Source organism: Apodemus sylvaticus, chromosome 2, assembly GCF_947179515.1.
Source record: "Apodemus sylvaticus chromosome 2, mApoSyl1.1, whole genome shotgun sequence".
Taxonomy (NCBI): Eukaryota; Metazoa; Chordata; class Mammalia; order Rodentia; family Muridae; genus Apodemus; species Apodemus sylvaticus.
Genome location: NC_067473.1, coordinates 27,488,216 through 27,560,304, shown reverse-complemented (window position 1 = coordinate 27,560,304; position 72,089 = coordinate 27,488,216). Strand labels below are relative to the sequence as shown.

General features: G+C 36.7%; 1 protein-coding gene across 1 annotated transcript; it reads left to right on the top strand.

The window, feature by feature from the left end:
* The first annotated feature begins 36,043 nt into the window (after nt 1–36,043).
* On the top strand, nt 36,044–68,390 carry Calcr (calcitonin receptor). Its single transcript, XM_052172418.1, has 13 exons — nt 36,044–36,115; nt 40,250–40,403; nt 41,834–41,944; nt 44,201–44,313; nt 45,609–45,700; nt 48,285–48,411; nt 49,320–49,430; nt 58,819–58,972; nt 61,733–61,793; nt 61,877–61,943; nt 62,888–63,106; nt 64,028–64,069; nt 68,133–68,390. Exons 1-13 carry the CDS (start codon nt 36,065–36,067, stop codon nt 68,388–68,390), a joined length of 1,560 nt encoding a protein of 519 aa, XP_052028378.1. The 5' UTR covers nt 36,044–36,064.
* The last annotated feature ends 3,699 nt before the right edge of the window (nt 68,391–72,089 follow it).

Here is a 72,089-nt window from a genome sequence, read left to right as displayed (position 1 = left end):
TTAATCTAATAGTATATTGTATACTATTTAATCTATAGTATATTGTATGTAAATCAGAAAAAGAAGGATGATCCTTTGATGACTATGAACACCTTTGTGGTTGAAAATGACTCTGAGTAAGCCTATCTACACCAGGTTATTTGTTGAAATTGCTGGGGAACTGAAGAAAAAAAATGTTTAAAATAAGCTATAGGTTGACCATGTAGGTCCTGAAACCAATATTAAATAGTCGTGTCTCCAAGTTTCACTGTCAGAAGTAATCATAGAAGACAAATATTTTATACAGTCAAGCCGCCGACTTGCTGTTAAGGGCAAAGTGGCAATGCCTTTAATGCTATGATTTTATTAAGTATAATTTATAATTGCCTATTGTCGGCCTTACGTAATTTCAGTAGTTGGTCCTTAGATGAGCATGAATGAGCATCTTTATGGTTGAAATGACTCTGAATGAGCCTGCCTATTCACGGATATTTGGTGAAATTGTTGGACAACTGAGGGAAAAAATGTGTAAAATAAACTATAGATTGACCATATAGGTCCTAAAACCAATATTAAATGGCTGAATCTCCAAATTTCCCTGTCTGAACTAATGATAGAAGACAAATATTTTATATAGTCAAGCCGGCTGACTTACTGTTAAGGACAAAATGGGAATGCTTTCATTATTTTTTATTAGATATTTTCTTTATTTGCATTTCAAATGTTGTCCCTTTTCCTGGTTTCCTCTCCCAAAACCCCTATTTCATTCCCCCTCCCCCTGCTCACCAACCCACCAGCTATGGCTTCCCTGTCCTGGCACTCCCCTACATTGGGGCATCAAGCCTTCACAGGACCAAGTGCCTCTCCTCCCATTGATGTCCAACAAGGCCATCCTCTGCTACATATGCAGCTGGAGCCATGAGTTTCTCCATGAGTACTCTTTGGTTGGTGATTTAGTCCCTGGGGGCTCTGGGGGTACAGGCTGATTCATATTGTTGTTCCTCCTATGGAGCTACAAACCCCTTTAGCTCCTTCAGTCCTTTCTCTAGCTCCTCCATTGTGGACCCTGTACTCAGTTCAATGGTTGGCTGAGAGCGTCCCCCTCTGTATTTGTCAGGCACTGACAGAGCCATCATTAGATGACCACTACTACCTTTGTGGTTGAAATGACTCTGAATGAGCCTGCTTATTCATGATATTTGGTGAAATTGTTGGACCACTAAGAGAAAAAAATGTTTAAAATAAAGTATAAATTGACCACGTAGGTCCTGAAACCAATATTAAATAGCAGAGTCTCCAAGTTTCATTGTCTGAAATGGTGATAGAAGGCAAATATTTTATGTAGTCAAGCCGGCTGACTTGCTGTTTAGGATAAGTGGGAATGCTTTTAATGTTATGATATTTATTAAGCATAATTTATAATTGCTTGTTGTTTGCCTTACGTACTTTGAGTAGTTAAATAATTCAGCTTTAAACATTTAGAAATGTTGGTTTTGTATGCTTTCGTATAAGGCAAATTAATAGGGCTGGGTTTGCAAAGCCCTCCATTTTGTCAATGTTCACAGTCATTTCTATTCTGTTGGTAGCAGCCCAAAAAAAAAAAAACCCTTGACTAGAATTTGTTTTGGCTCAACAATGACTCTAATCTACAGCTAATTTTAATAACTAAAGCCTTAAGTGTAATATTTGTCATATCGTAAAAATGTTTATTGCTTATTGACCACGCCAACACATTGAATACTCTAATCTATATGTAATGAAGAATTAACTATAATTGAGCCACAGGACATACAACTAAATCTGTTGTATTGTTTAATGATATTTATTTTAAATTTAATTTATATTTGCTGTGGCATCTATTTCCCAGGAAGTCTTAATTTTAGAAGATTTCAGGTAAATAAAGATAGTCTTTATTTCAAGCAATTAAAAGAAACGAAGCTAAAATATCATATAGTCATGCCGTGGTATCTCTGTTTTACATGAGTCTCCATGAATCACCATAAAACCTCACACACTTCTTTCAATGGTGATTTGAATGAAAACAATATATTTTGTTGGTGTTTATTAAAGTAAAGGTGAGGTGAAAATTGGAGGGTCAGTGATGATTTACTAATAAATTGAACTGACGTTCCCAACTTGAGCCACAAATAAGAATCTCTGAGAGAATTTCTATTTAATGAAAAAAAGCAAAAGGAAACAAATGAAAGCATACCAGACCCCACCCAACCTAATCACATCACAATATCTGGGGGGAAAGGACTGTATATTGATGAATATTTTTAGGTGATTGTAACATGCAACCATGACTGATAAGAATCAGTTGATACAGTTTTCTATGATTTGATTGACCCTATTCATGAAGAAAGGTCTTGGTGAACACAAATGCTACTTATTACATTGCTGGCCTGATCTTTGGATTCCTTTGAGCCCATTTGAGTTGAAGGATCTTGGTGAAAATAAATGTCATTTGTCATATTTCCAGTCAACTCCTTGTTTCCATGTATGTGATGCAGATAAACTGATTCTCTAATGAGAAGAAAGATTGTATTCTTTATGTTAGATAGTTAAATCATAGCAGATTACAACATTCTCCCCAGAAAAGAAGCTATCTGGCCATCCAGAAAATGCCTTACTACATGAACTCTAACTTAGGAAATATTTAAAAAATGCTTTATGAAGCAGAGAATTTTATTTTCATTTACTAAGACCAATATTATATACAATTTGCAAATGTGCATTTTGAAAGGGGAGAAGGAAAACCTAGAGCGCTTCTCCTTGGCATACCAATAACATATTCTGGGTGCCAACTGTGTTCTAATATTTTCATACAAATTGATTTTGTAAAACCTCATCATGAACATTTGAGGTAAAAATCTACTGCCCTGATTTTATACATAAGCAAGCTGATGTTCCATTACGTAATACACTTGCTTAATATCACAAACCAAGTAAAATAAAGATGTACTCAAACCCATAGCTTCTTATTCTGAGTTTAACTGCATCATAAAACATATATTAAGTGAATATTTATATTCTTAAGTTTTTAAAGACAGCATCTATTTGAAAGTGGTATAAGGTAAGTGCAAAGATTATGACATAGCTGTGCTCAGAGAGGACTCCCAGCTCCATCACTGCTTGGCTGCATTGAATCAGGCAAGTATTTCAACCTTTCCAGGTTATAAAGGCTACGTCTATTTAAAATATATTTTATTTAATGGGGATTAAGTGAATTAATATTTGTAAAGCACTTTGGTGTTTATGCATAGTAGGTTCTATGTAAGTATTTTAAATGTCTATTTTTAAAATGCTACTTATTCATAGACATTTTTATTATTTATTAAATGCCGAACATTAATTTAAGTCTTCCAGTACATAAAAAGTCATATTCTTGTCCTCAAGATGTTGCATCTATTAAAAATATAAGCATAAATAAATAGACGATTATTTCAGGCAGACATTGGCATTTTCTCCATCTTGAGTATAATGAGAAGCATGGATTGCTATATGACAGCGATGTTTCTTTCAGTGTCAATGTGATCTTCCTAAGCTCCAACTGATAAAAAAAAACAAATGTTTGTTAAAATAATTGTTTAAATTTAATCAAAACACAGAAAGTCATATGCTTCTGGCTTTAATGTGTAAGATTAGAAAACAGACCTATGGTGAGGTTAACAGAGCTTGAAACTTTGTTTTTTATTCAAGTAAATCACAGGTTGGAACTCTGAGGAAGAATCTGTAGAAAGTTCCATTGCTCTATGTTCATTAATACTATTAAGTACAATTTTCTCAAATCATTTTCTCAAGAGCAATATGTGTGGTGGTCAGGTGTGTGTGTATGTGTGTGTGAAAGAGAGTTTAGAATGTGGTTTCACTTTTACCCCTGAAAAAAAATGAGTTTGGAAGAGAAAAAGCTCATCAAAGAACATATATTAAAAGTCCTGACACCAAGCTGGCTTGGAAGATAAATGTGGGAGACCTCTGTTCTCCCTAGATGGTGCCTGTAGCTGCGCTCAGCTGCCAACACCTGTGGGCACCTGTGGACACTTGACGTTGCTCTGTTCTGATGCAAGTTTCTATTTAAACAAAGCATGCACATTCGTGTCCAGCGTATGAGACTAGTTTGGATTCTTTAACTATAAGGATTTAGTTCTCAAAGAAATAAAGTACCTGGTTCAGTGCAATGCAATCAATATTTCTGTAACCAATATTTAACTGTATTGTTGCACTGACATTTTTTTGACAGTGTCTTCTTTTCTCTCCAATTATCAAATATTGGGGTACTTCCAACTTCTGACAGATGCTAAGCTTTTTCAACAGCCCTTCACCCCTTTTATTACCATTATCAAAATATTTAAATATTCTCCCAATATTCAGCCACGTTTCATTCCCTGTGTCTTGAATTTACAACACAGCAAGAATGATTTTCAAGCTCGGGGCTTGTCATTCCCTGTTCAAAATTGTTCAGTTAATGTCTAAGGATGTAGCCCTCTTTTAAGAATACTATTTAATACACTTCATGTTAAAACATCATTTAATTTTTCCCCATCAATGGTATGGAGAAAATCTCAGCAGTTCCTTAATTTCGGCTCAGGGGCTACAATTACACTAGAAAAATTGACTCCAGATTTAGAGTCCATCCTTTCCTTTCAACCTTATACCCTTGCTTCTCAACCTCAGTTTACATTCTATTGCCTCAAAACTGGTGTGTGTGTGTGTGTGTGTGTGTGTGTTCTCACACATATAATATGTGTATATATGCGTATATTTACTTCTATGCAACATTTTCTCTTTAGCATATTCACTTCACTAGCCCTCTATGGAGTCTAATATTTCAGCATATTACAAACTATTCTCAGAATGGCTATGTCCTTAGAAGTTGCATATACGTTTTTAGAACAAATGTGCCAATTTTTGGAAAAGAGATATTTTCTAGCTGTTTTATGAGATGTACCTTTTGTTATGAATATGTGTTAACTTCTCTTCTTTCGATTCAGGATTACAAATGACAGTCGTCTGTTTTCCAATCTTCTCAGCAAATCCAGACAGCTTCCTGTGCTCATATGAGAATGAGTTAAAATTTACTTAAATTTAACCATAAAGATGCTAATATTTTTTTCCTGAAGTGATTTTAGTCACAGTGAAGCCTGAAGTTTTCTTTTAAAGTAAATTCAACTTGCAATTGTCTCAAAACTTTGACATATTGCTCCCTAACATTTCCTCCAAATCAATAATCCATTTTCATTTTGAAGCATATTACACCCCTTCTCCTGCTTCAGGCTGGAGTCCATGTCAGCCTATGGAGCCAATCGTGTTTTCTTCTGTAAACATGGAAAGCATCACTTACAGCTCTGCACCCATCAATTGCAGCCGAACGTGCAGAACTGTTTCCAGTGCTCCCTCCCACCCGGCTGAAGCGTAAAGTAACTGCCCATTGTCCGTGGGGGTCTCAGCCACGGATTTCTGTCTTTTGAAAAATTAAATCTGTGCTGAATGAGGGCACGCTGTTTTTTTTTTCTCCCCCTGTAACTATTCCCTAAACACGGGAAGCCGAGCAAACATTTAAATAGCACCTATAGTAGCTGGAGAGATGGCTCACGGGTTAAGAACACATGAAGCTCTTGCAGAGGAAGGAGTTCAATCCCCAGCACACATGTCAGATGGCTCACACATGCCTGTAACTCCAGCTCTAGCCAGGGGAATTGGAAACCAGGGGCCTCCACAGGCACCTGAATTCACATGTACACACCACCGACATATGCACCTACACATAATTAAAGCTTAAAGCAATTCCTTAAACAGCATTTACATTATAGCAGTTATTACATGCAGTCCGGGTATGATTAAAAGGATGACAGGAGGGCGTGCTTTGGATTACAATCAAGCACTGCGCTATTTTACATAAAGGAATCATATGCAAATTACATATGTCCAGTTTTTAATTGTGGATCCTTAAGGACATTTCTACTTCTGCTTCTTGCATGGAGACAAAGCTACTTGAGTGCTGTTTATACTTTTGTGCTCAAGGCGGGAAACAAGAGTATCTTATTTTCCCAGTATAGAGCATAACCAGAAGCGAGCCTCGCTAAACAGAAACTCTATCTTCTATAATAATCTAGGGCTTCCTAATTTAGGATATAAAACAAAATAGCAACAAAGGCAGTGACAATTCATAGGGGCCCACTATGTGCCGCACACAGCACTTTTCAGTCACTTCTCGGGATGCTATTATAGTATCCTGTGTCCTTATAAGGTACTATCAAACCCAATCCATCAATGAGAAAGCAGGATTAGAAACGTGAGAAAATTCATGGCTTTCTGAATGTGGCAGAGTGACAATTCAAACCTAAGATTGATTAATCTCCTTCTCTCTGCTACTCCAATTAATGGCAGTTGGTGATGACTTGAAGACCTTTTAAAAGTCCTATAATTAGAATATTAATCATCGTGGATGGTCAAGCCTCTGTAACAGATGAAGTAAGGAGCCCTCTCCACAAGCACGACAGACCACCGCATGACAGACCACTGGTCCCCCTGGAGACTGTTAGCCTGGCGTCTCACCACTGGGCCTACAGGAGCTGTGACTGCACTTATCCCCAAAGCCCAACTTGCCACAGCTTGGAATAGCACAAGCCCCACCCAACGGAATGTTCTAGATGCCTAAATATATAAGCAAACATTTCTTCACAACAACCAAATGTGAAACGTAATACTGATTTAGGATTTTAAGTTATTGTTATTTGACCAACTCCTCTTTTAAAGAGTCATCAAATAAATTTATTAATTTGATGTGGCCTGGCAATTGTGATAGCCACAAAACATAAAAGCTCCATTTATCCTTCCCTGGAGCTCAAAGATAATTAGTGGTTCTCCTATGGATAGAATGAAGAAAATACCCATTTAATAATACATAATGGTGATTCTTAAAGTAAAGCTATTTAAGGAGATCTTTCTCTCTAGAGTGCTCCTTTAATAAAATCATTTCAGGCAACAAAGATAAAGGAAAGACAAATTTATTGCTGCCAAATTTAATTTTAAACTGACTCAACTCACATATTAATTAACACAACTTTCAGTGTAATGATTTTCCATCCTTATGTGGGACAGGTAGAATTCTAGGCAAGTGTAAGGGTGTCTTGCAGAACATATTGATGTTTATGGGCATTTGGACAGAATCTCTTTAGTCCAAGATTCAGAGAAGTTCTTGGCACGGAGCACACAGTAATGCAAACTGCTTCAGCACCTTCTTGCCTGGGCCCTAATACAAGGCTAAAAGGTCAGGACAATATTAGAACACTTTTTCATTCCTAACATCACATAGACTGCAAAGATGGCATTAAGGCAAAAACCCCAACAAAGCAAATGATCATAGCTCGGGGGCCAATTCAGGAAAAAAAATAAGAATTTACTAGGTTGCGTCTTTTCCCGTTGAAAATGAAAATGATTTTACTGTATCCCATGAGGAAAATATATATTGTTACAAATTGGAAATGTTATCTTAGTGACTAGAAGGTCAGGGAGAAACTTGGCTTTTCTTTTTAGCTACTGAAATATTAATATCTAGGCACATTTGAGGCCCGGCAGCTTGATGTCCAATTTGAATGTTATGATCTCGTTGAGCTGCATTTTTAATTTGTTAAAACAGCACTTCTGCCGTTAAGGTAATGCCATATGTTTTCCTGTTAATTAATATTTTACCTTTGTTAAGATCAGGAACCCAATGCTTTCATTAAGAAGAAAACCACAGCAGGAGTGTCACAGTTCCACCCAGCAGAAGGTTACCACCTCTGCCAGGGCAACCCCATCCTTCTGACTTCCTGCCCAGTGCTCTCTCCAAAGAACAGACAAGGTCACCGGGACCCATGAGAAGGTGCAGAAAGCCTCGTGCACCACTGTACTCGTGGATGATAAGAAAATGAGACACATGACAGGAGTAGCCTCTCTCGGCTGTTCCATTGATAATGCTAGTATGCCCAGTACTGAAAATGCACACAGTAACGCCATGTAGTCCAGATATCCACCTTCTTAAGAAAAAGTCCCTCTGCTTGAGCCCCCCCCAGAGTCTCTCTGTCTCTCATCATACTCCTGCAAGCTCAAATCAAGTGCTTTTTTGCTCCAAACCCACAAATCTTGCTTTCTATATGTAGGATAAACTGCACTTAACTCTCTTCAGGAAAAAAAATAATCAGCAATAATGATTATTTAAAAATCATTAACGCTACCATGCTTTTTCTCAGGCTTATAGTATTCCACTGTGCACTGTGCTTTACCAGAAGGAGAAATTGTGCTTTTCCAAGTTGACAATTTCATTTATTTAAAGAAAATCAAGATCAACTGCAGACAAGTTGATTTATTATTTCAAAACTTCTATCAAAATATTAATAATAATTAATAATCAGCAGTAATGTTAATTCCAAAATGTTAATCTTTGTGCTGCAGCTAAAGATATTAAAGACTAATATTCAGTGTAAAACTAACTGAAGGAAGGTATTATATCATAACTAACCTGTAAATGGTAGGTTTTCAAAACTTAAGAATGATCTGATGTTAATGAAGACATATCGGTAAAAATAATCATGAAAAGCACATCTACCACTTACATAGAACTTACTATGAGCCACTAATGCTGTGTGCTTTGCACTGATTTTAATACATTTGACATTTGCAGCATCCACCTCAGGTAAGTTCTCTTAGAGCGGCTTCAGGACGAGGAGAATCCGAGGGAGCACGGCTACTGCGCAGCGGATTTGAAAATGATCCCCCGGAGAATCCGAGTGTAAGTAGATCAGAAAAGAGACATGTACTCACAATTAAATTTCTCATAGCCAAAGTTCATTCTCCTAATGTAAAATTTCTTTCACTTTTGCATTTTGCATGACTTGAAGCAGCAGATCCATGGATTTCTGCCTTAGAAAAAATATATAAATAATAAAAAGTTTTCCTTATTCTAAATGTTTTTCTCTGAAGTTATCATGCTTTTTCCCAGGCTTATAGTATTCCACTGTGCACTGTGCTTTACCAGAAGGAGAAATTGTGCTTTTCCAAGTTGACAATTTCATTTATTTAAAGAAAATCAAGATCAGCTGCATACAAGTTGATTTATTATTTCAAATTTTCCATCAAAAATATTAAACATGACTCTTAACTGGACCTTAAAAAGAATCTCAAAACTTTTTGCCTCTTTCCATGAGAGCTAGTCAGAAACCCATGGTATCTGTGGTTTTAATGGTGTGAAGGGAAAAATAAATGTATGAGCCCAAAATGGCAAATGAAAACACATTGAATTTTAATTAGTCTAAAAATGGTCAATTTTCCTATTCACTCAGAGATGATAAACTTTCCAAGCTATATTGTGGAACATGACAGCTCATTTCCATGTTCCCTGGGCAGTCTCATTTCCCTATCTGATGACTACCTTAGTACTCTGTGTACTTGGGCAAACAGGGGTGAGGGGCCAACTGGAGTGGACTGTCCATTCCGAAACCCAAAGGAAACTGTGTAAGTCCTTCAAGCATGTTCGGGCTACTCAGTCTTCTGTAAGTGGTTTTTATTGATTTTGTCTGTTTTTTGCTTATTTGCTATATGTGCATTTATGTTAATTTCACCTCTTCCATTGGCTTGTCTTACACATGTCTTACATTCTAGTGTATATCATGTTTAATATAAAGCTATTTGTTTCTCTAGTGGTACAGATGAATTTTAGAACAGTAAGAGAAAAACCATTGAGGTAGAACTTAGTTTATGCCAAATTATCTAGCTTCCTCAGGAGTTTGAAGATTATTATGTCGTTATTAAGAAGTCAAGCTCACAATAATACAGGAGAATTTCCCTCTCTGTCTTATTCCATCACTATCCAGAAACTTCTAGCTTGCAAGATATAATCTTAATAAGAAAAAGGTGTGGCTTCAGCCTTATCCACAGTGGTGAAAGATAGGGAAGAGGTGGGGGAGACAAAGGAACATTGGGGAGGCTGAACGGGCACCTGAAATGCAAACCTGTGTGGAGGAGAAGATGGGATTTGTATTTCATATTAATGTATTCATTAATAGTTTTATTTCTGTTATGTCTAAGCAGAGGTCCAAAACAAAGCATACTATTATTCAATTTCAGATTTATATTTGCCGAATGGAATATGCTCGCACATTATCTCATTTAGATTATACAATAGCCCAAGAATGAGATATCTTTGTCTCTAGTTCATAGTGATAAGGGCTGAAAACCACAGAAGGGAAAGAAGTCAATAAGAAGAAATTAGAATTAAGATGCTAATTCTGATCATCCTCAATACGCCAGTGCAATCATTTTTCTGTGACACAAAGGCTTACTCTGACAGTTCTTGAAAGAATTACTCCCATTTACTTCACACAGTTGTCACAGATGTTTTGATTATTACCAATGAATTTCAGAAGGTGGTAAAACTTAGAAATAAAGGTCCTATACCTAGATGCAGAGGCAGATTTGAACACCCGCAGTATGGTCTCAATCACTGTCCTATATTCCTACTGAACATATAACTTCTATCACATCTGTTTGGTGCTGAGTTTGTGGCTTTTCAGAAGCCTGTGTGGATTTTAATCGAAAAGAGTTGTTTACAAGCCCATGGTGGAGTTTCACTGTCTAGTAGCAAAATGAAAAGCTCAAAGACAATGCTAAATGTTTCCCTAACTACTAACGTCTTTTTCTATAAAGTCCTGAGCTTTGTTCTGGGAACATAGTCTTCCATTTGTAGAGCAATAATACCTCTTTCAAGTCCAATGACACTCAAAATGGCTGATAATTATTTTTAAAATAACCACTAAAAAATTCTTCACTCCTGTGCCCTCTGTCTCATACTTGGGACAATGGGAGAAAATAGCATTAATTCATAAACTGTAAGATTTTTCACTTCTAGAAAAAAGCTATATATATATATATATATATATATATATATATATATATATATATATATATATATATATATAGTTTTTCCCAAGACTTGAGCTTTATGCTTAAAGTGTCACTTTCTAGTTTTTAAAGACATGTAAGGGAAGCAGAATATACTCAAAGAAGACTGCAGCCATCCTTGTCTAACATACTTTCGTAGAACAACCCTCTCCATATACGAAACTCCTGAACGCCAGCTGGGCACCATACTCACACAACCAAGCAGTGTCTCTACCCTCTTGTTTTATAGACGTTTATTATGGCAAAAAGCAACACTACTCTAGCAGCTAGAATACACAAAAGCATACATTACGTGCCAGTAGTACATGGTTGGCTTTTCTTATGCACATATTTTTGTAGGAAAAATATGTTTTTCCAAAGTGAACCCTTTCATTACTTTTATATAATACAAGGAAAAATTATTAAACATGCAAGAATCATGCAGAAGTGAGTTTAATCTCTCTCTCTCTCTCTCTCTCTCTCTCTCTCTCTCTCTCTCTCTCTCTCTTCTGTTGTGGTAGGTTAGCCAAATATACGTCAGAATCATACTCTGCCACTGAATTACACCTTATATATTCTTTATTATTAGTTTGGTTCTCATCTAGAATGGGGGAAGTACAGCTCAGATTCCAACATAAGCTCAAACAGTTCATCTACTTAGGGGATGGTGTTAAGGATTGACCCTTACTCTTCCTCTATTGCAGTCTTTTAATTATCCTGCACAGTGACCGGCACGTCAAGATTACAGCATAACTTCGTTTGTAGAATATTAGAAATAATTGCACACACTGATTCCTTAGTCACTTTGTTTTCGCCCTAATGCTAAAGAACAAAAGATTTCTGCCTTTTAAAAGAGAAGTAGGCTGCAGTTCAGTCCTCAGAAGAAACAAATGAGGAAGGAAGCCAATTCCTTTTCCTTTTCCTTTCTTCCACGGGGCTTGTTTTTTCTTTAAATGCAGCATTCCATTTCTCGCTTAGAGTTCATCAGACATCTGGAATTTAAACAGCTGTTCCTAATATATTTAGAGCAAGGTCCTGTGAATATACCCTGTGTTGCGAGAATGAGTAACCTGAACATAGAATCGTAACAGTTAGCCATTACATTTCACGTCTTCTGATTTGGGGGTGCAAAGTTGCAGCAGAGAAATTGTCACATAGGATGTCAACCACCAGATAGGGTCAGTCCAAGACTGAGTCTACAAAGAAAAGTCGGTATTATCCAAGACAAAGCCACCAGGGAGAAGTGTGAGCAAGCCAGTGGGAGATAATTCTGACATTTTCAGGTGCTAGACCAATTTATGAAAATGGCTATAAAGTATTTATGCGTAATGACAAAATATTTCTTCAAAGATTAACTTTGTCCCATTAGAAGTTGTGAGTGGAAGTATTCAAATGCTTTTTCAATTGCCTTGGTACTTTGCCCACACCTCCCCACCATCTATTTTTGGAACTTCGGGTCCACTGCAGGTAGTAGAAATAATTTGGGTCAGATAATAATCTTGATTTTTAATATAAATCTTTTTACTGAGCCACAAAAGGGCAAAGGCCTTAGGAGGTATCCCAAAAGACTGTGGAAGATAGTTCCCGATAGATTATCTATTAAAAAAAAAAACAATCAACCTAATTTAGCTAGCAGATAGGGGAGGGAATAGAAAAGTTTGTCTCACCAGCCTCCAATTAAGGAAGTCATGGGGTTTAGTGTGCAACAATATTGGCATATGAAACCAAATAATAGACAAGTATCAAAGAAAGATACAAAAAAAGAAACACATAGAAGGTACACCATAGATATCACAAAAGAATATCATTGCCTAGGAGAAATATAAGGGAATTTTTTTTTATAAACTGAAACCTTAGCACCATAAACAAAACATAAAATGATGACTGTATCCTAATGATGATTACTTGTTAAAGAGTATTTCCTGTAAATAAAGCAGAGGTTGCATTAAAATGACACTCTGTGTGCACACACATACACACATATAGACACACACAAACATACAATTCTAAAAACTTACAGTCGTCATGTTAATTTTAGCATATAAGGGAAAAATAAAACTTTTTTCTTTCTACATTTTCATTAGCTTAATTTAGCCATTCTGTGATATATGCATGATTCAAAATTCTACTTTGCAAAACATAGGCATATATGTCTTACTTGCCAGCATTAATTTTTTAAAGATACTAGAAAATATGTGCTTTTTATTATCAATTGTATATAAATGATCTGATGATTAGCAACTTCAGGAAACCCCAACTAAATTCATTGTCAAAAAAGAGGCAAAACTGAATTTGAACTCAGATCTCCTTGAATTATAGATAAATTATCAAACACAGGAGTAAGAAACATTTCTGCAATCACTAAAGAATAGGAACAAATGTTTTAAATGAAAAGGTTATAAACAGGGAGTTGTAAAAGATCAGAAAATTAGCTGAACTTATTAGAAATAAAGGTCTTGACCTCTTTAGTTATTAAGGAGAAGCCAAAAATATTGTTACTTGCCCAATATTTTTACTTATTGTCTACTTAACAAAATTGTAAACCTTTTGTCCCCATTTTTTGGTATCTCTAGAATGTTCTTTTTATTATTATCTGTAACTCTTTTAAAGTGGGTGCTGCTTAAACACAAAGAGAGGACCCTTAAATGTGTTGTAGCTAACACAGAGCAGCCCTAGAAAGCCCTTCAAAAGAGGGAGGTAGGTCTCCATGCACTGACCTGGAAAGATGACATCATCCAGGAAGAAAAGAGATTCCCAGAAGAATCTATCTAAATGGATAAATTGATTGTTTACAGTATTACACATCCTATACACCAAAAACACAAGGAATGCTAAAGTTGTTAATTAATTTTTGGTTCTGAGTTTTATTTAAGAACTGGTGTCTTCTTAATCTATTAAGATTACAAAGGAAAAAGGAAAAAGTTCTTTCAACTTACATTTAAAATGTTAATTTTTTGAAATTTATTAAGGGAATTATAAAACACTTAGATATTTTAAAATGAAACTTACTTTTATAATGATGAGCACATACGTGGGTCCCAGGAAGTTAAGACAGTCCTTCCTATCTCTCAGCTGGGGCATCCATGCCCTGCAGATCTAAGTGTACTTCCATACTAAGTGCAAAGCTCTGAGAGTAAAACCCCATTCCTGTTTTCTTCATCCATGCCTTCTTTGCTATTTTAAAGTAGTCTTGCTCTAGGCAAAGAAATTCAAATATCCTTAAATATATGGTTAACTTACAACTAGTGGATCCAGGAAGCCTTCCTTGCTACATGCAACCCCTCCTCTCTATATGCTTCCTCTCCATTAAAGGTAAAATTTATCCTTTTCACACTGTTGAAAAAGACCACCGTGGATACAGGATGTGTTAATTGAAATTAAAAGAGAGCAAAACTACAATAACTCCATCTATTTACCAGGCCGCTCAAGGCAAAGTTTCTCGCCATCAAATTCTTGCTTGTCAAGACCCATTTTTAAAAAAGATACGATTTCAGATTATATTTCATTGTTGTTTCTACCTGTTTTAATCAACTTGATAAGCACCGGGATGTGCTTCATCAGTGCTGTTTTTATATAGTTACTTGCCTACATCAATAAACTATTTACAAAGTTTGGCATTCAATATCTTCCCGTTGACAATTGTTTAAAAGGATTTGCAAACAACTTGAAGGCAGGCATTCAAACTGTTGCTTTTAGCTTCCATTCCATAAGTGACTTTTGCACAAAAATCCTATCAAATTTATGCTGAGCTATGAGCCCTATTCTATCCCCGCTATTTGCAGGGATCCCAGGAATGTGAGGCCCGTTCCCTCCTCACAGGCAGTTCAGGGATAAGGAGTTAGCCTTCCAGTAGCTTCTTCACACCCCCTCAGAGGCTTAGAAAGACTTGTATATCCAGAGTGTGTCTAAATCTACAAAATAAGAAGCATTCAGGCCTCCTGAAAAGTGTTGAAAACATCTGCCAGTTGTTTTTAAGATGTGTGAGTCCATGATCAATAGATTGTTGAGTAAATAGAACTTCAAATACAAAGAATATTTCTAATTAAAGTACAATTGTCCCTAGTTGAAGCAAAGCACTTTTTGCACACCAACTTATATGACAGCTTACTAAAAGGTATCTTTTTATATACCAACCAACACAAAGCGTTGAAACACACTCTCATGGGACTTGGTCAAACCCACATGAAAAATTCACAGTATGCAAAAAAATAAATTACAATATAAACTTGACCTTGGCAAGGTCAAAGTTGGTACTAAGGTCCAAATTTCCTGAACAATCTAACATAGCTAGCATGACAAACACAAAAATGGTCAGTTCATTTCTTCCTTCCTTCCTTCCTTTCTTTCTGTCTTTTCTCCTTCTCTCCCTCTATCCCTCCCTCCTCCTCCTCTTTCTCCATTTTCTTTTCGATAATTTTTGGTAATTTTCTAAGCTACAGCTTTGTTTTGAGTAGGACACTGAAACCACCTCTAGGCACAGTAAGAATAAGCACACATAGGAAGACCGGACTGTGTGTGCTCTGTATCCTTTTTAATACTGACTTTCTTTTATTAGTATAAATATTTAAATTCAGTGGGCCTTTTTTTATTAGTAATGATAAATATTTTACTTGCTTACTGACATTTGAATGTTTTGTCATTTGTGTTCTCTGTGTACATAGAGGGTGTGTAATTTTCTATTCCCTCTGTACAGGAGACATAACACCCTCCCAATAAAACAACCCATGACCCCGCCCCCAAACAACCATAATGGTTCTAAGACATGTTTTCCCAAAGTATCAAGTGACAGTAGCTGAAATATTCCTACAGCATTCTGTTAACTCCTCCTCACATTAGCCCCAGTGCTTAAAAATCCATCTGCTATAGTGGCTGGAGAATCAATCTAAAGCACCAGACAAAGGAAAACGCCATGAATGAAGTTGTATTGTTAGTGTTTCTGTTGGAACATTTTTAGTATTGATTCTGAATACATGAATATCGTTAGTCACAATTTTGGCCTTCAATAGTAAAAAGGAACAGAACTTGTTATCAAAGAGTCCAGAGAGTTTTGATCATGTGGTTTACCTCTGCTGAAGCTTTGTGGGTAAAATACACATTTCCAAGCTGTCAGTGTGTTTCTTAGGAGCTGACGGGCTGTCCAGTAGGTGGCACAATGTTAACACTCAGTGGCCTTTGTGTTCAAAGAAATATACCCTTAAACTTGGCTCAGGGACTCAGGATAGAGATGCTTTAGATCTAGAGAGTTTACATATATACTCAGGGTATTTACTTTATTCTTGAAAATAGTTTTTAGGAACAAGTAATTTTGAATTCATGCATTTTCTCTTTGGGGTCTACATGTTAATTTGAGACCCACTTATGCCTTTTTGCTTCAAAGATTTATACCACGTGTGCCTATTTTTTTTTTCCTTGCTCAGATATAAGAAAAGGTAAATAAAAATTGAAAATGGGTCTTCAAGTAATTACAGACATTTTAGTAAACTTCTTGGAAATTTTCAAAACCAAGATTGGTGCTGTAGAATTGGTTGTCACCAGCGCCACTGTTATCGTCCCTGTATCTGAACTACAGTCATAGCTAAGCAGACATTAGAAAGCTCAGATCCGTCAGTCATTTGGACAAATCAGATTAAAGCTGCAGTACCTTGTAGCTATTTCAATATGTCTTCTAGGTACTTTGTCATCTCCCCTACCTATGTGTGTATATGTGTGTGTGTGTGTGTGTGTGTGTGTGTGTGTGTGTGTGAGAGAGAGAGAGAGAGAGAGAGAGAGAGAGAAATTAAGCCAAATGGAAATGCTTGTTTGCAATATAATTCAAGAGTATTCTATCAACATTGATTGCATTGATAGCTTTGTCTGCTAATTGATCTCTAGAAGGAGAATAGTATCATATAGTAATCAACTGTAAACAACAGTTGAATGCCCTATACTGAGAAAATCAAAAGGATCTTGCCTTACATTTTGGCCTTTGTGTTATTTACTAAAAACAGGGACAAGTTCTGCCCCTGTTCAGGAGTAAATTTCTGCATTTACCTGTATTGTTGACTGCTTCAGCGGATCGGACATTGAGGGACTGGGACTGAAAGTCACTAAGTTTAAAGACCTTCGAATATTCTTGCCCAAACACTGCTTACTGCCTACACATCACAGGTAGTTACACACACAACGCTGAGGTGCCTTTGCTTTCCATGATCTCTGCTTTGTCAGGACTTCATCGAGTCCTTGAGCTACACTTGACTTGTATATCCAGGTAGACTGGGTGGATTCTGAGATCAGAATGAGGCAAGGGCCTCATTCGTAGCACAAGAGTACCTTTAGGTTTACCAGGGCCATCCTCTGAAACTGGTAATTTGAATAAGTTTACAAATTAAGAGTACACAAAAGTCCTATATCCCTTATCTCTCTATTTCCCTAGTGGAAGGAGGCACAGAATTGATAATCATGAGAATGATCTGAAAAGTGAGATACTTCCCATAGCTATCAAAAAAGCAGGGCCTGGGTAAATGGCTCACTAGAGCAGCACAAGTTGAGGACCTGGGCTCAGATCCCCAGCACCTATGTAGAAGTGTGGCTCGGTATGATTCATCCGCAACCCCAGAATATTGGGAGAGGAAACAGGGGGACTTAGAGCTCTCCGGCTAGCCAGTTTAGGCAGAATGGCAAGCATCGGGTTCAGTGGGAGACACTGTCTCGAGAGAGAAAGTCAAGAATACTAAAGGGAGATAGCCACAATGATAGTTGGATTTTTGTCCCTGAAAAGTTCTGAAGTGACAAATACTCAGGAAAAAACACAGAAGTCAATACCTGCTCTCAGCTAACTCTCAGGCAAAATTATTCATAAACACTCCCCGCTACATAGCATTTGCCGAGTTTGGGGCTATGTGTGGAGTCATTTGAAGAAAACAGGGTTGGGGACCTCCAGAGACAGGAACATCTTCAACCCTGGGGAATGGGCACTTGAATAGACTAAATATTTGTTTACGGACTCAGCCATCAGGACAGTTCTACAAATTGTTTTCTTGAAACAACAGTCCCTCATTCACATGCTGAGTTCTTTAATTAGATGGCATGTCTGAAAACATCTCGTAGAAACAAGTCAAAATGTCCAGAAATAGCTGGCTCTGTCACATTATTTTGCTAGGACCAACTGTTTGCTGTGGGTGTGAAGAATGATTTCCCAAGTATAAATCCTTACTGGGACTAGGTCCTGATGGGGGCAGCTCTGTTCTTATTCGAACACTACCTAGACAACCTGAGTGAATCTAGGAACTCTCCTAACTCCTCTACCTCACTGCCTGAAATCTTACCTTTCTTTAAGTTCTTTATTGAAGGACAGTTGATATCATGTTTTATGAAGGAAAAAGATAACATAAAAACATCCACATACAATATTTTGCTTCTAAAAAAAACCAAAAAAATCCAATATTTTTCTTCTGGATTTTGGGATTTTTAAGGACCAAAAAAACCATAAAATTATTAGCATATAATGAGTGATAATTAAAATATCTCTTATGTAATACTTTCCATTTATTTTTTTTCAAATAGCCATAAGGCCTTTCTTTGTCCAGCAGTTGGCACACAATAAGTTGAAATCCTATGTAGGACATGAGGAACACCATGGTTTTGAAGACAAGTGAACTCTATTAAATGATGATCTAATGTCTTCTAGCTAGATGCTACTAGCTAGGCTATGCAGGCTGAAGTTCTCATTCCACTCTGCCTACATATACCTAAATAATGTCTCTAGAAGTTTCTAGAAGCTCTACCACTATTTCTGAATAGGCAGTCCGAACCAGAAAATTAAGATCAAAGTGTGTTTATCTACCATAAACATGTGAGGAGATGTTTAACAAACTTTGTTAAAGTTTGTGAGCTAATGATATCCTGAGACTACAATGGCATATGTTTCTGAACATATTTGTGCAAAAGTCTCTGAGAACATGATATTTGCTTCAGTGCTTACACTCTCATGTATGCATTTACAGCATCGTAATTAAACCAATTAAATCAAACATGTATGTTTGGTAGTGTGTGTTGCCATTTTACATACATTAGCTGACGAGGGAACACTCACTTTGGGTCTCTAAAAGAAGCCCAAACTCAGAGTGTAGCAAGAAGGGTGTTTGCTGTTTTCACTCCAGCCCACAACCTTGTGGGACATCGAATGAGGGGTGAGATGAGGTCACTGTTAGAGCAGCAGCAAACTCCAGTGTGACTTCAGGAAGTAGACAGTTATTTTTGTTTAGATTTTTGTTTTAAAGTTAAAAACACTGCGTCAAAAAAAAAATCCAGCAAAAATAATCGGTAATAAAAGCAAAGAAATTCTAGACTCAGAAGTCCCATGAAGTCATCTCTACCCCTTTTGCCAGCAGAGGGTCTTTTTTAAAACATGTTCTCAGGATCCTTGCCAGCCTAAGCATCAGCTGCCCCAACAATGGGGCGTCCGTCATCTCACTGGCAAGCGCAACCCAAATCCAGCAAGCTGGTGCTCTTTGACCTGAATTTCTCAATAAATAGACCCCAGCACTAGGATATGCCATATTTAATTTCTGCTAAATCCAGTAACTTAGCAAATTTACTTCGTTGGATCTTTTGCATCTGTTTTTACAGTCGGTTTAAATTCTTTTAATACATACCATTTAAATCATCTTTCCCTCCTAAATCTTAATTTAACAAAACCAGTCCTCTCCAGCGAGCAGGAGGCTGGAAATGCTCCCAAAGGGGAGGGGCATGCAAGAGGGTCATGTTTTATTAAAGAACCAAATAGGTTCTTTCAGTCCTGATAAAACTATCAACTGGGATGCCCTGTGCACAGGGTCCTGGGGTTACAAAATACACCATAATCTCCTGAGTGGTTTTATTTTTTTTTCCATTCTACCAGTTTAACACATAGTAGATCCAACTGTGCCCAGTGCAGCATCATAAGGGAAAAAGTGCAGGCGGTTGGTCATACTCTGCTGCTGCCTGGTTTCCGCCCCTCTTGTAGTCAGTGGGACAGCTTGCAGGAAAGATGAGCTCATATTCAGCCTGGGAAAGCTGCTTCAGCGCCCTTCCTCCTGCTCCGCATGAAATGAGCCCTGAGCGGCGTGAAATCCTTGACCGCAGGTGTGGAGACGCGCTGTGACATAAATATCTTTGCTGCTTAGCAGTTGGAGGACGGCTGTGGGAAGATTTGTCACAAACTCCCACAGCCAAGTCTGACTCTAAGGAAATGGTCATTAGGCTCCATGACTGCACAGGCTCGAATCCCACTCCAACTTCCAAATAAAGGACTCATCTAGCAGAGTTGGAGGAAGATGTTGGTGAGGGCTTTGACCATCCCCAGAGATGAAAAAGAAGGGGGGAAATTGATGCACCAGACTGGCATGGTTGACAACGAACACATAAACTCTTCTGTTAAATCACAGACATATCCATCAAATGCATAAACAAAATCTAAATTATATGAATAGGACAAACTTTTGCCCACACTACTACATAAGAGATCCATAAATGTTTTCCAAAAATGACCAAATTTAATAAGAATATATGCACGCACACACACACCAATGGAGGAAAATCTGCATTCAATTTTCCAACTCCCCTCACAATGAATGGGACATATAAATCAATACAATAAATATACCTTAATTGCTTATTTGTCCAGATGACTTACTATATTTCAATTTATTGTTTTTCTTTCATTGTAACAACTAACCTTACTTCAACGTGGAGATGTCATCTAATTTCAAAGTTTTAAACTTTTCTTTTTTTGATGTCACATAAATTTTCTTACTTCGTATCATTTTTGTATCATTTTTGTTTATTTTCTTATCAATATAAGCAGGATATTAAGTTTTAATAAAATGAAAAGGTTACTCTGTGTTAAGAGGAGAATATATTCCAAATGTGTCTACTATTATAGCCAACATTTTGGTCTTAAGTTTCATTATAAATTTTCTGTTTTCCATTTGCTCTCCTATTTGTTTATATTTGTAACATATCCCATGTGTTCTTTAATTTTAATTTTCCCAAAATATTAAAGGAAGACATCCTCTGACTGTTATTACTAATTGCTATGAGTATAAATACATCTTTAACAAGAAAAGATACAAATAAAATACAAATGTAGGGATGACTTGTGCCCCTCCAGCTTCAAGACCTTAATTTCAATTCTCATGCTCTCTGATCTAAAAAAAAATTATTCAGTGCTTAGTTTAGTATTTCATTCACAAAGCTATAATTTGATTTTGTTGCTCTGGAGCTTATAAATACAATTTGTATCTATTGTTCAGCCCAGTGGAGTGGTTTTGCATGGCAGTCGTGTGTTACACTGAAAACACAGCTGATGTACGTCAATGTTTATAAGATGACAATGAGTGTTAATGTCACAACACTGGTCATTTTTCTTAGTGAAAATGAACTTTCAATACCAATATTGAAAAGTTTTTCCATTGAATCTTTCCTGATCAATGGTAAATAAGAAAAGAAGTGTGATGCTGAATTGCACTGATTTGTGGGAGAATCCTAAATTATCTTATTATCTGGATTCTCCTATATAACTTCAGCATAATCTAGAAGCAATCTCTTTAGCAATTTCTTTAGCAATCTCTTCACACTTGAGTTTATATTTTAAGATTTGAATTCAAATTAATTGTTTTAAGTAAATAAGAAAAGAGATTTCAATACATGCTAGTTAACTGCTAGTAGACAATAGATTTGCCTTCAATTTTGCTTTAAGTCAACATGAAGACATACACTGTTACAGTAAAATCAAAAGGGGAATAAAGTATATGAGTCAAGATAAGATCTGTACTGGGTCCCAGCACATACCACAAAGGATCAGTTATTTTACAGTCTTGACACTTGGTCTAATTCCAGTTGTATCAAAGACAAAAAGCATTTGCGGTCTTGTTAGCCAGGGGCATTATCTGCTGAGTACCCAGGAGGGCAGACCCACCTCCATGGCTGATCTGTTTTCCTAGTCCGTCTACTCCGATTAAGGTTTTTTTTTTTTTTTCCATTGAACTGAAAACTCACCAACTTCAAAGTTGAACTACAAGTTCCTCAAACCCTCTAAAGCAAATTAGCATTCTTGGTCTACACCGACAAAACTCAATCGCAATTACCACAGAAATTAGGGTTTTGATCAAATGACTGTTGAAAAACAACTTAGGGAGACTGAAGGCAACAGATCTACCCATCCCCCAAGCGCCATGTCCCAAGCCTCAGCATTTAATATTGCAATACTATTATTTAATTCATAGCCCACATTTAAACCCCCCCCACCAGTTTCTCAGATCATTAAAAAAAAATGATGGAAAAAGACTCTGCATAACACTAATGAGAATTAAGGGTTATGACAAAACCATAAGACCTGGGGTATTTAAGCTTGCATAGAAGAGTGTCCTGCTAGTTGGAAATTATTTATGTGAAGAATAACGTTTCACCCTATTTGAAATACATTCATGCCTTGCAATAGCTTCTAGTTATCAATGACTTGTGTCTACAATAAATTATGTGTTAGTATTACAGGAAATATTCATTATATTTGAAATAGAGGATAAGAACAGAATAAAGAACCTTAATTCATAAAATTTTACTGATAGTAAAATTTTCATTCATTTTTCTATATTCTCTATATTCATAGAACTTGTGGAAGGATTCTTAATGACATAAAATAGTCTATAAGGAATACTGAGTTTAGAAAGTTAGGAGAGACCACTATGTAATCACTCAGAAATTTAATCAACATGGTGAAGGATTTAGTTTTCAGAACCTCAGTCTTCCTATCTCAAAGATGAAGACAGTAATTATTCTCTTTGTTAGTTTTTAAATAGATAATAAGCATTTGCTGAAATGTTCAGTATAAGTTGTTTCTTCATGTGATTTCCAAATAATACTAAATGGAAGTACTTACATATGTCAGACTAAAGGCTATATGGGTTTTGGATGGCTAAATGTTTCTTACAATTACTATGCATTTCTTCAGTAGATAATTTTACATGAAAGGTGAAAGTTAAATATCCCATCTACAACCAAACAATGCTTACTTAAATATGAATTTAGAATAATAACTTAATTTGTACATTTACACTTTATTTTGAGGAGAAACTTTTCTTCAAACACATCCAAATACCTTTTAAAATATTTGTGAGTTTCCTTTGATGAGAATTATTTGGAGACCTATGGCCTTACCTCCATAGTTTCCAATTCAGCAGATCTTAAGCAAAGAATGCTTACTTTTAAGAAGCTCATGGGTGTTGCCCGTGTGGCTGTCTATCCCAGGGACCATTGGAGAAGCAATAGTTCAACTAAAGAACCTATTAATCTTGTGGGACTGAACTCTCTACAGATCAGACATTTATGATCAAAACCAACCACGGGAAGTATGTAAAGTACAGTTTGTGAAAAATGTTTTCAGTAGCGTCTCATGATCCCATACATCTCTGCAGATTGGGAGGCTGTTTTTCCCATGGACAGTTCTGATTTCCCCAATCAAGAAAGTTACCCAGCAGCACCTGCGTGACTAAAGAACATCTGTGCTCGCTGGAACCCTCTTGAGAGGAGAGCATGAGAGTTTGTCAGAGATCTCTAATGCATTTTAAAACACACCACTTGTGGGTGATCATAAGCACTTCATATGTTAGGGAAATTATAGACCTCCTGTCCAATGTGTGATATTAATCCACCAGAATAAATTCGAGCCAACACTTTCATATGCTGGGGCACCGAAGTTAAATTGGAAGGTAGAAACGGTTACTTAATGGATGTCATTTCGAACAATAAAGGCAAAACACAAGTCATCCTGCCGAGTTTTCAGAGAGTCTGGCAGTCTAGAAAGAAGATGTGGTCTTGCTTATTTTTATTTATAAATCCAATAAAGTGGAAATGTTTTGATTTATAAATTCAAAGCCTCTGTCTGTGAGGACTTCCTAGGGGGATCCCTTAGCCTCTCAGCATGCTTCCTTGTTTCCTTAACACAGCATGACTGTGTTGACCTACCTCCTAATTGAGAAGAATATGAATGGAAAGAGTTCCTGTCAGAACTTAACTTTGTAAAGTACAAATAATAGTCTGATTGCCTGTTAGTATACATGCGTTCTATTTGGCCAACCAGCTTCCTGAGAGGTGCCCTGTACTCAGGAGTCCTGGAGGCAAGGATGGAAAGATACAGAAGCACTTATTTGAGTCAAAGCAGAGCATAAATTGAACTGTTATTTGAAACACAAAGGGGAGGCTTGCACTTTATTTTGCCAGCTTCCCAGGGACTATTCAAAATGAAATGGTAGTCACTGATGTGTCCCAGACCTCATCTTCTTTCTGTTCCCCCATTTATTCATTGTGCAAATACAAACACGGAGTGCTCTGTTTACTTAAAACTGTGCCTTGGACCTGTGTCTTAATAAGCACTCTATAACCCTCAGACATAGGATGCTTAAGGACGAAATTATAAGACAAATCAAGACATCCCATATATATATTTAAATTAAGTGGTAATAAGCACATCTTTTTTGAAGATCCTCAGATTGTACCTTTATTTGTCGACTATATGCAAGATTTATGCTTATTACATGACTGAATATTCACCCATCCATGTATGTGTGTATAACCCTGGATATTAAAAACCCTAATTTGATCATAATCACGTGCTTACTGCATAGCTACAATAGAAATGGCAAGCTAGATTTCCCTGTGAAGGGCAATCTTTTTATCTTACAACATTTACATGCAATTGTTTAAGTGCTCTTCCAGTTTCAGTCCAATCAAGAAAACTCTCCTCCTTTAAAGCACATAGGAAGCTTATAGAACTGTGGTAAACATACTTTCAAAACTGGAGCCACAGGTATCACAGGGCACAATTTTCTTTCTATTAAATTAACACTAGTAATATCATTTGGTCTCTTCCTGAAATGACACTTTGTTTAAATTTCATGACCTACTTGATATAATAATGATTCAAAAAAGTCCCACTTTATATTATTTTACCTTCTGTAAAATACCTTGAAATCTTCTTGGGAGCATCCCTTGAAACACACACAAGCCACCCAAGTGCTGTTGTCTGTGATGCTGATTACATTATAAATCATACCCTAACCTCTTCACTTTATCCTGCCTGTAATTCAGTATTACCGATTCTTCCTCATCAACCTCCATTCCTGTGTTTTGGAACAGGTGATGGGTATTCATCTTTTAAAGACAAGCAAATGATGAATTGGTAGCATAGATGCCAGAGGAGATGGCAACCCACCCAAGCTCTGCCACTGTTGGCAGCATCACCTTCAAAAAATACATCATCATTCAGAACCCAAATTTCCTCACTTAAATAAACAAAACAGGCCCAGACCCCACAGCTGAGCAGCAAAGCCTGCTTCTGTATCTTCCTGATACAGTGAGAGTCATTTCTGAATAGTTTTTTTTCTAATCCCATTGTTGATCCCAACCAACATGCAAAACGCCATCTATCCCTGTTTGTTTTCTAATTTGAATCTCATTGGCTTCATAAAACTTCAATGCATACAAGTGAGAGTGAAAGAGAAGAGGTGAACTATAAATGCATTTGTTTTTGAGAACTAAATATGAAAATCACACACAGACACACACACACACACAAACACCAATTCCACTCCAAAGAGTATTCAATAACTTTTAAGTTAACTTAATATTAAATACTTTCTATCCCCCATAAATAATAATGATCAAAAATATTTGACATAATTTATTTTAAAAAATAATAACTTAAGGAAAAATACTGATGGCTACCAATCAATTTCCTAATTGACAAACTTCCATGTCTAGATAAATATACCCCTGATTTCATGGAATAAAAGAAGAATACCATAAGAAATAAGACGCTCTCTTTAAAACTGAGTTCTTTTTGCTTCTTGCTTTGTGCCACCTCTCATGATATGGCCTGCTTCTGCCTTGTCTTCTGTTCCCTCTTTTAATTTAGATGACCCTCTCCTTCCATGGAATAATTGCCATATCGTTAACATAAATGTAATTATAGGAAATACACAGAGGTCTTTTGGTAGCTTGCAAGCAAGTCAGTGATCTCCAGGTCCGCAGGAACATGCTGTGTCAGAGAGCAATGAACATTCAGTGTCAGCCTCTGGCCTCCACATGACTGGGCAAATGTACACATGCAACAAACACAAGCTATTTAAATGAAAGGCTGAAGAGACAGACTAGCAATTAAGCACACTTGCTGTAAAGCATGAGGCTAGAATTTGAATCTAGCACTCATGTAGCAAACCCAATATCCTGCATGCACCTGTCAATCATGCTCTAAGGGACCTGATGTCCTCTTCTGGCCTCTACACAACCATCCACACACATACACACCCGTGTGCCTGCACAGGTGAACATATGCTAACACATGCATGCTCATATACAAGTAAATAAAGTCTTAAAAACTAGATGAGCCTTTTATTTTTAAAGTTGAAAGGCACAATGAGAGATGATATACAAAGTATACTTCATTATTTATTCTAAGTGTCTTTTGAATTAATTACTAGAATGGTTGTATCTTATCTATACTCAGACAAAGGAATAGAGCGCAGATAATTGGTAAAAAATAACACACATACACAAAGACATACACATTCACTGTTTCCATATTTATCCTGAGCTTAGTTGCACATATGAGCTTATTATGAGAGGAGAATATGATGAAATATGGAAAAACTGAAATTATTTTTGTTTCCTTTGAACCAGAAAGCATTTTTCCTTAAGGATACACAAAAAATAAAACATACAAGATATAAAAATGCAATTAAAATTGTGATTAGAAGTTTGCAGTGAAAAGTCACAGATACATCATTTTAAAAACTGAAAAGAGATTAGGTATTAAACATAGTTATTTGGAATGGTAGGACTTGAGCCAAGTCTCTTTCTTTGAATACCTGTTTTTTCATCTATTTAATAAGGGATTCTTATTTCTATAGTAAAATTAATTTTGCTAACTAAAAATATAATTAAATCATGTTATAACTAGAGTCCAAGAGTTATAAATAATACATTTTTGAGAATATGAGAGTGTATTGTAGAAAGAGAGTGACCACATTATCAAACTATCAGATTTAGGATTAGACGCTGGGTTTCTAACTATTAATGTCTGGAAACATTTTTTAAAATTCTACTTCAATATTCTGGCTCAGACTTGCAAAACTAAAACAATTCTTTAGGTTTTAAAAGTAATCTATAAGGTCTAGGAATGTTGCTCAGTAATAGAAAGAAAATAAGAAAGTCTTATTTCTAGTACCGTTATTTTGTTTTGTTGAGACAGGGTATGATGTTGCCCGCCTGGGCTGAAACTTACTATGTAGACACTTTAATGTTTTTCTAAGACCCTTCGCCTGCCTGCTAAAACAGGGGTTAAAAAAAAAAAAACCTATGAAGCAAACACACGTGCGTCCCAGTCCTTGTGGAGAGAAACATCTCGAATGAGATGGTCATTTGCATTAAATTATGGAAAAGAAAATTCAAAGCAATTCTTCCTAAGTGTTTGCAAAGGGAAGACATAGAATCTTGATAAAGTTTAGCTTGCCATATTCTATTACACATCAGTGATCAGTACTGTGAAAAAGCATGGTTAGCATATTCATGTACAACATCCACTCTAGTAACATACAGTAGCATGGCCAAGGCATGTACATCTTCCCAGCCCTCTGCCTGTAAATCAAAGGAAAAGCAGGAGACTAAATGAAAAGAAACTGATTTTTCTCCATATTTGCTCCTTTTTTTCTTTCTACAAGTCTTGCCATTGGCATAGAGAATATGACTTTTTTTAAAAAAATGTTATTTATATAGAAACTTGTCTCTTTACTTCCTTACATATATTTTCATAGCAGAATGAGAGGGTCCGTGGAAAATGAGAAAAGATGAATAAGTTGACAGAGGCCAGGGTCACAGATGGCATACCGATTGGCTGGCTGTGCCTTAAATGAATTTAGTGCACCGAACAAGCTATTCAAGTCTTTTGTGATCCGGTTTATTTCCTCAAAAATATGGTGATTTGAAGAAAATTGTAGAATTACTTTTAGTTATAAAATAGAAAATGCTTCACTATGATAAGATAAACTCATTACATTGACAAGATTCTGTATACGGGCCAATGAGTTGGCTCAGCAGGTAAAGCCTCTTGCTGCTAAACCATATACCTGAGTTCCATTCCCAGGTCCTACCTGGTAGGTTTTGCTGTAATGAACGGTCTAAAGCTAGTCCTTTGAGCCAAATATATGCAGACATAAGACTTCCTTTACAGCTATTTCTGAGCAGTGAATCTTTGAATTAATATGTATACAAAACTTTAAAGCTCTGTAAATAGATGTTAGCAATAAATATTCTAATGAGTTCACGGTGGAGATTGGGGGTCACATAAAAACCATGCAGATGTGAAGTCTGTTTATTTGTCTTGCAAGCGTGGAATTTACAACATTTTAAAGGATTAAATTAAAGCCCTTTTTACATTTTTTAACAAGGGGCAATGTTCCAAGTCTAAAATTGATTTTAACAAAAATTTTAAATAAGGCTAATAGGCAAAAATGTTAGGTAGACTGTTGCTCTAATGTTCACTAATGGTGGAAATTATAAGCACCCCTCATTCACACACCATTACTTGGGTCTTTATGTAAATAAGAAATTTCAATTATGCTACAAATCCACAGTCCTATTTTAGAAATTTTATGCACACTGAAGGATTTTTTTCATCTTACTTAGATTTTTATAACATGCTAATCTGTAGCTAAATTGAAATACAAAATAAATAAAAATTGTTTACTGCACCCTAAAATGTCATATTCAGACTTAGATTTTGTGAATTACTTTTCAAATCAAACCTACCCATGGAAATATTTTTTCACTTAACACTGAACTCATATTGTAAAATCCATCTCTATTTTAAAGATTTTTCTATTATGAAAACATGTCAATAGTGTGTTATAATACTATTTCATCAGAATCAAGCACTATAATCAATGTATAGAAATAATATATACAAATAAGCATAAACACTTAAGTGGATGTGGGACAAATACCAGTACAATTATAACTATACAAAATTACCCCTATGGTGTAATGTATAGGTTTTAACTATCATTGGCAATCAACTTTCTAACAAACCCCAAGTAACGCATGAGGGTCAAATTCCAAAATCTGTGCTTTTCTGCAAACACATAGGAAAGCAAAAAGCCCTGTTAATGCCTGGGAGATTGTTTATGTTTTTCTATATATATTTTTCTGCAGAGGACAAATTTGTATGCTATAAATTTTAAATAAGTGGACTTTTGTTTTTCTTTAATGCCAGCTTCAGGAATGGCTTGAAAGAAAGCAATTTATAGCTATAGAATCATGAAAAGTTTCAGAATTACTTGATATGGCAAAAACGGATTTATATAGAACTTATGAAAAATATATTGCTGTGGGTTGTCAGGAACACTTGAAGTTGCATTGAAATCTTACAGAAATGCATGGATATGTTTTGGGGCCAAAGTCCATGATATTAGAATCTACCATAACCTTAAACTATATACATTCAAAGATATGATATTGAGCTAAAATAAAGAATGCATATATTTGGTGGCAAGTTCAGTTTGTTTTTGTAATTGAAATTATATTGCTACACCATGATATTTTATTCTGTTGAGGTTTTCATTTCCTTCTAAGACCTCTGCCCTAGCATACAGATATTAAAGCTAAATTCTATTTCTTTGACAGTGAACTTATTTCTTAAGTAATAACAGAGTTTATATTAATACTGTATGGAAAGTTATTCAGAGAGCCTCTCTCTAAATTATTAGCCTTCTGAAGGCTATTCTTATTTGTAAAAGCAAATGGAATAGGCTCAGACCATACTCAATACCAGAGCCTGATATTAAATATGTGTTGCATGCTATGTGCTTTATAGAACTATCCTCTTTGAAGTTCACATTTATACTACAATAGTCATTATGATGCCCATTTTTCAGATGTAAAATATAGAGCCTAAAATTCTAACTAAGTGATGCTCCCTCAGCCTCACAGATGGTCAGCACTGTAGTAGGGATACAGACTTATTCTTCGATCCTGACATGTGACAAGCGATAGGTGGTGGTTTTATTGAAAAGCCCACATTATCCAATATAGTATATTGTAATAATTGTAGAATTATTAAGAGTAAGGCTGCATTATTTCAGTAAATGCCAATATAAAAGAAAGAAATAGCCAATTATTCTATACTGTTATTGTTATGAGTGGATGTGAAGACAAAGCTTTGGTTACTGTATCAGTGAGATAGCAGGCCCTCTGAACAGTAATCATTTGCTGGAGTTGGGGGAGGAGCTTGCCGTTAATTATTTCCATTGCCACTCATAAAGAAAAAGGTTCCATGAGGACAATTTAGAATCGTAATTTTCCTTAGAATCCTATGATACCCTTGATGGTGTACGGGGCAGGTGCAGGCAGACTGCAGGAGGCTCTTGAAGAACAGCCGAAGAGTATCCACTCCGCAGGCACAATTACCTTTTAATTAGACATTTTAGATTGCCAACACAAGTCAAAATAATTTATGCAATCAAAAAAACCATAATTATCTTAAATAGTGTGAGATCTCTGGCTGCATTTAATTCAACAAGAGAGTTTGCCCCACGCGTGTACTTACCACATGGTTGCTGATTGCATGTACATTTTACAAAAGTCTTGTGAAAGGTGCTATGGCTCTGGCTCATTTGCATTTTCTATTGTAGCAATCAAACACGAGATTGTTTATTCTAACAGGAAGAAGCTAAAGTGAGGTACTGGGAAAAATAGAAACATGGACTGGAGAGTCAGAAAGATTCGGGCTGGGAAGTTCTCAGACGAATGTCTTCATCTCCCTTGAATGCAGTGTCTTCCTCCATAAGCTAAAGATACTATGTGCCAAACAGCTTAGTGGCTAAAAAGTAGACGGCATGAGGCCTGGTCATGCCAACACTCCACTCAGGTTTTGAGTTCCTTCTCATTGTATACACAGACATACTCAGCTGAGCTCCTAGAGGGAACATCTTATCCATCACTGAAAATGCTGCAGTTTACAACTCTATATTCCAGCAAGGGCTTATTCTGCTCATACAAAACAGTAAGCATGACTAGTTCTAAAATAACGACCCACTTCAATTGAAGATGTTTAAAATGGGCTCATATACAGCTGGCCTTAACAAAAAGGATCTATTGGTAGTCCTACCTACATTTGTTTTTGTATGAGCAATGCATGCCTCTCCCCCAAACTGATCTTTTATTATTAAAAGCAGAGTCCTTGATCCTTAACATACATATTATGAATTAAATAGCAACACGAGCCAAACTCAGAGTCCTTCAAAATTAACCTGAATTCTAAAATGAACTTCTTAAAGAAGTGCATTTATAAAAAAAATTGTATGTTAAAAATCACACTAAACATAATATTAAATAATTCATGTCACAAATTATTCAATGTTGAAATTTTATATATATTCATTGTTGCTTAGTTGATGTAACAATTTATCATTAATAATAAATAACAATATAATTGTTTGTTATAATATTAAGTAATATTAATAACCTTTATTAGCAAGAGTCTACCTGTCACTTAAAGATTTATAGAAAATATGTGTTTTGTCTATATATGAATATCATAAACCTTTTTAAAACGATGGTGAATGACTTTTCTCTATAGGTGCCAGTGTTTGTTATTTGCCTATGATCATTGTTTATATTTTTTTACATTTTTCTTATTACACTTTATTTGTTTTGTGGGGTCCATGCACATGCTACAATGTGTGAAGGTCACAAGACAATTTTTAGGGGTCAGTTCTCTTCTCCTGCCATGTGGGTCTTAGGAATCAACTCAGAACGCACACTTACCTGCTAAGCCATCTCCCTGGCCCCATGTAGTTATTTTTTTCAGCCCAACTTACTAACACACATATTTGTTAATTGTGAAAATAAGATGTGTGAGGTGACTGTAAATCTGTGTGTATTACATACATACAGCAAAAAGACCAAATGGGTGGAATAAAGGATCCTTGAATTTCTTTGCAAACCCAAGTAGCCACAAGAGGGAAATGGGCGAACAATACATCTAGAAACTACCTTATCTGAATTTCCCTGAAATATTCACTTAGTTATTTGGCTTGACCCCTCCTGGTGCCTATTTTAACAAGAAATTTCTATTTTGTGGAATCTGATTGAAATTAACTCCCCAGGTATTCCTAACTGGTGAGTGCACATATAAGCATACACTCTTATCTAGTTATTCTGTACTGAGTATGTAATTGATTTAACTTTAAGCAAGAGAATAACCACATCTAACAGAAGTCACTCTTCTAAAATCTGGAATGGTCTATGCAGTCGCTAAGTACAGGGACTGTAAAGTGAGACTCCAGCTCTATCACCTTCTCAAATGCAACTTTCTTTCTACTACTGAGAGAGTTAATGTAGACAGGCACCTAGCCACACTGCTAATATTATAGCACCAGGCCAGGGATCTCAATACACTTGAGGAAGTATTCATTTTCAACTGGGTTAATTAAGGATCATACATTGACTCTGCCTGGTAGACCATTCAACTCCTATTTACCATCACCACTTGCTCTTTGTTTATTACCAAACAAAATTCACTCTCTGTAGTAGCATAATTAAGGATTAAATTCAGTAAAACTGCATCAGAAATTAATCCCATATAATGCTTTAATTGGAATGTGTTTTTAATACATTCACTTTTCAGAGTAATAGCATACACACCTAACAATGGTATGCCTCCCTTTTGTTGAATAAACATATTGCAATTGTTTTGTATTAAATACCTTACATAAGCATAGACATCTGTGCTAAAAGTGTATACTTCTCAGACTTATCACCGTCTTATCACATGGTAGATAAGCTAAATCAGTTTTCTTAGGGGATCTCAGGAGGAACCACTGGCAGCTTTCAATCTTTTCTATTGGAGTGAAGTTATTTTTGTTTTCAGAAACTTAAATTACTTTGTTGTAATGAACAGGAAAATAATGCACTTTTCCTCAGGATACAAAGAGAGGAGGAATGGCAGGGGAGGGCACTGAACACTTAGAACATTGAGCTCTTGGCTTTCAAAGCTTGGATGGAGGACAGAGCAAGGGAGACATTGCAGGATCACAAAGTAAAATCTATGTGATGGCTACATTGCTTGGGGTGGCACTTCTTCTACTAATAAATATGTGCTGATAGAATTGGAAATCCAGGGGGAAGCTGGTCCCTTGTTCCAGATGAAATATCCTCCTTGATAGTCTTATAAGTGGGAAGAGAGTAAGTAGGATATGTACTTCCTAATGATGTCCGTGAGGATCACACTCACTTGACCATTCTCTACAATGCATAAAGACGCCATATTGTCAAATTCTGCTTCAGATTCAATCAATATTTTATGAAAGATTTCATAAACACAATAGGGTCTCCCCACCTCATTCTATCCCACTTTTATTTCTGCAAACATTAACATAAAACATGGAATGCAATGTTTATCAAGGTTATGGGAACAAGAAAAAAAACATAGGAGCAACCGGGCTAGTTTAGAACTAGTGGGCAGTGATGTGATGTTGTCTGTGGCAAACAGTCAGTAACTGTCCTGCCTGGAAGATGTTTCAGTGGTTATATATTTGAACAACATGCATTTACTTAACATTATTTATTCATGTCTAAGCTCCGTCTGAGTTAAAATATCCTTAAAATCTTTAGCAAACAGAGTTTCTGAAGGGAGCTAAGAGAAATTAAAGCAATACTGTGGACATAGCTAGTATTATCTCAATAAGGCAGCTTAACTGACTTTTTTCAGTATTGAAGTAAAATACGAAAATCCTTTAAATCGATGATTCTCAGTCTGGGAGGGAGTGGTGAAATGACCTTTTTTTCAGGGATCACTGGAAAACACAGGTATTTACATTACAATTTATAACAGTAGCAAACTTGCAGTTATGAAGTAGGAATGAAAACAAGATCATACTCATTTGAGCAGTGACATAACTTGGTACCTAGTTTCTCATTTAGACAATGAATGGATAATTTTGATAGTCTCTAGTGTGCTAAATACAAAAGAATGATAGAGAAAATAGGAATCCTGACTTATTACCACTATAGTGTGAAGAGGACAGGATATAAAAACTCAAATTTTGATATTTCTTTTATTTTGTCAGCACACAAATAAAAGCATTATTATCAATAATGACAGTCACACTCAAATGATTACGAGAGGTTCCAGACATACATAGATATATTAAAAAGCAATTGTCTACGTGAGGCGAGCATCAAGTAAAACTGTCAAGATATATGGCATGCATGCCAAAGGACAAATGGTAGTTTAATTAACAAGTTTCGCACATACTTAAAAGCCTGCTTTTCAGACTTGTTTCCTGCATTCATGAGGCTTTCTGCGCCAGCTAAATTAGACTCTTCAACTTAATATCCTTCAATTACTCTCCTTGTTGTCTCCACACTTTGTTTTTGTTTTCTCTTTCTAGTAGGTTTTTGCTTTTCACAATCCTATTTGTATGTCAAAATATGGGCCCTACTCTGGTCCTCTCAATCAAAAATTACTGGATTTTCAGTGTTGATGAATGTTTAACCCAGTCTGCATCTTAGTTAATGTCTACATCTTAGTTTATAACACACACTGACTCCCTACCTCTCTCAAGTGCTCACATGCTGACATGAACTGTTCCTCACCCAGCTCACTCACATTCTTCACAGTACCTTAGCATAGAAGCATGTGTGTTTGTATCTAATTTACAGAGTGAATATGAAATCAATCAATACTAATGATTGGTGGCCAGAATATAAGATGGCATTTCACAATGGCACTATGTAGTCTCTGTATACTGTTGCACCAATATGTGAAGTGAGCGTAACTCACTCACCTACAGGCAAGGGCATACCACACACTTTATAGATTCCAATTTCAGTCTGTAAATGAGACAATGGATATAGTGTAAGAGGTGATTATACCACTTAATAAACTATTACAGTTGCTCACCCCTAATCAAAATACAGTTTCCTCCCAAGTCCTAATGATGAAATGATGAAACTGTTGAGTATATTTACATTTTCACCTCTTTACCCTTTCTACATATATAATGATATCTGTGAGTTCGTGAATCCATTAGATATTTGTGACAGAGTGGTCTTCTCTAACTATTGGGTTCTTGAGCAGGACCAGTGAGCTCTTGGCTGAAGCACTCATTCCTTGATGTGAAAGAAATTTATTCTCAAAAGAAAATTGAAATTTAAAGGAACATATTTATGGAAAAATATTTGGGACCCTGAGACAACTTAATGTTAGATATCTTTCACAAACCATAGACCTTGTTTGCTCCTGCCCCATGTAGTGAGTTCTGATATCACTGCTACATTTCACAAATTTCTATTGATGACACAATACTGTTGAAGTCAATAGGATTGCTCTTCTCTATTAGACTCTCTTTATTTCAGTTCTGAAATGCAAAGTAGCTACAGCATTTTAAGTTTCATATTTATTGTTACACTTAAGCCTCCTTAAGTAGCTCAGATATAACACATATGTTGCGTATATTTGTAGTATGTATATATCAACTACAATACTTAGCTTCTCAGAACAGTAATTTAAAAAAATAGCAAGATTGTCTTAGTGACAATGAGTTTTAAACTGATAAATGCTCTGGTGGGTGTTGTATTTTGTGTCCTATTGTTTGTTTTATAGCACAGCACATATGGCTTGCTAAACTTCATGAATTATGCCAATTTTAAAACTAGTATTAAAATTGTACCTATGTACTGATTGATACCCTAAAATGTATTTCATGAGCTAATTTTCTTCCTCATACATTTTTCACTTGGCTTTCCCTCCTCCATGTTCAAATATAGATCTTACCATCTTTCTTATAACCTGTATTAAACTGTTTCATTCAACTTAAAACCTTTTAAAGCCAGGACATCTCATTTTAGCTGACAGAAAAATGCCAATAGATATGGTCAGAAAATGTTAATAGTGCTTTGTGGACAATAGCCCACTTGACAAAAGGAACAGGAACATGTACCTTTAAGTATGTCACAGGCATCATTGTCTTGTTTCCATGTCATTGTATGTAGTGTGTCTGTAGTGTGTATGTAATGCAAATGTATGAGACCGGTGTCATTCTACATCTTCATTTCTCTTTCTAGGAAAAGGCGGAACCTCCGCAAACCCAAGATGAAGTTCCTTCTCGTTAACCGGTTCACCCTGCTGCTCCTGCTCCTCGTGGTGAGTGAAGATAGTTCTGTTTTCTCTTAATGGCCATGCAGAGTAGGGGGGAGTGTCTGAGTGTGGATGAGCTGGCAACTGTAAGGAAACCAAAACTGGGCTTCTCCAAACTGGCATTCTTCCTATTCTGTGAAGAATTTGAGAAATGACCTTTGGGCATTTGCTCATTTTGATTATTGTCATAATTGATCTGCACAATTGAGTTCCATTTGTTTGGGAAAGTTCGTAATAATTTGTCACCTTCACAGTGTAGACAGCTGCGAATTTGCCTGGATACATTTTTTATTACATGTTTTTGAAATGTGGCTTTGGATTATGGCTTCTGGGCTCTTCTATACTTTTAAAACAACTGAACTCTGTCAATATAGCCCTTGATTTCTCTCCAATGTATTTCTGATCAAAACTAAGAATTCTCAGTACTTTAGGAACCATGGGTACTCTATAACTCTTGTGGCTCTTATGTTCAGATTCACATTGTATAATTTCATGTTGCATTACTCATAAAGATTTGGCTAGTTAGAAGTGTAATTACCTTAGAAAACTCTGTTGGTGTCTATTTAAATCAAAATTATGGACACACCATCACATCACCTTCAACAGTATGGTCTGAATCTAGGTCTCTATGACCCATGGACCTAGGGAGCCTGAGCTAAACACAAGAGGGTGGCTTACAACATTCTAGAACTGGCTCTGTTATGGCGCCTCTAGAAACCTCTGGTAACCCAAAGGCAAAATGATTGACTCATATCAAAGTAGGATTGGCCCTAGCATAAAGTTGGGTCATCTGAGGCCACTTCCTTCTGTCCTTCATGTTCATTATGAGTTAAACTTTCTAGAATGGAAGCCCCATGAGGGCAGAAACCATGCTAGCAAATTGTACTGCTGAGTCTTTAGAACCTACCACAGGACCTGGTGACACCTCATCTGCTGACTGCGGCAGTAGCAGCCTGGTTGCCATATGTGTGATGACACTTTCTAAAGTCTTCCAGAATGACCACACATATATGGCAGTTAAACTGCTACATGGAACAATAAATAAGATATAGATGGGTAGGTTTGTTGGTTTCTAAAGACATGTGACATGTTCGTATCTTGTTGTCACCTTTATGTAAGCATGGCAATGTATATTTGTTGCATCATTTATAGCATAAGCCCAATAACAATAAATTAGTCAAATTGTTTCATGTGTTCCATATTGCTTGATTGTCTCAGGATATCACTGCTGGCTTTAGTTTTCCTTAAGACTGTTGAAAATAATGCTATCTCATTAGCAATTTTATTTGCATTAAATTATCAGAAAAGTTTAATTAACAATGTAAAATGTTTATATGTAAATGCAATTTTAAGCAATATTAAATTTATTATTAGAAAAAAATATTATATATGTCTGTCTGCCTATCATCTGTCTATCTATCCACCTGTCTGTAAATAAAATACTCCAAGGTCTATGTTATTTAGGAAGAAAGTCATTGGGAGGTTCAACGCTCAAGCAAAGACCAGGCTGGGAGCATCCCAGAATGCTGTGGCTTACCTGATGACCACGAAGACTCTGATTTTTCATTCTTTCAGTGTTGAAACACTCTCTACTGAGCCAGCTGTAAACCAAGTTCACTGGAGTTTGTTTCAACATTGCAATAATGTTAAATATGCATCTGCTCCCATCAACATATCGGAACCTGCTTTCATTCATGCTATTCTCACTCCTACTGATGTTACAATGTGTCAAACCTAATAAAGATGCTGCTGAAAACATACGTGTAGAGCTTTTCTATTTAGCATCCTTACACATACTATTTCCCTCACGTTCCCATGAATTTCCAGTTATTATAAGAACATTTCTTAATGAGTTGTAGGACACATAGAGATAGAATTTAGAATGTGTATTTATATTAAATAAACACATATGACTTTCCAGCTTCTAATTTGGTTAGAAGACAATAAGCAGATGGCACACAATTATTAAACATATCAAGTGAGCCCACAAATGGCTTCCAGGGAGATAAACTTTGAATATCTGTCCCACAAGTGCACTGTCATCCTCCCTTCTTTAGTGGTTCAGTCATGTTAGTTTAGACTTTTTACATACAGTCACATAATCCATACAAAGGTGAGTGAATTAAATATTAAAACACAAACACAAATAAAGGATCTTTAAAAAAAAACAGAAAACATAAACTGAGCAAAACCACATTCTAACTCCTAATGGTATATCTGAGGATGTCATGAGGGGAGGTGACTGTTTGTGTGTCTCCTGTCAAGAGCATGCATAGTGTGTCTTTCTAGACAGTGAGTTACACAGGAGCCAGATTCATACCTGTTTGCTTCAGGACTTCATCCTCACAAATGCTCAGTTTGCCAATTTCAGTAAATAGTTCTCACTGAAAATCATTGACAAATGAGTCATGACGGGGAGTTGTGTCTTGTGATGTGGCTAAAGGGGCTATGCACGTTTAATTGTTTTATGAGGATCATCTCTGATGCCATGCATTTAAAATGCATGAAATATTAAATAATCAATATTCAAATAGTAAAAGTGTTGTAATAGAAGGATCTACCCTCTTCACAGTGTAAACAGTTTCTACCCAGCTAACTTGTGGGAATGTCTAAAACAGGACTCAGCTTCCCCTACAAAGATTTTAATTTGACTCCATATTCCCTTGCTCCAGGAATCTCCCTTTTGGGGAGGATGGACCAAATACCTGGGCCCACTGGCACCACCACTCCTAGTCCTTATATTTGGATTTGCCTTCATCTCTCCACTGTATGAGAAAGTGTTGAGAGCTGTGTTCTCTTATTCTACCATGAAGTGATATGGCCCAGACATTCACTTTCTGACACCCCCGCCCCATGACTTTGAACTGTGGAAATCTATGCTGCTGCATTATATTTGCTATAATTCTGTCTTCAAAACCTTGATTGATCAAAATGCATAAAGCTTTCTCTTTTTTTGGTCTTTCAAAAATCTGTAATACCTGATCTTTTTTCAACCCCTTACCTATCCTAAACTCTACTTCCTCTTGTCACGAAAGTGTTGCCAGAGTGTCATAGCAGTCCCTGAACATTAGGCTGTCTTTCCCCTCCACTGTCTGCAGCCTTTCTTCTCTGCTCTATGTATCTTCAGAAACTCAAGAGCCCTTTCAAGTTCTTTTGTAACTGTCACCAAATATTTTTGCCCCATATCCTCTCCCTACTCTGATGACATGCTATTGCAGGGGCTATACACAGGGGCAGACACAGGACCAGTGACATTTGAGCATGAAGCTCACCAAATAAATAAATAAGCTTTGTTCATAATGTGACTAGCACTACTAAAAAACTCATCAGGCTCGGAGGCTAAGAAAACTGAACTCTTGGTTACAAGCTAGAAGAGACAGTATAGTGGTAATCATCACACTCATATACACATGTACAAATACAAAACTTACAGCAAGTTAAGACCTATAGAGGGTGACTGAGTGGAAAGACAAGGTCAACTTAAATATCTGAAACATCTGAAACCTGATATAAATACTCAAAGTTACATTTGCTTTATTCACTGAAAATGTATTATTATGTGTAAGTCAATGTGTATTATTATTATGAGAGTCAATTATTATGTGTAAAGCAATGAAACCACTTTGAAGAACTTAAAGTCAATTATTTTGTTTGATCTGAGGGAAAACAAGGCAAATTTTGACAGAGTACACAATCCAAACCTGAGTCAATCCTAGCTCAAGATGTCCACTAAAGGAGCATTTTTTCTATAATTTCTTTTTTTTTATCATGCGATCCAGGATTCTTAAGATTTACAAAGATGGAAATGTTGGTTTAATAATGGAGATGTTTTGAAAATCAAGTTATTTGTTCTGTTTGTGTGTAAACTTTCCAAAGAAAATGAATTGAAACAAGAGATTATCAAGATGTGTGTGTGTATGATTGTTCTACATTCTCAACAGCACCTGTACATTGATACAAATATAAATGGATAGAATATAAATGTTAAATGTAACGAATTTTTAGCATAGAATACTCTATGTGGAGTGTTGCTTACAGAAAAGAAAAGAAATGTTTTCATGTTTTTACAATGATCACATTTATTTATGTGTTAATTCATTACCTACTCTGTAAGTAACTACCTTTTCACCTTTTCTACAGAGCCCAACTCCAGTTGTCCAGGCTCCTAGCAACCTCACCGACTCCGGCCTTGACCAGGAGCCCTTCCTGTACCTGGTTGGCCGCAAGAAGCTTCTGGATGCTCAGTACAGATGCTATGACCGGATTCATCAGCTGCCCCCTTATGAGGGAGAAGGTAAGAGAAGCCACGAGAGCCTGTGTGTGAAGCATCATTTAAGACCGCGTCTTCCCGGGGTCTACAGAGTTCTGGGTAGCTGAGATGGGATAGCTCCACAGCCTTACGTTATGGTGTGCCTATGTAGCTTGTGCAGCACATATGATGATCCTCCCCACCATATTGAACATTATTTTGGCTGGCATTTGCCCTTACAGCAATATTACCCCAATAACTCAGCATTCACACCTAATAAGCAAGGAACAGAACAGGACTGAACGATAGCAGAGAAATGAAAAGCCATGGGCGGAGACTCTGCCTGAGGTAGAATCTATGCAAGCCCTGCCTTGTTTGGATTGATTAAGTATATCTTTCCTTCGTTGCCAACTTATTGACAACATCTGCTAATACTTCTCTCATTGCCCCATCCCCAACGCATGGGGAATTGCCTCAGTAAGCATGGTTAATCTGTGCTCTCCTCTAGAGTTATCTTTGTAACCGCCCCCAAATTTTTCCAGGGCTAAGTATAGTTTACTTACTGTAGAAGTCCCAGAGAAGAAAATTTAAAAAAAAAAAGGTGTGATGGGCAAGCACTGGCACAGCCTTTTAAATTCTCTTCCATGCCTCTGAACCAACTTCAAAAATTCAATAAGGCTTTTGTATAGCCTTGAACATTCTAAGAGAAAGCTACTTAGAAGGATGGAAAGTGATGAAACCTGCTCTACTGATATACACACTTTACTTTAAATAATAATTTTAAAAGTTTATCAGATGCGACATACTGATATGCTTTATTAAATTAGGGCATATCCTCATCACTATGTAAATATATTTCAGATTTTTTGAGGAATTAATTTGTTATCAGTATTGATAAATAATGCTGAATTTTTCTTCACTGCTATGAAGATAAAAGTAGGAAAATGTGCCTCAGCTTACATGAACTATAAAAATTGCAATTTAAATTCAATCTCTTGATTGGATACCTTAAAAAGGGTAAAATTTTCAGTAAGTCAAAACTTATCAACATACCTCAGAGCCCATTTGATTTTTTTTCTGGGCTACCTTTTAGATTTCCTCTACAATTAACTAAATGGACAGAAATGCATTGTTTGGGGATGCTCCAGAAAAGGGGAAATCATTTGAAATGTAAATAAATATATCAATAAATTTTTTTAAAAAAAAAGAAAAAAGAAAAAAAGAGAAGCTCAACTGCAGAGCCCCTTACAAAGCAAGAGGTAAAATATCACTGCCTTCTATCCAGCGAGATTTTCTCTACAGATACACCAAAATCATTTGAAAGTTTATTTCAAAATAATTAATTAGAACTGCTCATTTAAAATGTGATTAGTCTTCACTGCAGTGATAGGATCCAGCCTCTCTGATCTCCTCAGAAAACATTCTCTTTCATGTAAACCACATGTTTCAAATCCGGTTTCATCCTGAATTCCCAGGTCCATATTGCAACCGCACCTGGGATGGCTGGATGTGCTGGGACGACACTCCCGCTGGAGAAATGGCCTATCAGCACTGCCCTGACTACTTTCCGGACTTTGACACAGCAGGTAAGGTCTTTAGTTCCATTTTATGTTTTTATGTTATAAATAAAATGTGTTAAATGGACAAGGGGATCCAATCCACCATCCACCATAGTGACGTCACATTGAACATCACCTTTCATATTGCAAAGCATTTACATACTTATTTTATCTTTTTGTACTTACAACATTTAACACAGTACCGCAAGTAAATCCAACTCAATACATGGTGTCAAGATCTCTCTATTTAGAACTAAATATTATTTCTTAATCTTCATGCAAACTTGTACAAGTTGGAATACATTCATTAACTTTTAAGAGATGGCACATTGCTTTTTCAGGGCTTGCTCCTGTCACACAAGTATTCTTAGATGCCAACCTGGAAGGCTCAAACAGGAGGACAGTCTAGGAGGAACAGGTTGTTCTCAGTGACATGAGATTTTAAAGGCTGATGTCACTTATTTGAGGTTCTTCATGTATACAAGTGTGGAGGTCTAGGATTGAGGAGGTTCCTCGATTATTACTCAGGAGTGGTGCAAAACCATGCAGGTAGATTGTCATCGCCTCTAGCCACTAGATGGAGAGATGTGAGCAGGAAATGGGATTGAGTAATTTGAATTAATAAAAGGTGGGGAAATATCCTGGTATAAACATGATCAAGGCTTGGCAGGCTCAAATAAATGTACTGAACAGTTGAGCCTTAAGAAGCAGAACACCAGATGCAGGTGGTAAGGCAGACAGCAAGTTATTGGGGGTAGCTACTCACTACAGGACCTGCCTGATCAGAGCCAGAAAAACCATACTCAGACACCCTTGAAGAAAAATAGATCTGTCCCATTAAGTTAAATATAGAAGGCTATGAATAAACTAAATAAGCCTTAATTAAAGAAGATGTCCAGATGATGATACTAAATAGCATCAGCTGGAGATATAATAACCAAGTCTCTAGAACAAGATAATATTGTTTTCCAAGGGTCAAATGATCTGACCTGGCCATAGGCGTTTAAGTGTCTCAGGAATTCCCATAAGAGCAAGATACGAACCCTTCACTAAGATAAGGCTTGAGAGATAATTTGGGGGTTTCCTCAAGAAAACTCCTCACTTATTATTGAAGCCAAAATCCCAACACAGAACAATACAGATAATCAAAGTATAATTACAAGGGATGCTTTTTAAACCAATGCAAAATAAAATAAATGTCCACATTGGCCAAACACTTCTAGGAATCCCATTCTAAAGGATGGCATAGAAAGAGCAGGTTTTGTATGGTACCCTAACTCTGAGCTACATTTCTGTGAACTGGAACCAAAATAATGAGAATCCTTCAGGCCTTCATTACCTCTTCCCAACACAAGGTGCCTCATTTATCTTAATCTGCCATTGCCTTAAAGGTGGTTTTACTGGTACAAAAATCTGTCCAACAATTGAGGTCTACTAAGCCAGCTGGAAAGTAGCAATGGGCTCTTGCCAAAGTAGCTATAAATATTGACTAAAAGGCATGGTGTTGATAAGCAAAGTAGGGATTTCCAGTCATAGATCCATCTTTTAACTCTACTTTTTAGATGGAGCCATCTTTGGTAGAGATAAATGCAACATTTTCAAAGTGACTTTCTTAAACACATTTCAGTTCTTTACAAATTTGTTGAATTAGATTACACCTAAATGACACAAAAATTCTCCAGGAAAATGCAGAAGTTAATGGGATGATGGTATGGGAAGTCTTAGTCAACAAATCTGTGAAAGCAAGAATTTGTTCCCCAGCAGCCATATAAAATCTGGGCACAGGGGGCACACATCTAAATCCCAATTCTAGGAAGGTGGATGCAAAAGGTTCCATCCAAGTTAGTTTGCCAAATTGGTGAGCTCCAGGTTCTTTAGGAGATGTTTTCTCAAAACACAAGTTGGAAAACAATTGGAAATCCCAAAACACATCTAGCCTGGCCTCTACACACAATTGCACATATACAGGACCACGTAAACATACATATACTACACAAAAGTAAACACTGAAAGAGTTTATGTCAGTATTGGAATTCTGAAGAAGACATACTACCCAGAAGTCATCTACAGTGTGAACAGGAAAGGGGAGCAAGGGGGGCTGAGAAGCGTGACACTTGGATTCTCTCAGCATTAAATGTCTAAGTGGCAAAATGGTTTGTGTTATCTCTATGTTTAAGTTCTATGGTGGGATTCACTCGCAGGCACAGCCTGTAAGCTTTAACCCATTGCTTTTCTTGTTGGGATTTGATATACTAATACATTATCATTTTGTTCCATTAACAGAAAAGGTTTCAAAATACTGTGATGAAAATGGAGAATGGTTTAGACACCCTGACAGCAACCGAACCTGGTCCAACTACACTCTGTGCAACGCTTACACTTCTGAGAAACTGCAAGTAAGTTCTATTTCAAATTTCTGTATTGGATGAGAATGCCACTATTTGTACACAAAAATGGGTGTAAAAGTATAAATTATTTGCTGCCCCAAATCACACAAAAAAAGTAGCTAAAAAACCAACACATTTTTATGTAAGGAAGTGGGGTTTCTGAAGGGCATGAGAGAAAATAACATTTCCTTCCTTGTTCGTGCTCAACATCAGTACTTCTGTTTGAATGTGAAATCAAGCCAGATGTGACTACTCTCCACAGAGCAGAAGATGGGATTTCATTAGGGCCAGAAATTAGGCAGCATTTTAAAGAACTCATTAATATCTTTATCCCCCTGGGAGAGTTCTCTAATTATCAGAGAGCAACCAGCTAAAGATACCCTCTCTTAGTACCCAAGTTGGACATGACCTTAGTTTTACTGCTGGGGGGGATGGAGCCTTCCATTATCCCATTGATACAGTGAAGGAAGTTTAGATAATTTTCAGAGGTGTTTACTCCTATTTGTTAATACCTGTGCCTTTACATGCTATGAAATGTTTGTAATATCTTGGGTTAAAAAAAAGTTTATTTAAGTCTATTGAATAAGGAAACAAATAATATTTGGTCTTTAATTGAAAGATTACTAAATCTACCACCATCTCCTTTACCATCATAGATGGAAGAAATAGCATCAATATTTAGCTCTAAAGAGCATCTCTGAACAATCCTCTTAGCTCTAATATGTGCAATCATTTCCTTCAAAGAGAGGCCTGTGCATTAAGTAATTACTGAGTCAGAAACAAAAAGCATTTCATGCTTTGCTTTGCTGTTGCAAAGTTTGAGAGTAGATAAATGTTTTCCTTTATTAAACCAAAATAAATAACACAGTAGAGGACTACTGGGTCTGTGCTCATTCAGAGATGATGCACCTAACCTTCAAGAGACTGGAGGGCCCAGGGAGTTTAGAGGTCAGGGGGAGTGGGGGGCGTGGGAACATCCATGTGGAGACAGGGGGTGGGGAGGTGGTACAGGATGTGGAACAGTCAGAGGGTGAACAGGGCGTGGGGGGAATAAAATATGGAGTGTAAAAAATAATTAATTGATAAAACATCAATAGATGAAAATTGATATCTGCAAAATTATACACATAGTATCTTCATCAATGAAAAAGTAAATGAAACTCCAGCAGCAGCAGACTTTATATATATAAAAAGAGAGAGAGAGAGAGAGAGAGAGAGAGAGAGAGAGAGAGAGAGAGAGAGAGAGAGAAGAAATTGAAGCTATTGCTCATCTACTTACAAGTTTTTCCGACTCTTTCTTCAAGAATGCGTACGTTCTCTATTACCTGGCTCTGGTGGGTCACTCCTTGTCGATTGCTGCTTTGGTTGCTTCCATGCTGATCTTCTGGATTTTCAAGTAAGTACATTTGAAATACCACTTCCTTTTTATTCTAGTATCAGCTTTATTTTGTGTCTTCTTCCCAGCAAGACAATAGCATAAGGAAAGTTCTTGAAGAGCCATCCTCCATTTATTATTAATTATTATTAAGCTATCACCATCTTCAATTTATATGAATAGAAGTGAATCTTAAAAGAGTACAATTAGTTACAGGGAATCTAGGAACATGTGCCACTGAGTATGATAAATTAGCAAGAAAACCTAAATTAGATAAATATACTTGTAACTCTACCTGAGGAAAAGATGGAGTTCTTATCATCTTCAATGACTACTTGCCTCCTTCCTGTAGTAATTCTGCAAACCCACACGAACCCTGCGGTCTTACAGTAAACGTTTCTTTTACCCCAGCTATTGTTCCATCGTGGACTGATGAAAACCTATCACAAGTCCTCAAGTTCAAATGCAACTATTTGAGTTATCATTATGAGTTAAAACTCTTGGGGCTGGAAAGAGATGGCTCATGAGTAAAGTACTTACCATGAAAGTATAGAACCTGAGTACACCTTCTCAGCACCCATTTTAAAGCTAAGCATAGTTTGTCTGTAACCCCAGCAGTGAGGAAATCAGTAGAGAAAAATGGGTACTAGGGACTAGATGTCCAGCCAATCACATTGAAATGGCAAGCTCAAGACTCATTGAGAAGCCATGTCTCAAAATGGAAAGAATAAACCAAGAAGACACCACTATGGTATGCAGTCTCCACACTCAGGCATAGTTGTACCCTCAAGCTCTCCACACACAGGCATACGTTCACACATGGATCAAATGAAAATAAGTTAGAAATATTAGGCACACTGTAAATCTTTATCAAAATAAAGCACTTATAATTTGTGCCTCACTAACTGTTTTACCTATATTTACAAGTATAAATTTCAAGAAAGCCACATGTATGTTCTTTATAGAGACATCACAGTTAAGTAATACATTCGAAACTAAAATAAAATTAAGTAGAAATAATCTGATTATTTATAATCACTTAATACTTAGATTATTAACTGCCATAAAATAAATGCAATATAAGTCTTTGACATAATAATCATTGTTATTATAGTCGTTACTGTTGGTTCTACTAATGACTGGGAACGATACAAATTAAGAGTTTCTGTTGAGTTTTGAATCCAAATAATCCTCCACGCTTAAAGGATGTTACATGTCATTCAATATATAGTGACTCATAGTATAAGAGAATCCTGTTTATCTTATTGAAATATTTTCTAGATTATACTAAATATAATTAACCCTAAGAGAGACTAATTACCTATGAATATACCCTGAGCACAATGACTACTTTTCCTGATCCCTTTTTAAATTTTCTTCTGTATCATGCTCACAATTCTTGTATTTATTAAGTATGAACACCTAAAGCAGTTTTTTAGTGAACAGCAAAGACATAAACAAATCATCAATATGTTCCTTCCACAAAAGGTTTAACAGAAGAAGGGTTGATAAAGCAACAAGACACAGAGAATTGATTACTAGAATTAGGAGAGTGTTTTCAATTATAATGATCAGAACACAGCAGAGTAATCACATCACATGATTAATTTTGGAATGTCTGTTCATTTCTCAATTGCTCTTCACCATGGTAAATAAATAAATCATCATGACTCACAACAGCTTTGATTAAAAAGCATGATGCTAAAACCCTACCTTTGAGTTCTTTTCTAATAAAAAAAAAAGATAGAAAAAGAAAAGAATAAAAATTCTCCACAATTCTAACCACATAAAACAATAAATATAGCCTTGGCTCAGAGATAAGTAGCAGGGGCAAAACAAAACAAACAAATAACATAGATAATCATAGAGATGTGAAAAGCCGGATTCTATTGGGACATCTGGAAGAAATGTTAATCCTCTATAAAAGCTGATTGTTACTCCCTGCCATATTTGCATATTGTATGAAGAAGTGATTTTGTCTTGTGCAGTATTCATAATTATGCTTCTCTGGATGGTTTCCTGAACGTTCAGAAAGACCATTCTATTGATAATATCATACATTATTAATAATATCAATAATAATATTAGAAAGATATTGATATCTTTTTTCCACCCTGGTACGACCAATTACAATTGACCAATTGTCATTTTATCACATGGTGTTTATAAACAAATAGCATGGTTTATAAATAGCAAGAGGAATTCTTTAAATATAAAAGCCTGTACTGAACCCAAATGCATCACTTTCCTTGTCATATAAGACCTTTATATTTCTGATGGCTTTAGATTGAATTTTTGGGACATTCAAACTTCTATTTTCAAGTGAACTTTAACATTAGTACAAATGTACACATTAAGGAGGTAGACAAGAAATCAAGTGCACACAAGGTAGGGAAGGATTGGGCCAAGCAGGAGCATTTATTACAATTAAAAATAACTTTCAATCTCAGTCTTACATTTGCTATCAGATGCCACCATGAGAAACAAAAACCATGAAATACCACTGGAAATGGATTTTAAAGCTTTCCTCTAAAAATCTGAAGTACTAAACCACGAAGTTATAGCATTTAACAACCATTAATGCTTTCGTGTTATTCTTCCCCAGGAACCTTAGCTGCCAGAGGGTGACTCTGCACAAGAATATGTTCCTTACTTACATTCTGAACTCTATCATCATCATCATCCACCTGGTGGAGGTTGTGCCCAATGGCGATCTGGTGCGACGGGATCCTGTAAGCACTATCTGGCTTTGGTTTTAATTTTATTGTAAAGATCATAGTACCTAGAGATAGCATGGTTCTAATCGTTGACTTATTCAGTTGTTTAAAGCATAATCTCATTGACTTCCATAGTTGATTTTTGCATTAAGAAAGCCTATTAGGGGTTCTTAAAAATAATTGTTACATGTTAAATGGGTGAGAAGCATAGTTAAATGAGAATTTTGTAATAATGTACATGCTTATGGCTACTAGATAATTTATCAATTTTAATGATCTATTAATATCTATGGGAAAATATTGAGCACCTCTTAGGAATACAGATAAATACTAGGCACACTGTAGCAGTGTTCCCAGTAAACTCCAGTTGGCCACTGATTTTCATTCTAATGCTTCCAGCATGGGCATTCGCCATCACCTCAGCTGTGTGCACTTGTGCATCTACCCAAATGAATCATACACATATGGCCGGGTTCTATGTTGGTATGGCTTGGAAAGGATCCATATTAACATAAGGAAATACAAAGAACTCATGGTCAAAATACAAACATTCATGAAATTCATGCCATGTGCACCATCCTTTTATATATTGTTGAGAAGAACTGAAGTCATTTGGCTCTGTCACCAAGAACTACCTTGGATTCCTTTTGTCAGAATTGTCCTGAGGGTTGCTTACAATGATTCATGCTTGCCTTCAACTTTCTTTTTCTCTAATTTTTTTCTCCTCGTAATAGTTTCTGGATATAGCTATACTTTAGCCAACTGGGTAAATAGAAATAATAGCCAGTGATATTCCCCATAATGCTGAAGTTCAGTTGCTATAAAGTCAGTTCAGGGAACAGTCTAATGTTGTAATTTTGCGTGTGAAACCTTGCATTTGACATTGCCAATATTTGATCCTGTTTGTTCTGAAACATTGACAGATGCATATTATTCATCATAACACACATATGTGGACAATGCAGTGGGAACTGTCACCACCCTTACCACTGAGTGCACACGAGGGAAAGATGGACCCTCATGACAGTGAAGTGGTATGATGAGGATTGAACTTCAGAAACTTGTGACTTCTGTTTGACACAACCAGTCTGGGACAAACCCACAAAGGGCGGGGTGTGGGTGGGGGGTTTGTTTTCTCGTAATTCATTCTCATCGGCTAGTTTGTGTATAGGGTCCCGTTAACAGAGCTGAATCTAGAAACTAGAGTTCAAGAGAGCCTTAGCAGCTATAGAGAGTTGTTTCCATGTATGTAGGACAGTGGGATGGGGAGGAGAGGGAACCCAGAGGCAGAAGCTGCAGCTAGCTAGCATACAGGACTGGCCAGGGCATATTTTAACTTTTGTTTCTCTGCTTAACTGTATCATGCAAGCATCTGTAGATAGCCTCATCTTTCAAATCTGGCATTTGACAGTTCTGCCAACCCAATGACAAAAATGCATGAAATTTGTCCAGAGCATCATCCTGAATAACAGTGGCATAGCAGTGGCATGGCAAATTAAGCTTCTGCTTAATTTGGCTTCTTATGAAATCCACACTTGCCATTTGAATATATTCATAAAATCATTACTATTCTTCTTTAAAATCCATGCCATCTGCTAATGGACACAAAGACTTGTCTTACCTGAAGAATTATGTAACCAAATGGGTTTTTCTTGCTGACTTTTTCTTTTTAAATGACAAATGACTGAAATAAAGTTAATCTCATTTAATTTAACACTAACAGTATCCCCAGTGAGAAGTGGATATTACCTTATTTTTAAAGTTAGGAAACTAAAGTTCTGTGAAGGCAAATTTCTTTTCTATTATGAATACTTGGAGATAGGACTTAAGATGGCCCAATCTCATTTGATCCTATCTCTCTTTTCTATATTCTTGATGATCTGCTATTTTCTCATGTTCTTAAAAAAAAAAGTCTCATCCATTGCAAGGATTCTCTGTAATTAGCCATCGAAGTACAAGCAATGCACTAAGTATCTCTCAGGACTGTCAGAGCTTTTTCATTTTCCATTAAAGGGTTGCACTTCAGTCACTGAATAATCAGCCACACTGACCTGGGATTGGTGCTCAGTCACATTGCAAAGTACTTATGCTCACAAGTAGATTTTCCCCCATCTGCTCAGCTTGCTCCCCTGCTGTTACTAGCAAAAAGAATCCTCACAGTTTGTGAGATCTTGCTGACCTTGTTATCATCTTGAAATAGACTAAAAAGTCAAATTCTCTGCACCATTACAAAGTTTACTACTAAATTGTAGAAACTGGTGGAAATGTATCCATCAAATGAGAATAACAAAAAACATTTTGCTTGGTTTTAAAAAGTTCTCCTAAAATTCAAAAGAAGCATAACCCTTTTAGGGTCCCCAAGAGCATAATATTAAAAATTCACAAGGTTTCTGCTAACTGTTACCTTGTGGCTAAATCCATACATCTTTGTGCTTGGCATTTCAAACAAATTTATTATGTAACTTCTTCTTCATGATAGTCTCATTAGCTGTCTTTGTAAAATGCTTTCATTTTCATAGGCTGTTTTAGTAGATGACATACTGAGTTACTTTTCTAGTCAAGCTATTCTACCCATTATCGAACCATCCTATATCTATCCTCCATTGCCTAGAACCTTTATTGAAACTGGTGAGCCAGTCTCTGGAGGGTCAGCTTGGCCATCGTGCTGCTGACTTCCTGGGAAAATGTCAATGAGATCATAGGAGAGCCAGAGAAAGTGACAGAAAGCTTTTCTCTAGTGTGCAAGAATGAGGCTGATTCTCTCATGCACATTAGAGCAAAAAAGAAAGAATTTATTCTTATGGCATAAAAAACAAAAAGTTGGTTCTCCAAATTAGTACATTTTTAATCCAACAAAGCCATTCTTTTAGATATATAAGAGCAAACCTCCTAAAGAAAGATTATGGAACACTGAAACAAAAAATAAATTCTATCTAATCAACTAAGCATTTACTACACACTCAAAACTCAATGTTAGTCCTCAGTCTGAAGAGAAGTGATACTATTATGTGGCAATGTGTCTTTATGGCCTCATTCACACAGTCCTTAGAGATGCTCACACAGCAGCCATTGTTTTTGCAAACACACATGTGAGAGTTGGTAATATTTCAACCTATTTTGAAATTTGGCTGTTTTTATCACAAAAATTGAAAAGAAATATATATTTTTTTTAAAAAAATGAAAGTTCTCTTGTCTAAGGCTATTCAAAAGGAGAACGGGCTGCCATATTAGCTCCGTTATGTAGGAAATAAGTGATGTCATAACATGCTCTCTTTCATGATTCCAAATGTCCATTTCATCCCTGAGAGAAAGTATGGCAACCAAGCCTCTCACCAAATCATAAATAGTACAGGCTAACAGTTAATGATTGCAATTTCAAAAGTTAACTCGTGCTTGCAAGCTCCTCAGCCTACCCTTCTCCCAGAAGAAAGAAATTAAGGGATTTGCTTTACATACATTCTCTGTTTGAATAGTTATAGCTTCTCAACAAGAATTCATTAAATCTGAGCCTCCATAAATAAGTATCATAGGACTACTCACTCTGCGGTAACAAAATTGCTTCAGGGATTTTCATAAGCAGCCATATTAGAAATGTTCCTGGTCCTTGAAGCTGTTACCACCTCTGGAAGATGCAATGTGAAATTTGTGTTCTCTCACCTTGTGAGGGTAGAGTCTTCAGCAAGTGCACTTATGAAAGCCCAGTTTCATGAGGATCTTTTCCTATCCAGAATATTATTTCTGAGGATTATAGTAGGCCCCATCATTTAGGTATGAGGAAAGAAGACATTTCCCCTATTGCCATAGAACTTAGTATAGAGGGGAGAGATGAGAACAGGGAAAACTCAACTTTTTTTCAAAAGTTCCATCTTTCTTGAGAGAAAAGTTCTCCTTGTCTAATGAGACAACCTTACCAGCAGCAAAAGGCTGAGAACCATGTTCTCAATCCTACCTAGTCATATGAAGAATCATGCATTTAAAATTACTTCAATGTAGTGATTTGAAGAACCCAAATTGTATAAAACCAAGGTTCTGCCTCACCATAAAAAACAGAGACAAGGAAGAAAAACAAGCAAATAAACAAACAAATAAATAAGAGTCGAAAAGAAAACGCAACAAAAAATTTGAAAATGGAATGTTTAGTAGTCTACAAATATTGAAATATAATGTGAACACTATATCCATAATCATAATGTTGAACAAAAACTAATTCACCAGTACACTTTACATTTTTGAATGTCATATAGACTCTGTCTCCTTTAAAGGAAAACACAATACTTAATTTTCAATGATATTTTTCTCTCCTAAGTATACTAAATCTGAGAAGTGACATGTTTTCCTACTTTAATTCACTAAATATCCAAGAGTCACAAAACTTTTTCTGCCCAATAACTTGGGGACTATATTAAAAAGAAGAAATCAATTCTTGATAAGAGAGGCCACCTCATCTCATATGTACCAATGTGGTTTTGCCACTCTTGTAAGAGCTTTTATTTAGTTGGGAGGGTAAAAAAAGGAAGATGAAACATCCCTCTCAGCTGTGGTGAATCTCTGTGGTCTCTACTCCCTATCCATCAAGGTAGACACTTGCTGCCTCCAAAGTTTTTTTTGATAGGTTTATTCTTACCTATATTACCCAAGATAAGAATCTTATTCCTTTACCTTCTATTTTTTTTAAGTTAAATCCAAAATGACTCATGCCATAAATAAGGGCTGAATAGATCCTCAGTTTACTGAGTGATATGAAAATTGCCCATTGTCATTTAAGCATTTCATTTCCATGATATCCAAATTTTCACTTTTCTTATTCTGTCTGTTCACTCAGTGATCTCCATGAGGCAGCTTTAAAAGCATGGTTCTTGTTTCATCTAAACAAAGCTGCCAGGATACTTGTCTTTTTCTAGAAAGTAATGTCTGTCTAACTTTTCTATCTGGCTCTAAAAGGGACAATACAGGGAGATTGGTTTTCACTGGGAACCTGAGCCCTTTGCACCTTTAAGGCTGAGACAATCAGATTACATTTTTATAGCCTCTTAGCTAAGTAAGACAAAAGAGTCCCAAGCTCAAATATGGCATGGCCTTCACATGTCCATGACAGTTGAGCCACCAGACTAGACCACAGTGTCATTCTAGGAGATCACAGATTCATTCAAAGATCAACTTGGAAGTGTGCTCAGAATCTAAACACTGTGGATTGTAAAGCCCAGGGTGGAAATGGCTGTTCCTGACCAGTGAAAGGCAGCTGGTACAAGACAGACCATGGAAGAAGTGACTGAGGGAGAAGCTGGAACGAAAAGCCCACCGTGGCTTAAACTAGACGAGAGTTACCAATTTCAATATCCTATGGGAATATGGACAGCAAATAAACCTATGTGATAGATTTGCTGGGGCAATACAGAGGAACACTGCCATGGAATCATTTCGTAATGGGTGTCTACCGTGGCCTACTATTCTTCATTTTACTTAAATGGCAAAACCAGTTTTGTGGGGGAAAAATGTTTCTTTAAAATTTGGTTCATGCTTACCCAGCCATTGTGATCCTCACATAATATTACAGATTATATGACTGATTTAAGAGAAAACAGTGATGGCTCAGTTGCTCCTCAATTGCATAATGTTAGAATAGGGCAATTACAGTGCCCTAAAATGAAAGGGTCTTCTTCTCCGAAAGGGGAGGAGCTGAAGCTCTGTGTGTATATATATATATATATATATATATATATATATATATATATATATATATATATATGATGCCATCTGATCATATGTGTTCAAAGAAATCTAAGAGTATAATTAAATCTAAATAAGATTTAATTTAAGGTGCTAAGATTTAAGGTACCAACAGTTCAACTGAGAACTTGGATTTAGTCATGTAAAGTACCTATTCAAACAAACAAAAAAATAAGAAAAATTCAAAGGAATACAGTAGAATCTAGACTCTATACCAGAGAGTCTACAACTTCCCAATAATTATGGTATCTAGAAATTGTTCAACAATGCCAGATATATAAAAAAAAATTTAAAGTATGGCTCTTTGTCAAGAGAAAATATAGACATGTTTGGTGGCACATTCCTGTAATCCCAACATTCAGGAGACTGGGGCAGAAAAATTACTATGTGTGTTAGACCTGCCTGGGCTATACAAGAAAAAAATAGAATTAAGATCAATTGTTAATTACCCAGATGCTAAAATGATCAAACTATGAAGTAGTCATTATAACTATACCAAAAGTTGTGAGTAAATAGAAAGACAAAAAATCTTAACCAAAAAGTTGAAATTACTAAAAATGAACTACATGGAAATTCTAGAAGCAAATAGTCCTGAAAAAGTCCTGAAATATAAATAAGTTATATTTGATTAGCTTATTTGCAGGGTAGAGGCCACAAGGAAAGATTCACCAAAATCAATGGTTAACGAAGAGTAACTATCTAACTTGAAGAAGATACATAAAATACCAGGGAGGGATGAAGAGTCTCAAGAGCATGTAAACCAAATACATAAAAATTCAAAATAAAGATATCATAAATACAATGAAGAGACACCAATGAACTGACCAGAAATGAAATGAAGCTTAAAGGGCCAACATGTTTCAAACCATATCAAGAATAAATACATTAATTTTGTCTTAACCAAATTCCACTTCATATTATTAAGGAAAATGGTCATAATTCTCACTATGTATGAACTTAATTGTGAACATTTTAAGTTGGCAATTTAAAACCTGAAACTTGATTGTGGTAAAAAAAAAAAATAGTCATAGTGAGATAGCAGTACACTTTACATAGTGACAGGAACTAGAAAACTGGGTTAAGTATTGATCACTAAAAAGTTACTATGTGCGTCCAATGGGACCTACACATACCAATTTTTTTTAAAAGAAAATGCTGGACAAAGTAAAACAACATTTCCAGTCATGACCCAGGAGAAAAAATAACAGTATTTATGTGAGTATTTTGTCTGGAGAGAGTTATCATCAAAAGGTACCCTTTATGGACACTTTGGAAGAACATGACAAAGATCCAAAATGCAACTGACATAAAAATTCAGGAGAGTTTAGCTCAATGTTATACATTTTCTATGGATGTTAGAAGCCTGATCCCTAAGATATATCCTGATGTCTACAAATATTCTCAAGTATTTCAGGAATATTAGTTAAGATAAAAGGCTATGAAAATTGTGTCCACTCTTGAATAAGCAATTCTGGCTTATGTACTAAATAATAAGAGTTGAAACAGTCAGTTGAACAACATTATGAGCCGTAGACAGGCCATATTAATTCAAATTGAATAAGTATCTGTTACAAACCTCTGAATATCATTGGATACAAGTCCTTAGGATAGTAGTGGAGAAATCCAACATATGTGATGAAATAGTTATATAGTAACCACAACTGTAGGTTCATTCAATGTGGAACCTAAATGTTTAATTTAATTTAATTTTAAAATTAACCTAAACATTGAATCAACATAGACCACATATATTTGCTGCATGGAATCCTTCAAAATGTCTTTCCACACATCAAGTTAAATATTTAGAAAGTGAATTATTGATTCATCGTCCCTTGCCCAAGTAAACACAGCTTCCCACTCCTGTTTTGTTTGGGGTTTTTTTTGTTTGTTTGTTTCATTTTGTTTTTTTGTACTAAGTGAGCTGGTGAGAAAACAGAATTTCCAAGGAAACGTAATAAGTGTGCTGAATCACTGGAGATCACTCAAATGAGCAAGAAAGCTGATTTCTGTTTTCAAACAAAACTTGGCAGGACTCAGAATTAGAAGCTTTAGTTCAGAGGAAACATTTTAGAGTTAGCACACTAGCCATTTCAAACTAATTTTGAATTTTTAGGGTTTTTTTTTTTTTTTTTTTTTTTTTTACTAAGCAATTTACTCCTAAAGGCTTGCCATATTTCTTTAGGAACTGCCTTTGTCCCTCAATAACCAAAGAAATAGGAGAGAGATTATTTGTATTTGCTCCATTTTGTTTTAATATTTTCCTAAGGATTTGAGAAATAAATTTATAGTCAGCCACCTCCCTTTGTATAAAATAATCTGCACTGCAGCACCCCGCTGCATCCCCTCAAAAGATCAAAAGCCAAAGGGTGAGCAGAGCATTTTACAGCACCCACCAAAGTGTTCAGCCTAATACTCTACTCCTTGCTGGTTGTCCTCAAATAAAGTAGAGAATTTAGTCTTCTTAAAACAAGCCCCTCTAGTTGACTTCATTGATTCTCCTAAATGCCAGACTTTGTTATGTATCTGAGGAAACAATCGTTAAAATAGTTTAATAGTCAGATTAACTGGAGTATCTATAATATATATTTCTAGAAGTCATTGTGCATGATTACATTTGTTTACATGTCTGTCTTGCCACCAGAAGGCCACTCCCTTGATCATAAGCATTGAACTCTTCAAGAATAGAGCCATTAGGAAATCTATGGCGATTGTTTTTAACTATCCCTTGATAAATTTGTTTTAAGGTAAAATAAACAAGTCTTTCAAGTAGTGGCTATTGTGCTGTGGGCCATGAATTCAGTATCAATGAGTCAATAATACATATCAAATAAGGTGTCTGTACACAAAACATAGAAAACAAAAGCTATGTATTGATTATGGGATGAAAATGTTATTTTCCTCCTTAGAGGCTTCAAAAAACTCTCACCTTATACTATGCCTAGACGCATGGATTAGTGCTTGCTAATTCAGTTTTTATAATGATTTATCCAAACATAATAACAATGGATAATGAGAACAGGCTTGGTTAACTTGAAACCTCAGCTACTCTAGATCACATAGGCACAAGACATCATGTCTGCTGATCCCTTTCCCCACAAGAAAAAAAAAAACACCACCTTCCTTAGGCATTCTGGGGAAGTTGGGATTTCAAAGAGTAACCTTGAAAAGGAATGCAGAATCTCAACTTTTACTGGTGTTTGGGTGTCTTGGAACCATCATTGCAAGGACTTAGTCAGTAAACACACATTGATGTACTAGTCAATCAACTAATCCTGGTAAGGAAGATAATCTACGCAGGCCTACTGAGCCAGGGGTCTGCTAGTTCTATCCAAAGCCAAACAAATTACTTCTGATTTCCGGATGTTGTAGATTTTCTACCTTTCTGTTCCTACTGGTGTGAACGAGAAGATGATTCTGTCTTTGAAAGCATAAAATAGATCCTTTTAATGAGCCAAGCCAGCTTTCTCCTCTGAGTCCTGAAGGGAAAAGAAGCACACCAGAAGATGCGTTGGCTCAGTTTATCACTTCCCATTAAATTAATTACAACTACCATGAGCTCAGCAGAAATGTACAAGCCCAGAATGGTGCTTTAGACTGAAAGTCACGTCTCTGTTCCAGTGCTTTATGAAAGGAAGTGTTAACTCCAGCTAGATGCAAGGCAACCCACAGGAGGAGCAGCATAAAAGAATGCATGCCATTTGGCAAAGTAATAGCCATGTAAACAACCACTTCCTGGTCTCTATAATCGGAAGACTGAATTGTATTGGCATTGCCTTGTGGTTGTTGGAAATTAATTAAAAGTAGCTGTCCCCAGGTAGGGCTTTTAAAATAGAGACATTTGGCTCCACAAAGAACATTTGGAAACATCTAGACACATTTTTCATTGTTGTGAGTGAAGGAAGCTATAGGCATCTAAATAGAGGGCAGAAACAGTTAACTGCCAACAAGCTCAGGGCAACAAAGACCACTTAACTAGCCAAAAATGTTAGGGATGCCAGAATGAGAGACCCTGTTCTAAAATGAGCAGGATATTCCGTTATGCAGTTAGTGAATTCCCTATTAAGTTACTAATACATAATTAACTCATTCCTACCTGTTCTCTGAGTAGTCACTGATGACACAATCTTCATATTTGAAGAAGGTTTGGCATACCCTTAGTTCCTAATGTAGAAAACAAGTCTGCATATAAAAGAAAAGCTGAGCTCATCATGGGTTCCTGGTCCATATAAGAGAACTTTCTCCCCTAGTGGTCTCTTCTCTATGGCTAAGAAAGCATTACTAAGAAACGAATTGGCTTCAGAAGCAACACTTAATGTCTAGGGTGATTTGCATCATGGACCACAGGAGGAAAGATTAAAGAAATTGTATGAAAAACCCTTGGACGTTCTTTAAAACCTATTAGTCTCAGACACCTCATAGGAAAAAGAACTGCTCTAGTCTAAGTTAGTCTCCAATGGAAAAAAGAATATTTTGTGGCCTCCACTTTCAGTAGCCTATTCAGTTATTTACAAAAAAAAAATGCATGTGACACTCACCCTGTCCCTTTACTTTGTAAATGTAGAGGGCACACATTGACGAATGCTCAGGGTGGTTCTTGAGAGTTCAATGCAGATCCGTTGGCTCATCAGTGCACTCCTCCTCCAACCACATCTTCACTAATGCCTCCCGCTAAGCATCTTCCTTTCTTTCTAACAGATAAGTTGCAAGGTTCTACACTTTTTCCATCAGTACATGATGGCTTGCAACTACTTCTGGATGCTCTGCGAGGGGATCTACCTTCACACCCTGATCGTCATGGCTATGTTTACGGACGAGCAACGCCTGCGCTGGTACTATCTTCTCGGCTGGGGTATGTATTTCCAACAACTAGATTCTGAGCTAGGGACCCATCTTTACGTGCTTGCATATTTATAGCCTTCTTCCAGTCTTGATTTAAACTCACACACTCAGAATTCTAGTCTCTTGAAGAACTTCCCTCACATATTTCTTTCAAGTCTAGTTTACTTAATTCATTTCAAACACAGCTGGTGGGATTCTCTTTGTAAGGAGTTTCAAAAGTGTCTATCTGTAAAACTCAGAAAATATTCCATGAGAACAAAAGCTAGCTATAAATTTATTCTCACCTATGACATTCAACTGCGATAAGGATATCTCAAAAGGAACGTTTATACTTTTCTTTCCAAACGGGCTCATTGCAAATCAATTAGAAAGCTTGTTAGTACCTTTATATACAGCTCAATAAAAATCTGTATTTAACATATGAACAATACTAAGGAGAAAATAAGTTGTCGGTATAAAAAAGGAAGGAATGCTAATGTCATATTTATACAATACCTCAACTTTTCTTGATCAGCAACTATTTAAATTTTTATTAGCAAGATCCAAGTAGAAACATAAAGATAATTACACTCACAGCAATTCCAGGATGGAACACTACTGACCAGTGCTGGCTAGGGCAAGAACTCTCTTGTTCAATGGTCTAACCACAGGGTGGGAAAACAACAAAAGGCAGGGTTTGCTCCTGATTGTAGGTATTTGGAAAGACAGAAAGTCACCCAAATTCATCAATTCGCTATTAGGACATGCCAAGGTCTGTTCACTTCTACCTACACATATACCCACACCCGTGCACAAAGAGAGAGAGAGAGAGAGAGAGAGAGAGAGAGAGAGAGAGAGAGAGAGAACCTAAATGCACCACATTCCTTACCATTAAAAAGCAAACAAACAAACTCACAATGCCAAATACAGCTCCCACGAAACAATGAGACCATTAGAGTGGCAGATTTTATAGTGATAGCCTTCACTTAAAACTTGAAATAACATTGTCTTTGTGTGAGAGGAACACAAGTAAAGGTAACCTCAAATAATTTTCAAGAAAAATGTTTCACCAAGATGTTAAAAGATGTAACGGAACAGAAAAACTTTCTGTTGACCAATATATGGTTCCATGTCGAAAATATAAAATGGTAACGTGGGCTCTAGACTTTACAGTATCAATAAAACAATACACAACTGACATTTTGAAAATACTCTTCAGAGTTAGGATGCAGAGAACATGGCCCCCCAAAGCTAATTTCTGGGCACTAACTAGTCTTTGAGGGACATGAAGACCACCTGGGTGAAAAAATGTTTCCAAATCCAGTATCCAAAATGGAATGGAATTCCATGATTTATGACATGCATAAGTATTCCTCTTTTTTTCAGTGTCTTTAGTAGAAAGGTCAGGTTGTTTCAAGTCCTGAGGATTAGAAGAACGGGAACAGAGAGAAAAACAAAGACTGTAACATATGAAAAAAAGCCACAGTAACTATAGGAATGTGTCAAGACCTAGCAGTTAGATGTAGGGTATATTTGTTGGCCAGGAAATATGCTTGTCTTTCAGTGAAGAGGAGTAGTAGACTGGTTCCCAAATGCCTTTTTTTCCGCTGTCTAATCCTAAAATGAGTATTTCAGAATAAATCTAGACAATAACTTTGGGTCTTTGAATTCAAATGAGTAAACAGTCTGTTAGGCCTGCTATGAATAGCACATTGTATATTTATGTAAATAGTCCAGGTTAAAATTATTTCAAGCTCAACATGTAATCAGTGATATTATTGAATTATTTCATTTATGCATTTAGAAACCCATATGATTTTATGTGAAAACCTAATAGTTTTACAGTTTCTTTCTTTTTTGTCATCTCATTTACGGAAATTTAAAGGGTACCAGTTTAGTTCTTTCCTGAGACACAATTCTTAACCTGACTGTAACAACAAACCTCTTTCTACAGATGCTTCAATCAAATCAAGCTGTGTTATTATGTACTAGGTACATCTGAATAAAAAGACAATCTTTTTAAAGGAAAATTACAACTTTAGAATACATTGTGGAGAGAAAATTTATTTTAAAAATATATAATCTGGCAGGCTGAATGGATATCATCTGTATTTTTTCTCAAGATAAACTCAAAGGGAGTTTTGTTTATGTTTGCTAGTAGCACTTCAGTTTTTTCAAGGAAGAGAACAGCACCCTTCCTCTAAAAGCCACAACCAGAACTATAGAGGGGTAGGAATATACTGGCCTCTCTAAAATACTGTTTTAAAAGGAAACAGAATCAGTGTACATAAAACAAACAGGAAAATAAAATAATGCCCAAAATAATTCATATGAACATCAAGGAAGGCTTTCATAGCAATCACCATCCCAGGTGACATCACTTAAGGGTGGCCCAGAATCTGGCCATGTGAGAGTCTAATGCACAACAATGAAAGACTTTCTTGTCCCAGTTCAGAATATCAGCAAAAGCATATTCAAAAAAAAAAAAAAAACAACATTAGTAAGACTCACAGTGCAAGTTACAATGTACCTACTGCAGCTAGGAATTGGTGAAATGCTTTTAATTGTCTGGATGCTCTTAATCAAACTCCACATGCTCCAATTGCTCCAGCCCAGGAGCAATTCTTTCTGACATGGCCAAAGATAATTTGTCTACATACATCAGAGGAATGTCTTGATAGGTATCCTCAATTTACCACCATCTTTACAAAAATATTCCCATTATTTATGCAGTCTTAGTTAAGGTTATGGCATGGGGGCCAAGTTTGATTTGTGCTTTTCCCAATTTCAGGGTTCCCAATAGTGCCAACCATTATCCACGCCATTACTCGTGCCCTCTACTACAACGACAAGTAAGTATCCTCTTGATTTTTAAGTTAGGGTATTCTAAGGAAAGAGCACACTCGTACTGATATGGGCTCTTGCTCTTCTTCAGCTGCTGGCTGAGTGCGGAAACCCACTTGCTTTACATCATCCATGGACCCGTCATGGTGGCTCTGGTGGTAAGAACTGATTTCTAAATATATTGCTATCAGTGTCTTTGCTCAGCTTTGTGAATACATTTATATGTGGCACATGTACTGTAACTACAATATAAAGCAAATTTAATGCGATTTTATCATAAAAGAACCAACTATGTGCCTCAAAAAATGTCTTTTGCTTTATATATGAAGAAATTCATTTGCACATATAGGATGAGGGCAGTGTAGTACTTTAATCTCAAAGACAGTGTTTTCTTTACTCATAGTAATAAAAGTAAAAACAGTCTCAAATCTGGATGGCCATCATTTGCTATTGCACTGAGGAGACATCCCTTGGTAACCAAAAAAATAGGATCTCCATCCAGGCTGTTCGTGATCATTCCACTTGGGTTGTCTACTTTTCCTGTTTGTTGTGACAAAAACAACTTAAGAATGAGTGTATTGGCTCTTGGTTTAAGGGAATACAGACCATCCTGACAGAGACTGCATGCCAGAATATGAGGCGGCTCTTCACATGGTTGTAGCCACAGTCAGGAAGCACAGAGTAATGAAGTTTGAAACCCAAGTTTGAAAGATTCAATTACTATCAAAAGTCTCTTTCTTTCTTTCTTTCTTTCTTTCTTTCTTTCTTTCTTTCTTTCTTTCTTTCTTTCTTTCTTTCTTTCTTTCTTTCCTTCCTTCCTTCCTTCCTTCCTTCCTTCCTTCCTTCTTTCTTTTTTCTTTCTTTCTTTCCATTTTTTGCAAAATGACTATTTCTATTCCAGCCTTTAAAAATTTTACCTTATATACTTAACAATAAAATCCTTTCAAAATTCTATTTTCAAAACTCACCCTCAGAGCCAAAAATTAGATGTGGTTCAGATGTCAACTTCTTTTATTTTAAAAGTTCTCTAGTCATTGATCTGGCAGATATCGCATTGTCCACACCACAGTAATGGCTCATTCGCCAATATGTCTCTTTGCAGGTCAACTTCTTCTTTCTGCTCAACATTGTCCGAGTGCTTGTGACCAAGATGAGGCAAACCCATGAAGCTGAGTCCTACATGTACCTGAAGGCTGTGAAGGCCACCATGGTCCTTGTGCCCCTGCTGGGGATCCAGTTTGTTGTGTTTCCCTGGAGGCCCTCCAACAAGGTGCTTGGGAGGATCTATGATTATCTCATGCACTCTCTGATTCATTTCCAGGTAAGGAAACTAGCGCCCCCCCCCCCACGTTTACTTGATGGCTTATTCTCCTGCTAAGTCCATCTGACTAAAACCCATAACAGTCCTTGTAAGATTATGATCTTAGAAGTCAAAATGCATAGCCTTCAACTGAGAAGGCCCAACCAAAATTTTTGAAGGAAATGGGGTTTTAAAAGGCATTTGTTTCTACTTTAGTGATACACAGGACCCTTCACTGGTCCTTCACACATGTCAGGTAGCTACAGAGCAATTCTTTCATAAACCAGTGTGACTTTGGATTGATTAGAGTAGTGAATTTGCACAGAGCTGCCCGTGCCTTCTGCCCCATTGCCATTCATTGTCTGAATCTATTAGAAATGTAAGGCACAAGGTACCCAGGCTTCTAGCATTTCTCACATAGAAGAGTACAGGGTGAAATATCCAGAGCTGTCCTGGGCTGCACAGTTAGCAGGTTCCTTGTTTCCATTCACTCCAAAGACTTGGCCCAGATCAAAAGCTCCAATAAAGGCTACAACTAGGTATTTTGAGACGTCATCTGGTTATGAAGAGGTTCTCAGGGACATAACATAGGAGTCTAGGCCACGATTTTTCTTTCTCAATTACAAATTTCAAATCCACTGCATTCTTCCAACTGCCAAGGCCTATTATGAGGAGCAGACCAAAATTAATTAAGTCACAAAGAAAGGCCAGGCGTTTCTTTAATAACCTAGGCTACTGGGATCATACTTAAAACTTGGCACAAGGCATCTTATGAGGCTTAAGCAAGATCCCAAAGGCAACTGATTTCAGGTTTCTGGAATAGTTCCTCCCTAATTCACAGCTCACAGCTTCACACTAAGACTTGCAAAAGATTCTGCTGATGATCACAGCTTTTAATTTTTTAAAAAAATTTAATTAATGTATTCTTTCTTCTCTCTTTAGGGATTCTTTGTCGCGACTATCTACTGCTTCTGTAACAACGAGGTAAGCATGTGATTCACATAATACTGTCTTCTACTTATATAAAGCCAGAATTTTATGTTTTCCAAAGGACCACAGTGCAATTTCAGCAGATCTCATTTCAGTATGCCCTCATAGGGGATTGTGAGCAATGGTGTAGTGGTGGTTTTCCTACTACCTCAAGCTGAATCTCATTCACCTATGGATGTATGGTACAACTACACATAGAGCCCAAAGAGCATGCCAGATGCTCTCTTGGCTGATAGTGTCAGCAATGCAATGATAAAATAAAAATGAAATTTCAATTTTGAGTCACTGTCAGCAGGCTGCTGCCAGAGATCTCTGTTGTAGAGTAGAGCCTTATATAAGAATCTGAACATCTAGATCAGTGTGTACAGAGGCTTAGACAACCAGGGTATCCATGTGGCTTCAGTCAGAGTCACCTATCCTCTAACAAAATCTTGCCTGATAGATCAATTTATACAACATGAAAATAGAGCTTCTATAGCCCTAGAGGTGACAATCCACAATGTCAAGGAATACAGTTCCTCAATTGTTAGAATACACGAGTGTTCTTCTTGTTGTAAATTAATTCCTACTAAAAACACTTCTATTCACGACAAATCACAATTTGTTATCATATGATCCATAGTATCCATTTAGTGTTTAGGAATATTTTCTAACCATTAGGTATGTGTACCTAATACCTGTTCTATTATTTCTTTAAATAATATTCACTGAGTATCTAAAATACTTGCCTGATTTGTCAACTGATACCCATCTCTAAATACAAGTCAAATAATTTTACTCCCTTTTCACTGGTACATCTTATTCTTTGATCCAACAGTTTATTCCTCCACTCAGCAGAGTGTATTTGTGGACTCAAGATTGCTAAGTGACATAGCAGGAGTCTAGAATAAAAATGAGGTTTCCCTCATGTTGCTAGCTAGTTGAGTAACCTGTCCTCCTTCTCCTTTTATTCTTTGACAGTAAAAACTAAAAACTTAATGGGGCTTAAATCGTCATGTGTAGAATTATTGTACCACTGAGAATGCTCTGTGAATGTAAATTCTTGCATTCTGAGTTTGTTTTAGTCTATAAAATTTTTTTGTCTAAAACAATATCAAAACAGGGATAATACAAAAATCAGACTCAGAAAGGCCAAGCCTTGAAAAGCACAAGAGGATTGAATGCATTTGTAAAATTGCCACAATATTTATTGTGTCTTAACTACAGTGTCATTGGGAGTCTCAGACAGAGAAAGTAAACCCAAGGGGATCCATGACAGTTGAAATAGCTGGAGTTTATTGCCTATGTTTTTTTTGTTGTTGTTGTTTTTGTTTTTGAAATGTTTCTGTTTTCATTAAGATTGTGTAGCTAGAGGAAGGTGTAAATGTGACATTTCTAATATTACAAAAACAGTATGCTGGGCTAAATGTAATATCACACAGTCCCATGGACGTCAGGCACCTGGGTCTCCACTGGGTATTCTGCATACACTTTGCCCTCTGTCTCCGAACTCAGGCAAGGCACTCACACTCATAGGATGTTACTTTCCGTTACATCTAAGATAAGTCTGTAATGAGGCTTTGCCTGACTAGATATCGAGTTTCAGCAAAGATCCAAGGGGCCAGTAGGTCAGGAATGCAATGATAAAAAATTGGAAATTTAATTCTGATTCATTATCAGCATGTTGCCGTCAGTGGTCCCCATCATGGAAATAAAAGCTTACAGGGAGGGTTTCTGGATAGCCTAGGAGCCCCGGGCATGCTAGGCTGTAGGGATGGAGCAGAGAATGACGAACAGGCCTTAACTCTTTCCACTATTGGAGGGAAATCCCACCTTCCATGCATCATCACATAACTTTGTGCTTGAGAAAAATTTAACAGGAAAAGAGGGATACACACCAAAACATCCTAATCTGTTCAAGATTTCAGCATAATGTTTATCTCCTCAGATACAGGAACCAAGGCCCAAATGTACTAGCCTTCCATGGCTTAGTCCTATGTAATAGAAGCAGCAAGAACAATGGTGTCTTCAAACCTTCAGACAGAGCTTTCATTTTTCAAATTATAAACCAAATGAATAGATAAAAATCACAGGTTTATTGCTTTTGTATTTATTTTTACTTTTATTAGATATTTTCTTTATTTACATTTCAAATGTGATATCCCCTTTCCTCATTTCCCCTCTGAAAATCCCCTATCCCATCCCCCCTCCCCCGATCACTAACCCACCCACCCACTCCTGCTTCCCTGACCTGGCATTCCCCTACACTGGGTCAATGAGCCTTCACAGGTCCAAGGGCCTCTCCTCTCATTGATGTCCGACAAGGCCATCCTCTGCTGCACCTGAGGATGGAAATGAGCAATAAACATACAATTTGAAACAGTATGCATTGGTCTTACCCTGTGATCTCTCTAGACATTTCTACTGCTTTCCAGAATAGATAGAAATCTCGGGGTTGTTTTGGTTTTGGTTTTGGTTTCAAGATCACAGATTTAATGCCCTTATTCTTATCCTCAAAGCAGCATATAGTCCAAGTACTATATCCATCTACCTCTATAAGCCTTATTGAACTGTCATCATTACTGTATCTTTTGCATGCTGCTCAGAGACTGTTTCTATACATAGACTTTATAAATGGAAGCAGATTGGATGCGGATTGCTATCACCACACAAAAGGATGGCTCATAAATTTGAAATGCAATTAGGGAAGGTTGCTAACTTCCTATAATAATAATTTTAAATATTAAAATTGACTTTAAACCCTTTGGCCTCATGTTGGACTGGGTAATTCAGTATATATGGATTCTCTGGTATGGATTGTAAAAGGACAGGAGAGGCAAAACCAAGATTTTCCCCCCTATGGGACACTTCTCGCCAGCTAACACAACATGTTTAACTGTCTGCAATGGATGCCTCTAAAACTCTAAGTAAGCTTTAGCTGTAAGGACACCTTGGTACCGAAGACATGCTGAATCTGTAGAAACTATCGGTTCCCTTTGTCTACAAACATTGCATCTACAAAGACACTGAATTGGCATCTTTCTTAGTTTGTCAAGAGTACACTGATGGTCTCTAGATTATAAACCAGACATCAAAGGGTTTAGTTGGATTCTGCCACATTGCAGTTCCCATGCTGAGTGCACACGGCATCATCGAAGCCCTCCCACCTGTAAGTGAACACGACAGTGGTGCCCTTGTGAGAAGGCTGTTGTGAGGATTAAATAAATTCATTCAAATCAAGTGATTATAATACAGCCTGTGGCAGTCAGTCAGTAAGGAGTCACTAAATGCTTTACACATCCTTTGTCCCTGTATGACTTTTATCTGGGCAAAGTCTAACTGCATGACACACCTCAACCCTTACATAGAACTGTAAGGCTTTATCTCTCTGCTTAAAATCTACTGGTATCTAAAATGGCGCACACACACACACACATACACACACATCCATAGCTTGTTTGAAAAGCCCAGTATTTCAAATGATCCAATTACCAAATTATTCCTATTGGGTTTTTTTTTTCCTACAAAAAGAGACTAAAGTCTCATTCTTAAAATGTTTCCACTGCCTTAGTCAGAGTTTTTATCTGGAACACCTCATTTGGTACTAAGGGTAAATGCACAACATAGGTCTATAATCGTAAAATCTATGACTGTGTTGTGGTTTGTGAATATATTTTCATGATCCACAAGCTCAGATTTTGATCAGATCATGTCTTAGCATAAAAGGCAGCAGGTAATTTTTCTTAACTCTTTCCCTCTACTGAGACATGTCTGCTACCATTCTGAAAGGAAGTAACATTCTCTCCCAAGCTATAAGAGCCAAGACAGAAATCTTTGCTCCAAAATGGCAAATGGCTCGTTTGCGGGTTGTTACCCAGACAAGTAACTTACTATCTTGATTTGGCGTATTGATATTCCAAGGAAGTATATTTCTTAGCCTCAGTATAAACTCAGTTCTTAGATCAGATCTACACTGTAACCTCCATTCGCTTCTGAGGAGCCCCAAGAGTCATGAATGTAAGGTTTGCTTGGGTCACAGGCTGGAGTCTTGGGAAACAAGCTCTGTTTGCTGTTGCAGGTGCAAGTCACCCTGAAGCGCCAGTGGACGCAGTTCAAGATCCAGTGGAACCAGCGCTGGGGAAGGCGCCGCCGCCCCACCAACCGCGTGATTAGTGCTCCTCGTGCTGTAGCCTTCGCTGAGCCAGGTGGCCTCCCCATCTACATCTGCCATCAGGAACCAAGGAATCCTCCAATCAGCAACAACGAGGGCGGCGAAGGCGAGGAGGGTGCTGAAATGATCCCGATGAACGTCATCCAACAGGACCCATCCGCTTGAATGTGAAGCAACCCCAAACATCCACTGAGCCTTCATTTCCTGGGGGAAAGATAGACCATGCATTTCAAGTGATCCCCATCCTCCCAGGAGCTGAGCATATCATTTGTGAAGACGTATTAAGTGAATTTGTCCATAGTGAATTTGGAGAAAGTTATTCTTGGTACTATTGCTTTGGGAGTCAGTCTAGGAATAGAGTCTCCCATTGCAACTTGTGAACTCTATCATTCATCCCGGACTGAGATGACAGTGTTCGTAGGAAAGCAGGCAAAGTATCCAAAAGTATGCCACAAAATTGGTCTAGTTCAGATACAGGGTGCTCCTTGTTAATCTTGAGCCATTTGTACCTTTGAGAAATTAAAATCACTTGGCGTTTTTAATTTTAACACTAGATTTTTGAATCAGGCTATTTCTGTATTTGGCTATGGATCTGGTTTTTAATGTTTTTATTTCAGTCAATTCCTATATTACACATTTTACCATCCATACAATGTCAACTGCACAAATAATGTGACCTCTGAAAGATGCTGTGTCTTTTATAACATGACCCAGTTTACCAGGCTGACCCAAATGCTCTAATGAATTGATCTGAATGTTGAATGTGGTTTGGACATTTATAAACTGGGAGGTCACCAAGAACCTATTGCCAGTTTTTTTCACAAAACTGTCCCCCCCAAAATGTAAATTCTCCACAAAAGAGAACACTCTTTAAAGAGACTTTTCCACTTTCCTAAACTACAGGATTTATAATGCAAATTACTCCAAGGTTTATAAAGCAGATTACCTCTTGCCCCTGGGTGCTATCTAGCAGTAAGAGATAGATTTGTTTACGACTGGTAATTAAAAGACTCTATACAAGTCCATTAACTGCCTACCACCCAGCTTCAAAGCTTAACAAGATTCCTGTGTTTTCCAGGAAGACTCTATGTGGCTAATTACAAATCAGTTTCTAGTTGACCTCTTGTTTGCTGCTATTAGCAAAACAAGAGGAAAAAATCCCACAATATAAGGACTTCACGTTTAACCACATATTAATTCATCTTAAATTAAAAACAGAGGTTCTCTTCCAAACCCAGTACTATATCTCTACACCTCTCTTATCTTCAAAGATCCATAAATGAACCAATACCATCACTGATTTCTAAATCTGCAACAATAGCCAATTATCATTATTTAATTTGTATGCTAAATGAGAAGCTTCATTGAGGCCCTCAAAATCTCAACTTTGTCATCTTATGGCACCACCTTTCAGAGGTGATTTAGTTGTGTAAAGTCAAAAGTAACTTGATCCATTCTGGTTACGAACTTGGTGCACCCAGAGAAAATTGTATTTCACTAGCAACTGTGGACCTTGGATACTGAGCGTCTCCTTTACCATCATGGAAGGAGGGATTGAAAGGAAGGACTTTTTCCAATCACAGTGTTACATGGTGATGTCCTTATGTTTTGTTTACACACATCGAAATCAGTGTATTTCAGGCAGCTCTAGTACAAATGTGATAATATATTGCTGAAGTGTTTGAGATGTTATTGTGCTTATGTCGTAGGGGCTGATGAAATCAAACTGATTTACCATAACATTGCATGTCATACCTAAATTGTGTGAAACGCTTCTGCTGTGTACATATATAAATTAATAAAGAGCATATTAAAAAGGCAATGATGTCTATTGGTCTATTTTTCTAAAGAAATACATTTGTCATCTTCCATTCATTCATTTTGTCTCTGCTCATTCTGTGCATTCTTCCTTTCAGCCACGAGCTACCAGCATTCCACCTTGTTTGTCATGTGGGAGGGAGAAAGATCTAAAAGCACAGGTTAGAGATGGCTTACATGAATCACAAGATCCTTATCATTATTAGTGTAACCACTTTCCACCTAACCTGGTGGCACAGCCCTTCTACCCTTGACAATATGAAACCATCCATAACTGTCAGTCTGTTATTAGATACACTTGGGGATGATAGCAAGGAAATCCAGGACTGGGGTGTATGAAATCATTTTGTCCTGTTTGGCTTTCATTATTGTAAAGCCAGACTTGATCCCTCCCACATCTCCTCAGGTCGTTAGAACTGTTATAATTATAAGTTCCTAATATAATTTGAGAGAAAGACTAAGACTGAATGAAAGGTAACTAATTAAATATCATTAAATCGCACAAAGGCCACTATTAGAAAGATTTTTTTTTTATTGTTAAATCCAGAAAGCGTGAAATGAAAACCCTGAGAATTAAGTAAGAACCACTGGGTTCATGAAAGGAAAGAAGGGTGATTTGTAAACATAGCACCTAAACTGCTGCCTCTTGAGACCTGGGGATCTGTTTAGAAAGGCTACATGGAGATACATCTTTCCTTGTATGGTCCAGAGAACAGAAATAACAGACAGATATTTGAAAAACAAAAATAATTTCACACTCCATAAATATAAGTCTTCAAGAGAGCAACTTGTGTAGCGGTAGCTGCCCATCTCCTTAGATCGTCTACTGTAAAATTTCTACTATAAATTACTCTAAAATGGCCTTTGTGTACAGCTGGGTATTACGATGCTGAGGGAAGAGAAGGCACTGGGGAAAAAGGCATGATAAAATATTTATCAGCACGAAGCTGCACTTCATTCCGTACTCACTGGTATAGATGTTTCATACCCATCCTGTTCTACCATACGTCCATCACTTATCAATAGTGACAACAGCTTAATTTCTGGGTCCCAAACTTATGCGTTGCTATACAGTGTGTGAAGAAACAAAATGGCGCGTGTTGTTGGAGACAGAAGCTGGATGCGAGGTCTCCTCCCACTTAGCACGCAAAGAGGTCTGAGCACTGCATCTGCACAATGTTTCCTCTAGGACTCGTTTCCTAGACGACAACGTAGAAAACATTGGTCATTCCGAAGTTACTTTATGGCACACTGCTTCTCACATGACTTAACGCTTTGGGGTTTAAAATGAGGTCATTGATAAAAAGTAGAGGTCAAATATCACATTTGGAAAGCCACCGGATTCATGCAAAGAAACTCCACTTGTGAATTTGAAAGAAAAAGCCAGGCGTCTTACTCCTACCTTGGTTTTAGGTAAAACTGATATCATAGATTGGCAACAGGCATGGTGCATGGGAGAAAAAGATTATACTATGGTATTGGGGCCAAACTAAGAACTTGAAACATATTTTTTGTTTGCAACAGGGAATTAATTTACTTTCAACATTTCAAAATAATCCCCTGCACTGTTGATGAAAAACACCCTTGAAACTATAGCTAAGTGAGATCGGAAAATGTTTCTAGTGCTCTGTCTTCCTTCACTTAAGTTAGCAATGTGTTTGAGGATTTCAGGGTTTAAGTGTTGGCTATCCAGCCCCTTGTGTCCTAATCGATGCCTGTTTTCTACTTAAAGAAATTCAATACATTCTAGCTAACTTTCCCAGAAGCTCTTCCACTGAGACTCAAGCTGGGTCATCCCTCTTTCCCTATTGACCAGCAATGTCAGTGCTGTCTCTGTTGCTGAAGTAATCTATTATCTTTTAATTAGGAAAATTTGCCTCCAAATCTCAGACCATGTTAGTGACGTGTTCAATAGAAATTCAATAAAGCCAGCTAGATGTCTTTCATTAAAAGAAAAAGAGAAAAACAAAAACAAAAAAAAAAAAACAAACAGAAAAAAGCCACAAATACAAGAATTATGTCTCAATTTAACCCTGCAAGACCAAA

Excerpts from the sequence above, each read along its gene's own strand:
- Calcr (XM_052172418.1), top strand. The coding sequence starts at position 36,065 with ATGAAGTTCCTTCTCGTTAACCGGTTCACCCTGCTGCTCCTGCTCCTC. Across the intron at positions 41,945-44,200 it reads TCCGGACTTTGACACAGCAG|AAAAGGTTTCAAAATACTGT; the intron begins GTAAGGTCTTTA and ends TTCCATTAACAG. Across the intron at positions 58,973-61,732 it reads GTACTATCTTCTCGGCTGGG|GGTTCCCAATAGTGCCAACC; the intron begins GTATGTATTTCC and ends TCCCAATTTCAG.